General features: G+C 38.0%; 2 protein-coding genes across 3 annotated transcripts; both read right to left on the bottom strand.

Moving 5' to 3' along the window:
* Positions 1-18,097: 18,097 nt before the first annotated feature.
* LOC133032248 (uncharacterized) lies at positions 18,098-22,314 on the bottom strand. Its single transcript, XM_061106127.1, has 2 exons — positions 21,696-22,314; positions 18,098-21,645 (listed from the first exon to the last, which is right to left on the bottom strand). The coding sequence occupies exons 1-2, from the start codon at positions 22,312-22,314 to the stop codon at positions 18,098-18,100; spliced, it is 4,167 nt and encodes a 1,388-aa protein (XP_060962110.1).
* Positions 22,315-34,406: 12,092 nt separating this feature from the next.
* On the bottom strand, positions 34,407-37,018 carry LOC115719409 (chaperone protein dnaJ 10). 2 transcript variants are annotated; one of them, XM_030648453.2, is made up of 10 exons: positions 36,754-37,018; positions 36,597-36,656; positions 36,437-36,519; positions 36,181-36,340; positions 35,945-36,074; positions 35,716-35,874; positions 35,445-35,623; positions 35,240-35,320; positions 34,982-35,143; positions 34,407-34,877 (listed from the first exon to the last, which is right to left on the bottom strand). In XM_030648453.2, exons 1-10 carry the CDS (start codon positions 36,838-36,840, stop codon positions 34,782-34,784), a joined length of 1,197 nt encoding a protein of 398 aa, XP_030504313.1. In that variant the 5' UTR covers positions 36,841-37,018; the 3' UTR covers positions 34,407-34,781. The 2 variants fall into 2 exon arrangements, with proteins under 2 accessions (XP_030504313.1, XP_060962461.1); XM_061106478.1 differs by having other exon boundaries at positions 34,407-35,143; positions 36,754-36,976.
* Positions 37,019-72,089: the final 35,071 nt, after the last annotated feature.

Genomic DNA, 72,089 nt, shown 5'->3' with positions numbered 1-72,089 from the left:
TCCAATGTATACTCCATACATCCGATACTGGTAAACTTTGACAATGCCCTAGAAAGGATATAACACTTATCCAAGGTATAAGTATACCTATCGCTAATTATCATGCCAATCTAAATCCAGTGAACTGAAAAATCAGGGAATTAAACTTTTGAACATATAATTATGATTATATTCCACTGTGCTGACGACACTATAATCATGAACAAATACATATGTTCTAGACTTGATAGAACTTATACATTAAATATAATCATGAAATAAATCATGTGAACCATATAACATAAAATGCAGTTTCTGATCTTTATTAATTAGTAAATCTGATTATATTGAAATGGGTTTTATTTAGGACACAGAACCCAACAAAGACAAAGTGAAAATAGAAGCTGAAATTGGGCTGAATTGCTAAAGCATTGGTGCAACAAATTCAGCATTCTGCATAGTGACGTGGAAAAAGTTGCAAAAGGAATTTCATTCATCCACATCAGCACGTACGTATCAGCCATTTAAAATCACGCTAGCTGGCTGTTGTGGAAAGAGGAGACAAAATCTAGTGGGCCAAGATTGGAAATGAATGGGCTTTTATTTTTATGGTATTACATTGTACCATATTTACCTAGCAAAGCAACCAAGTTCAGCCACCATCATTATCAAGAAGGAGCTGCATTTTTAGAAGAGATTAAATGCAGAAGAAAAAAGTACAAAAGAGGAAGTAACTAAAGAGGAAACCACCCGAAAAAGAAGAAGGAGGACACAAGCTTCATTTGTTTGATTTGCTCTTCTCTTTCTTCTATTTTTCTCCTTTGTTTAAATACTTGAAGTTCGTTAAATTGTAAAGAATTAGGTAGCAGCCATGGATGAACTACTTTTATTTTGGATTTTGTTTATTGGTTTGAACATGAGCTAAGCCTCTTGAGGCTTGAATGGCTATGAATCCCTATGCTTAGTATGATTATTTTTAGCATGTTTAAGCAATTTTGCCTTTGTTCATTCAAGTAAGCTTGCAGTTTCTTGATTGTTATTACTTGGCCATGAGTAACAATTTACTAAGCTAGATTTAGTTCTGAAAAGGCTAGATCTAGTAATTACAACTTGGATGATGCAAGTGAATACCTAGATGTAGGTTTTTCTTAGTAAATTAAATAGGAATATTTTATTTACCTTGCATAACTTGAGAATTGATGTTTAAATGTTGTTTTGCAATCTAATTTGATATAGGAATATATTGATTTAAGTGGTAGAACTTAAATTGTTCGTTTTGGAAAAATCTCATAAACATAGAAAAATTCTGTTAACTCTGTGCAACTTTGTTGGAACAATGCTGAAGTAACACTGCAAAACTTAGTAGATTCAACATAAGGAGGATTTAGCTATTCAAGTCTATTTTTCTATAGATACTTTTTCTTACAGATAATTTTCCAGTAGTAATTGTGCTATTTTAAGTTTATTTTTAGTGTCACTAATTTGTTTTACTTTTATCAATCATTTATTCATTTTGTTTAATTTTCTTTTAAAACACCTTAAGTTGTTAACTAGTTGATTTTACATTTATTTTATTTACAATCCCTGTGGAGACGATCTTACTTATCATTATATTACTTGTTGTCGATTACGTGCACTTGCGTATAAATATTAATTTTTACAACACACGTCGATTTAATTACTTTGGTATTTGTAATTATGAATGTCTTTTGTTGATTTAAAAACATATGATTGTCATAGTTCAATATCAAAGGTTAAATTGGACCGGTATGTTGAGATGCTATCAAAGAACTATTATTTTTTAAAGTGGCCACAAATATTTTTCTGTTGTTCAACCAATGAGTCGTTTTATACAAAATTATTTTGATATATAATATATATGTATTTTAATTATTGTTGCCCAAGTAGGAGAATGTTAAATTTTTTATTTGGGCTTACATTAAATTTTATTAGTTTTATTAAAGGAATTATTTCACAAATACATAAAAACAACAAAAAAATTACAAAAATACGATTTCATGGAATTTTAAATATTTTTACGATTTTTTTGATTTTATTTACAAAAATACGGTCTTTTTATGTAGTACTTGTTAATTTATTGTTGATTTTTTGTTATTTGTATGCTATTTTTTTTATTGTTGTTTTGATGTTATTTTCATGTTACTTTTATGTAATTTTCTTGTTATTTTTGTGTTGTTTCTATGAAAACTTTTAAAATGTAAAAAAAAAAAAATTAAACGTAAAAATATAATTATTTTACAAAAAATAGTACCTTATGTAATTATCATTTTATTAAAATTTGAGTTGATTGGATAATTCTTTGTTGTGTTAGCTCATATTGTTAGTGATCAATAGTTAGTGGGCTTAGCATCTCTGTGTGTAAAGTCTAGGTGAAGCAGAAGTGTAGACTTTTCTAGTTAACTGAAGTTTTTGATGAGCAGGCTTAGTCCAACTAGAGTTATGTAGCTAAGTCCCCTCCTTAACTCTATAAATACATATTGTCTCATCACAATGGTATATTTTTGATAATCAGATAAATAAAACTGTTCCTGATTTAGAGACCTAGGGAGGAAGACTTAGTTTGATAGTATTGCACTATCAAATAGTAGTAATTACTATGGATCAATTAAGTACGCTTGTCTAATTATTATATATTATTATTGTCTTCTATATTATATACAAATTGATCTTGAGTTTATTATCAATTTTTCTAACAAATGTTATTTAGAGATTTTTTTAATTTTAACCAAAAAAAAAAATTATAAAAATACAGATCTATAGTATTTATAATATTTTTACAGATTTGAAGTTTTCTTTCTTACAAAAATAAAAATAATTGTTTTTCTACTGTATTAATAATTATGTTGTTATTTTTATGTTGTTACATTTATATTTTGTTGTTTTTTATAAAAATATAATAAAAAAATCCGTAAAAAATTAAATTAAAGTCTCTAAAAATATAAAATCCCATTTTTTAATCTTTTTACATTTTTACTATGGGGCGAATTTTTTAAAAGAAATATTGTGTAAATTTTATACTGTGTACTGTGTTAAGTTTTTACGATTGTTTCACGGTTGTTTTTAAGTTGTTCCACTATTGTTTTAATTGTTCTGTTTTATTGTTTTACGGTTGTTTTAAAAAAAAAGACAGTATTTTTGTAAAAAAATTTACCCTACAATAAAATTGTAAACTTTTACTCAAAATCTATTATTTTTATAAAAACCCCATGTAAAATGTAAGTAACTTGACTTCTGAAGCTGCCACTCACACGCACAAAGTAGTGGGTGTGTAAATTCTAATATTTTATTCTCCTTTGTGGAAAACTTTTCTTGTTGGTACGAAATAAGGGTGGAGTTAGGATGAGAAGTTAGGAGGCAGGTAAACTATATTATAAATTTAAATGATAAATCTCTCAAAAATATTTTATTAAATTTATAATTAAAATTAAAATACAAAATACGTCAAAAAAAAAATAAATTAAAATACAGAACTTTTTCCATACATAGCACAAAAATTAAAGTGAATTTATACTAATTTTTTTGATCATTCTTTTAATTTATGCTAGCAAACAATCACTTAAAAATTCATTTATCATATTATTGCGAAGTGTAATCTTTATTATATTTGTAGTTGAAAAATATTGCTTTATAGTAGTTGTAGAAACTGGAAGTGTAAGTGTAACTATTGATGCCGAAAACTGGCTCAACAACAAATTTATATTATCATTTCAAATTCTTTACACCATATTTGGTCTAATCAAAATATACTTTATATCGGGTGACTCGATTTCCTTCTCAATTATTTCAATTCGGTATAGGTCTACTAATTCCTAAGCTCAAATGTGCTTTTGAAGATGTATTTCGACAGAATTTTGACTAATTTGGTGTGAGCAAGAATTCGTTATCCCCTTTTTTTTTTGAATAAATATAAAAAAGAGACTACAATTTATAGTAGTTCACTCTTCGTGTCGCGATAGTAATGAGTTACGTCTACTTAAAGCTTTTATTCTTCATAAGAATTATAAGATTATTAGTTAAGAGATAACTCTTAGTCCTAGAAAGAAAAACTAGAGAGATACTCTTACTTTATGTAGACTTTTCAAAATGTAAAAAATGAGTTTATTAAAGGAGTCTCCAATTATATATATATAGGTGCACTCTTAATGTGTATTACCCATAAATAGGTATTGTTGCTCCAAAATTCGCCCAAAATACGTGGACCAGTCGAGAGGGGACACGTGGATCAGATAACTTGGAAAGATTTGCTAAGTCTTTTTATGCCACCAGGAAGCGCTATTAGCATGGGTCCCGGAGGAGACATCCGGAGTACAAGGTACTCCAGGAAGCTAGCATAGCATGAAGGCTCTCCGGGATGTGTCAGGTCTCTCCCGAGAGATCAAGTCGCATTTAATGCTGCATGGGAGGAAGCGTGTTGGGACTGTAACACGCAATAAAGTCTGACGGCACAACCCCCGAACAGCAGCGCTACAGTAATGATCATTTAAGTCTAGCGACGGCTACTCTGCGAAGAGTCACGTCAATCACAAGACAAAAAGGACATTCTCCATAAAAACCCTACAGCACCTAGGGATTTGACCATGCATCACCCATGGTATATTCATCGGAAATGCCCAACTTTATGGATACTTACAGACACATGTGTAAGAACAATTCTAGGGATTACCCCACCAAAACACTATAAATACCCCCTCAAAGCTCATTTAATGGGGTCGAGAATCTTGGTTGCAAAAGAGCAAGAAGAGAAAAAACTCACCAAGAACATTCTCTGTATTTAAGAGAAAAACATTCTCTCAAGTGTAGAATCTGTATTAAATACATCCATTAATAGCAGTGGCTCGTGGACTAAGGCTCATTAACGCCCCAACCACGTAAAAAGTCTTCATCTCGCTTTCTTACAGCTCCTTATTATAATTATATTTTAATAGTTGCCGAAAATCTCGGTCAACATTTTGGTGCTTTCATTGAGAGCTGAGGAAAGCTGCTTCACAATAAGCATTTAACTTCACGACAATGGTGGAGACAAGAGCTACACATCATCCTCGCCCTCTAGAAGACGCTCAAGATCCCAATGAGGAAGATGTAGCCTCAAGGGCAGCAGAGGAGTCCGAGGAAGAAGAAGAAGAAATAGTTCCCGATGAAAACTACGAGGAACACCTCGACGAGTATGCCTATGACGGAGGAAGCTACTCGGAGCTGGTGCTCCTTAGACAAAAAGCTATCGATCATGAAGCTGAGATCGAAGCTCAGAAAGTGCAAAATCAAAAAATGCAGGAAGTGATGCTAGCCATGCAGAAAGCCATGGAGGCAGCTGGTATTCACGTGCATCCCAAGGCGATGGCCGCCGGACTCGACGGGGAGCCGGCAACGTCTTCGCCTAATTCCCAAGAAGAAAGGCCTAGGGAACCTAGCCCTATAAGGCACCCTGCTGAGGAAAACCAAACAAAAAACCCTACTTCTGCCCCTGGTCGAAAGAAAAAGGCGCAGGATCCGCGAAAGGTCCGCTCGGATTTCCCTAAAGGGAAAGGTCCGCAGAGGGGCAAGCCCCAAAGAGGGAGTCTTGGCCCTCAGGATCGAGGGGACCGGAAAAGCGTTTCCGTGCACCAGGAACCAGGGGGTAGAGGAAGAAGAGGACAGAGATGTCCACCCATCGATCTGAGAAATCAAATCAATGGGAATCAAGGTGACCTCCGGGATCACCTTGACCAAAAAAGATACAGGCCCGTAGTCTCCTCGGGTACTGTAAACGAAGGGATTATGGCAGAACTTGCCATACTTCGAAAAGATATTGCTCGAGTCTCCCGGAGGCAGAAGGGAGATGACTCCGACTCAGACAGTGAGGATCGGGAGCCTTGTGCCAAACATATCTTGGAGGCGGAGCTCCCTAAAAACTTCAAAATGCCCGAAATGGCAGCATATACTGGGAACTCCGACCCCAGTGATCACTTGTCACGGTTCAACCGGGTCATGACAGTCATGCGGGTCAGCAATGACGCCAAATGCTTATGCTTCCCCCTCACTCTGAGCGGATCGGCAGAGGAATGGTTCAAGAAATTGGAACCAGGATCGGTGGGTTGTTGGAACAAACTCCAAACCAACTTCCGGAGACAGTTTGTCGCTGCCAGGAAGGTCAACTTGGAGGTTAGTGCCTTGACCAACATCAAGCAACTGCCCACCGAGACCTTGAAGAATTACATCAAGAGGTTCCGAGAGGAAGCCTCGAAGACCAAGAAGGTCGACGACGGACAACAGCTTGCGCTTCTCCAAGCAGAATCCGCACCGGGACTCCCTTCCGGAACGAATTACGCAAGAAGGCGCCGCCACCTTCAGACTTCCGAAGCGAGTCCGTAAATATATTAACCTCGAAGAAGCCCAAATCGTGGCTTACGGAGGCTATTATCCCACCGGGATAGCGGGATACATGCCGTGGAGTATCGCCCTCTGCAATCGTCCCGACCGCGACCCCTCCGTAAGTGGCATACGGTTCTCGTTACTCCGGATACGCCTGTGGCCAAGCTTTGCCCCCGCATCTTCCCATTACGACAACCCGTCCGGGTGAATGGACGTACTCCTTCACAAGCTGCCCCGACCGCTAGCTTAACAGGCCCTACCCAGGGGTCGAGGAGCAAAAGGTCTTCCAAAGGCAGCACCCGAACGGGAGAGAAGCGCCAAAAGAAGGGGTACACACCCCAGTACACCCAGTACACAGAGCTCACGGACTCTCAGGAACGTGTATATTTTGCCACAAGGCAGAATACGCACTACCGGAGACCACAGCCATTGTACAAAGATAGCTCCCGGAGAGATCCGAGTAAAAGGTGCGAGTACCACAACGACATTGGTCATAGCACCAATGAGTGTAAAAATCTCAAAGACGAGATTGAAAATCTGATCCGTTTGGGCCACCTCTATGAGTGGATCAAAAATAGGTTGCCCCACCTTAATCCGGGGCAGGTGGCAGGGGGTATGCCTTCGGGAACACCAGGGGGTACAGCAGGAGTATTGCCTCCAGCTGCTCCCGCAGGTGACACCCAGCATATACCCGGACTACCGCCCCGGCCTAATGGACGGGTAGCCATGATCTCTGGAGGTCCCCATATCGGAGGAAACACTCGAAAGGAGCGAAAGAGATATGCCGAGGCCGCAAGACACAGTGAGGTGTGGGAGGTCACTCAACTCCCGGCTCAAAGGCCTCGGCTAATGGACCAACCCATAACGTTCACGGAAGAAGACGCCAAGACGGTGCGTTTTCCTCACCACGACCCGCTGGTCATAGAGACCCCCATCGCAAATAAGGTGGTGGCTAGGGTCCTGATCGACAACGGGAGTTCCGTGAACTTGCTCTTCAAAGAAGCCTTCACTGCGATAGGGTTGACCGACCGGGACCTCTCTCCTAGTGGATCGCAGCTCACAGGGTTTAACGGGACAACGCTAATCCCGATGGGAAAAGTTAGGCTCCCAGTTACCCTGTGCCCGGATACTCCCCAAAGCACATTCAAGTATTGCACCTTCGTGGTGGTAGACTGTCCAACAGCCTACAACGCAATCTTAGGCCGACCGGCCCTCGTCGACTTTGGTGCAATTACTTCAATCCGACACCTATGCCTAAAATTCCCTACCCAGGAAGCCGGAGTCGGAACGGTGAGGGGAAATCAAGGAGAGGCCAGGCAATGTTACAATGTTGCCACCCACTTGCCAGTACTTATGGTCCGGGGGCCCCCTGAGATAGAGAAGGCTGAAGAGGACGAGTTGGATCCTCGCATAGGGTCCGAAAGGGTCGTAGAACCAATGGAGGACGTCGAAGAAATACCAGTGTGCGACGATGACTCCACTAAAGTACTCCGGATAGGTAAAAGCCTGGATCCGGAGGAAAAAGATAAAATAATAAAAACACTGAAGGGCGCCATCGATATTTTCGCATGGCGCCAAGAGGACATGACCGGCATCAGCCCTCATGTCATCACCCATGTACTCAACGTCAACCCGGACATGCCCTTTTGTACAGCAAAAGAGACGCCCGCTCGACTCGGTGAAAGCCGAGGCCTTAGAGAAAGAGGTGGACAAACTTTTGTCCAATAGCATGATCCGCGACGTATACTATCCGGAATGGCTGGCCAATCCGGTCCTGGTGCCCAAGCCGAACGGGACTTGGCGGGTTTGTATAGATTTCACAGATCTAAACAAAGCCTGCCCAAAGGACTGCTTTCCGCTGCCCAGGATCGACCAGATGGTAGACGCCACGTCCGGATTTAAGCTGCTGTCTTTCATGGATGCCTATGCTGGGTACAATCAAATTAAAATGCATACGGCAGACCAGGAGTGTACTAGCTTCAGGACCGATAAGGGGGTATACTGTTACCTAGTCATGCCTTTCGGACTGAAAAACGCCGGAGCAACCTATCAAAGAATGGTTAACCGGATGTTTAAAAGCCTCCTGGGACGAAACATGGAAGTATATGTAGACGACATGCTCGTCAAATCCAAAGCATGCAACAGCCATGCAAGCGACTTAGAGGAATGTTTCGAAGTCGTCCGGAGATACGGCATGAAGCTCAATCCGAAAAAATGCACCTTCGGGGTCAAGTCGGGGAAATTCCTGGGCTTCATAGTCAGCCAAAGGGGGATCGAGGCGAACCCGGAGAAAATCCAAGCTCTCCTGGACATGCCATCCCCCAAGAAACATAAGGACGTGCAGAGTTTGACCGGAAAGGTAGCCGCTCTGAGCCGCTTTATCTCACGATCCACGGACAAGTGCATACCCTTCTTCAACATACTAAAGAAATGCCAAAAGTTCGAATGGTCAGATGAATGCGAGGAGGCATTCAAAAGGTTAAAAGACCACATGGCCAAACCTCCTATCCTATCAAAACCCGTCCTTGGAGAAGACTTGTTCCTTTACTTGGCCGTCTCCGAGCATGCGGTCAGTGCTGCACTGGTCCGGGAGGAAGAAAAAATTCAGCACCCCGTGTACTATGTTAGTAAGCGCATGGTAGGGGCCGAGACAAGGTACCCGGTTATTGAAAAATTAGTATTCTGCCTCCTGATGGCATCAAGGAAGTTGAGACCATACTTCCAAGCCCATCCGATCAGAATCTTGACCAATCATCCACTACGGCAAGTTCTCCAGAAGCCTGAAGCATCAGGAAGGCTCCTCAAGTGGGCGATGGAGCTGAGTCAATTCGACTTACATTACGTGCCCCGGATTTCCATAAAAGGCCAAGCCTTGGCGGACTTCATCACCGAATGTAATGAAGCCGAGGCGACAGCCAATACACCGGAGCCACCCATCCCCACTTGGAGAGTATTTGTGGATGGAGCTTCTAATGAGAATGGTTCAGGAGCCGGAGTGGCTATGATATCACCTACTGGATTGCGGCTCCAGGCAGCACTCCGATTCAACTTCACAGCTTCGAATAATGAAGCCGAATATGAGGCCCTGATAGCAGGGCTAAAATTGACTAAAGCTGTAGGAGCCAAGAGGGTGGAAGTCTACAGCGATTCTCAGCTGGTCGTAAACCAAGTTTCCAGAGAATACCAAACTCGCGGCGAAAGGATGGCCGCATACGTAACAATAGTCCGAGAACTACTCCACGAATTCACGGACTATAAAATAGAAAGAATCCCCCGAGAAAAGAACGCTCACGCGGACTGTCTGGCTAAGTTAGCCTCGGACAGCGAAATCGAAGAGCTGGGGGTAGTACCAGTGGAACGCTTGGCAGAGCCAAGCATCAAAATAAAAGAGACCACACAAACGGTTGGGCAAGAACCTAGCTGGATGGTCCCCATCATAAAGTACATAACCTCAGGTGAGCTGCCCCAAGAGAGGGCACTGTCTCGAAAGATTCAGTATCAGGCTCATCGTTATGTAATGATGGATCAAATTCTCTACCGGAGAGGACTCAGCATGCGTTATTTAAGGTGTGTATCGGACCCTGAAGCTAGACAAATCATGCTGGAGGTCCATGAAGGGTTCTGTGGAGATCATACGGGAGGACCCAGCCTCTCAAAGAAAATATTGAGGCAGGGGTACTTCTGGCCAACAATGAAAAAAGATTGTATAGACTATGTCCAAAAGTGTGACTCGTGCCAAAGGTACGCGAACATACCGAGAGCCCCTCCAAATGAGATCACTTTGATGACCAGCCCCTGGCCCTTCGCGGTTTGGGGAATAGATCTCATCGGGTCTCTACCTACGGGAAAAGGAGGGGTAAAGTATGCAATAGTAGCGGTGGACTACTTCACCAAGTGGACAGAGGCTGAGCCTATGAAGACAATAACTGCTAAGAAGGCGTTGGACTTTGTTATCAAAAACATAGTGTGTCGATACGGCTTGCCTCACAAGATAGTCTCAGACAATGGAAAGCAATTCGATTGCGAGGAATTTACTGACTTTTGCAACCGACATGGAGTGGTAAAAAGCTTCTCCGCGGTAGCCCGGCCTCAAACAAACGGCCAAGCGGAAGCAGTCAATAAAATCCTAAAGGTCACCTTGAAAAAGAAGCTGCTGGCCTGTAAAAATAACTGGCCTGAAGAATTGCCAAGGGTATTGTGGGCCTACCGGACGACCCCCAGAACCACAACCGGTCATTCGCCGTTCTCAATGGCGTACGGTTGTGAAGCAATGGTCCCGATGGAAACATTATTCCCATCCCACAGGAGGACGACTTATGATCCGACCACCAATCAGGCTCTGCTCCAAGAGGCTCTGGATCAAGTCGAAGAACTCCGGGATGAGTCCCAAATACGCATGGCTGCTTATCAAAAGAAGGTGACCAAGTATTTTAACTCCAAGGTTAAAAATAGAAAATTCGCTATTGGGATATGGTCCTAAGAAGGGTTTTCCCAGCCACCCAAGAACCCGGAGTGGGGGTACTTGGACCAAATTGGGAAGGACCATATGAAATCGAGGACGAAATCGGTTCTGGCACTTACAAACTGAAAAGAATGGACGGAACTATTGTCCCAAGAGCCTGGAATGCCGATCACCTCAGAAAATATTACCAGTAGCGAATTAAACTTAGATTTTGTTCAAAGGGTTTGTACCGTCCAAATGTATGCCTCCTCTATATTAAATAAAACTGAGTGCCTTAAAAACAAAGTTTCTATGCCACTCAGGGGGGTACTAGGGTATACTGCACGGACAAACAAAAACAAACTAAGTAAAATATCCTGACCCAAAGGGCAGGTCAATCTAAGTAAAATATCCTGACCCAAAGGGCAGGTCAAAAAATATGCGCAAAAATAAAAAGCGTAAGTATAAAAACCCTGAGCCAAAGGACAGGTTAAAATACCCAAGTGTGACAAATAAAGATCGCATATATATAAAAAAAAATATCCTAGCCCGAAGGGTAGGTCATACACATGTAAATGGCCCGGGGACAGGCCTTAAGATATAATTGTCTCCCCTTCAAATAAAAGTTGCCGCCTATATGTAAATTGTTCTAAGGCAAAAGAAATATGTACAAACAAAAAAAAGTTATAAGAAGAACGGTAGAATGCGGGTCAATAATACGGCGGCTCCCGGCCGCGGTGGAAGACGAGGTCCAATCCGTGCCTCAAGCTCAGCATCAAGCCTCTTCTTCTTTTCCCGAAATTTGGCAACCATGTCCTCGGGTTTGGGATAAAAAGTAAGCTTGATACTCTGATCATTGGTGGCCCAAGCCATGTAGACACCATCATCAAAGCGCTTCGGGCACCGGGCGCAGGAGACAGGAGAAAGGAGCTCGGCCCTCTTGGCCTTCCTGGTAGACTGATCTTTGTAATCCCTAAGCTCCTTCAACTCCGCAGCTAGAGCGGCCTTGGATTCGATATTCGACTGGTGAGTCTCCTCTAGAGACCTCACCTTGGCGGCCATTTCATCCAAAGCCTCCCTGGCCTCCCGGAGATCTCGCCTGGCCTTCTCGACAGCCTCGGTTTGAGCCCTTAGTTCTTCCTGATGATGGGCCTCCATCCTGTCTCTCCGCTGGGCCTCAGCCTGGATCATGGCCTCCGCTTGAGCCTCCCTCCGGGTGGCCTCCTCTTCCTTGGCCTTGGCCTTCTCTTCCTTGGCCTTGGCCGCTGCCTCCTGGCGCTCGGCAGCCTCCTGGTAGATCTGCCTCTCCGCTGTGAGGTCTTGGAGGACCTTCCTGACGTCGTTCATGTCCCCAAAGTCGGACAAAGCGAAGCCATGGTTTATGATGTTCCTGGAGAGGCGACCAGCCTCGGCAGCAAGCTGAACCATAACGAGGTATAAGGAAAAATTTCTCAAAGGAAGAAAACAAAATACAAACAACAAAAAGGAAACGCAAAAAATTGCAAAGTACTTACCACTGTGAGGGAATGGCTGAGGTCCTGGACCTGGAAGATAGAGTTCAAGGAGGCACAAGTGGAAAACCGCTTGGGCGCGCAGCGTGTAAGCTGAGAAGCGAACTCACCGGTCATCTCCGCGGCAAAGGGAGCCAAAGTGGGCCCTAGGAGGGGACGGAACCAGTCCGTTAAGGGGTCCAAGTTGAGGTTCCACGGATCATGATAGTCCGGGTGGTTGATGCTCGCCTCAACCTCAGCTCGCAGAATCCTCCTAAGGGCCTCCACCTCGGCATACCCCCGGGAGTACTCGTCCATAGCATAGTTGTGTTTGGCTATGCGAAGCTCCTGCCTCACCTCATCCCCCGGAATCGGGGTAAGATCAATGTGGGGAGGAGCAGGATTTTCCTTCATCGGGGAAACCCCGCCGTCCAGGCCATGAGCAGGAGTGTCGGCCCTCCGAGGCCTCTTCGACTCGTCCTGGGCAATCATCTTGCCCTTACGCTTGCGAATCAGAGCCACTTCAGGCTCCTCCTCGTCCTCCTCTGCTACCACTGGATGGGCTTGAGGCTCTCCAGTACCCTCAGCGGCTTCCTCCGAGAAGTCCCACCCTTTCCCTTGGCCTTCTCCCGGAAGCACCTCCTCGTCATCCACTAAGTCAATGGTTTCGGGGGGAGCGCCGGAAGGAACCTTCAAGGAAGGAGCCGGGGGAGAGGGGGTGAAAGCCGGAGGAGCCACGGGAGTATGAACCCCGGCAAGCTGTTCCAGGATGGCATCCATGGAGGTACCTGTTCCAATAAAATAAGCAAGTGTTAGAAGTTCGTGAGGAACCGCTTATAAAAGACGCAGCAAATAAGCTACTCCTACCCGAACTTCCTAATTCGGCCCTAGCAAAGTCCCGAACTTTAATACTGGCAGCATCATCTCCAAGATAACTGTCCGAGGGCCGAAACCAGCTGGACGCTATGTAAGCCGACGGACCTAAGGGAATAGGTTCCGGAGGGCCGGAGCCCATCCGGGACCGACCTAGGTAATCTCCTAAGTTCGTAAAATAAAATTCCTTCAAATGATCCCCCCACCGGGTCGACGGCATCTTAAACCTACGGAGACGCTCGTCGAACCCTATGGGCCTATGACTGGTATATTCATCAACGGAAGGGACATAGCGAATTATCAAGGGAGACTTACCACCGGCACCGGAAGTGCTAGCACCGGGAGCACCCGAGTTTGGTTCGGGGGCTGAAGGCTGAGGCCGGGAAGTTTGATTCTCAGAAGAACCTTCAAGACGAAGGGGCCTCCCGGCGGAAGGACCCCCAATCTCTTCTTGAAGTATCTTGTCAAAAAATTTAGCCTCGGACTTCCCGCCAATGGCTTGGCTCCTTCGCGCCACCGGACTCCCCACGCGAAGCCCTCTCCCAGAGGCAGCCTGGGCCTTAGAATACGCCTTCTCCTGGGCCTTCCGGTAGAGATAATCTTGGTACTTCTTCTCTGCCGTAGCAATGAGCTCATCCCGGAAGGCCTTCTCCGCAACCGGCGCCCTCACATTGGGGCAGATGACCTTTGAGAGGTTGGAGTCATCCACGGATTGATGAGAAAGGATAAGTTTAGCCTTCCTAAAATTCTCCGTGGTGACCAGGCCCCCGACATCAAGATCGGCATGGTCGTAGGAGGCGAAGGCTTGGGCCCTTCGAAGGAAAGCCTGAGTGGGAAGCGTCCGCTGATAAGGTGGGATCCGCACCCACTCCGTGAGAAGCTCCGGGTGGTCCACGGCTCTGAACCCGGACGAGAAGAAAAAGCGGTGGCGGTACTCCTTAACATGAGTCTGCCTATTATATGGAACCATCCCCTCGTTAGCAGGGTGGATCCGGAACCCATAAAAACCATCCTTAAGTTTGTCCCCTTTCTTGGGGACGGATACAAGTTCATAAAAATATAAAATTTCCGCCGGGCTGGGAGACCCCCAGCCACGGGCGGTGTAAAAAATGAATAAGCCTGAGAGCAGGCGGTAAGCTTGAGGAATAAGTTGGTATGGCGCAAGGCCGACAAATACAAGAAAATTCACAAAGTAATCTTGGAGCGGGAGCATGGCACCGGCCATCAAATGGGTCTGACTCCAAGCCCCGAAGCCGTCATAGTTGTGATTAGGTGTCTCCGAGTCACGAGGAGGCCGGTGGAAGGTCCCTGAGGTAGAGGGTTTGATCCCAGCCACATTAATAATGTTCTCCAGCTGGTGAGGACAAGTCAAGGTCGACCGAAGCTCGGCCGCTTCCCAGCCAGTTGCACGGGACTTGTACCCCTCCTGGGCGACGGGTCCCAAAGAAACCTCCTCCAGCGTGGCCATACTTTTCCCTTTCTTCTTAGAAGATTTTGAGCCAGAAGCAGACATTTTGTGTTCTGAGAAAAACAAAAGGGAAAAAGAAAAGCCCAGCAGTTAGGTACCATACCAAACCCTAAATCAAGAAAAAGGGAGTGGGGGTCCCCTAACCGCTGGAAAGAGGCCCCCTCCGGACACGTGTCACCTGGGAAACTCTGGAGAGAATCCCTCAACAAGTGTCAGGTGCAATGAAATCGCAGAAAGTGGTTTCGCAAAAAAAAAAGAAAGAAAAGCCATCTTATGCCCTAAGCAACTGTTAAAAGAAGAACACATGGCCTTCTCCAAACAGAACTGTATAACTACAACAGGGGCATGATAAATGGCGATTCTACAACTAATGCATTAAACATAAAACAGAACTCGAAGAACTTAAACACTCACACACCCAGAAGCCTCTAAGTACGAACCCAGAAAACGAACGAAGTAAATAAAAGCATGTTATTATCTAAGGATGCAAGAAACTTACAGTAGGTCGTTGAACTGGGGGTACTGAATGTGGATGAGTGAAAGTTGAGAAGAACTGGCGAAGTCAAGCATTTGGAAGAAATTTGAAAGAAGTGTTTAAGTATTAAAGCAGTTTGTGCTACTTTGAGGAATTTTCTCTCTGGGAAAGTCGAGCAGAAATGGCAAGGAATGGAAAGTAACCGAAATGAAGGAAAGGTGGTGGCTTTTATAGGCAAAAACGCATGAGGAACAGGCGTCATCACCTACCAATCGCACGGTGGGGGAGACACACGATTCGAATTCCTGAAAATCAACGGATCAGATCAATCTACCATTAAGGCGGTGGAAACGTTTGAGTATCCGTCTGACACCATCAATGCGCCGCATCAATCATGGGGCGTGAAACGAATCGACCTCTGCAAAAGCGAATCGCTGCATTTAATGCCATTATCAGACACACCTCCACGCGCCCCCAAGTCGTATCAGAAGATCGAGGAGGCGGCTAGAAACATTCCTGCAAAAAGCATATCGCTGCATTAAATGACATCATTTAATTTGCCCCCACGCGCTCGAGGCTCGAGCCAGGGAAACGAGGGGTCAACCGGAGACACTTGAACAAGCCTTGGTTTATTTTTACTAAGTAAACAAGGCTTGGGGGGTAAATGTTGCTCCAAAATTCGCCCAAAATACGTGGACCAGTCGAGAGGGGACACGTGGATCAGATAACTTGGAAAGATTTGCTAAGTCTTTTTATGCCACCAGGAAGCGCTATTAGCATGGGTCCCGGAGGAGACATCCGAAGTACAAGGTACTCCAGGAAGCTAGCATAGCATGAAGGCTCTCCGGGATGTGTCAGGTCTCTCCCGAGAGATCAAGTCGCATTTAATGCTGCATGGGAGGAAGCGTGTTGGGACTGTAACACGCAATAAAGTCTGACGGCACAACCCCCGAACAGCAGCGCTACAGTAATGATCATTTAAGTCTAGCGACGGCTACTCTGCGAAGAGTCACGTCAATCACAAGACAAAAAGGACATTCTCCATAAAAACCCTACAGCACCTAGGGATTTGACCATGCATCACCCATGGTATATTCATCGGAAATGCCCAACTTTATGGATACTTACAGACACATGTGTAAGAACAATTCTAGGGATTACCCCACCAAAACACTATAAATACCCCCTCAAAGCTCATTTAATGGGGTCGAGAATCTTGGTTGCAAAAGAGCAAGAAGAGAAAAAACTCACCAAGAACATTCTCTGTATTTAAGAGAAAAACATTCTCTCAAGTGTAGAATCTGTATTAAATACATCCATTAATAGCAGTGGCTCGTGGACTAAGGCTCATTAACGCCCCAACCACGTAAAAAGTCTTCATCTCGCTTTCTTACAGCTCCTTATTATAATTATATTTTAATAGTTGCCGAAAATCTCGGTCAACAGGTATAATTAAAAAAATTGAGTTTTTATACTTAATTTTTCTATCTAATTAGAAAAATTTCTCACTTTTACATCATATGGGCTGAGATTGTTCCATTAGTTGAAAAAAAAATAAAAAAAAATATATTTTTGGTAAAAAAAAAAAATAAGTAAAAGTTGAGTTTCACTTAAATATTTTTATATGAACATAATTTAGATATAGTATAAAAAGAGATATTTTTTTAAAATTTTTTAATTAAGTAGTTAAACTAAGCATAAAAATTCAAAATTTTCTTTTATTATTCATTATTAGATCAAAATTTAATGATTTAATATTTTTAAAATTAATATTTATAGTTAAATTTGTTTCGTAACCCTTCATGTTTAATACCCATTAAAAAATATCCATACATATAAATATTAATTTAATTTTAAAACTTCAGAAATTCGTTATTTAAGAGGACTAATAAATCACTTGTTTTGAATATTAATTTAGTTTGAATCTTTGGCTAAAGAATTTAATCAAATTGCCCATGAACCTTCATAAACATTTAAAATTATCGTTTAGTCACTATTTAGAGCCGGGGTTATGACAAGAATAATGGTATCACTAATTACATTAGCGTACAATAAATAAAAAAATAAGTAAGTTCAGATCGTAAGTTCAGATCGGTAATCACATCACATGCAGTAGCTATTATATAACATTTGCTTATCAAGTAATAATAGTGAATTAATTAATGTACTTACTCCCTATATTCCTATACTTTTTTTTTAAAAAAAAATACATATATTCCTATTAGTTGGTATAATAATAAGGTTGTATAACTATTATTATAGAGTAATTTGTGATATAAATATTTAAGTATAATTTTTAGTTGTAAATAAATATTTAAATTTAATTTTTGATGGTAATAAAATTTAAGTTATATTTTTGGAACTCCGTAAGTACCTAACTATCAAACATCAAATCATTATCCACGTATAATTTTTTTATTGATATATTTAAATTAATTTTTTGTAAAAAAAATAAAAAATAAATAACATGGACTAATTAGAGATTATCATATACTAATTTACTTAAAACTTAATAATCAAATACTTATAAAAATTTAAAAATTATAATTTAAATATTATTATTATTAAAAATTAAATTTAAATATATATCTATAACTAAAAATTAAACTTAATATTTATATTACAAACTACTCAATTATATATCAGAAAGTTTCTTATTTCCGACAATTAATAAGTTAGTGGGATGAGATGAGGTAATATTTAGCTGTTTCTTCGGAGATTTTCATACACATTTTCATATTTAATATTGTACAATAAGACAAAATCCACTGCAGAAAGTGTTGCTAATCAAAACAATAATAATTAATGGTGGCCGTCTTTCTCATCGTCTCCTCCTATATATATTCTTATTAGTTCTTACAGCTATATTATTACTACTCATAATTATTCAAATAATGAAATAAATTTGGAAAGATAAGATTAATATTATACGGATCATCATAGTAGTAATGATTTTTTTTTTTTTGAGAAAAGACTATTATATTAATTTGAGAAAAAACAAATTACATAACAGTCATTAGAGGTGGTGGAACTTCCTCTAACCAAGTACAATCTGAATCCACCGTAAGAGCAAACTTGGCCAACAAGTGGGCTTCGTTATTAGCAGATCTATAAACATGAGAGATCTGTGCTCGTGGGAAATTGGATAACAGAAATGTAATATCATTAAGTAAAACATAAAAAGAAGAGAGACCCTTAGTTTGAGATTTTAAACCATTTACAACCATTAAAGAGTCTGTCTCAACAAAATCAACACTGAGTCTGTGTGTCATTAGCAATTTGAGACTCCATGCGATTGCTAAAGCCTCCATTTCTTCTGGTTTAACACACCCTTTCATTGGTTTAACCATAGCAGCAAGGATATCACCATTTGAGTCACGAAGAATAGCAGCTAGTCCAAAAATACCAGTGTTGACGTTCACAGCAACATCGGTGTTTAATTTGAGTCTGCCTGAAGGAGGTGCCAGCCATTTAGGCTTAGCTGGGGACACCCGTGATTGTGGAGCAAAAGAATGAGGCAGTGGAGCACATGTAGATGCAGAAGAAAAGGCCTGAGAACTTGTACCAGTAGTAGTAGTGTTATGCTGATCAGCTACAGGTGAACCTTTGAAGTTGAGGGCAGTGAGATACTGAGAAGATTGAGCAGTTCTAAAATCAGCAATATAGGTAGTAGCAAATTGCCAAATTTGCAAAGCAGTTTTGGGAGTTTTCGAATGAGTCTCAGCATTCCTTGCTGTCCAAATACACCAGAGAATGGTGATGAAAAATTCAACTTTATCCGATGGCAAGAGTGAAGAAACATAGACTAAAAAGTTTGAGAAAGGACAAGTTTTTGATAAATGCCAATTAATTTCAGATTCCCAATTTCTCCAGACCTGTCTAGCCCGATTGCACCAGAAAAAGGCGTGATTAATTGTCTCCAAATGTATTTGGCACAGGGGACATTGGGGTGTAGATGATATGTGGCGATGTTGCAAAGTAGCAGCAGTTGGTAAAGCATCATGGTAAGCACGCCAAGCAAATATTCGAATTTTGGAAGGCAATTTAAGACCCCAGAAATATTGCCACCATGTAGCAGATGTGAGTGAGCTGCTGGGGAGGGAAGAGACAGGTTCTTCCGAAGCAAGTTGATAACCACTTTTAACAGTATAGAGACCAGAAGAAGTGTAGTGCCATAGGAGTGCATCATCACATGGAAATAAACTCAGTGGAATTGAAAGAATTTTGTCAACATCAGGTGGAGAGAAAAACTGTTGGAGCTTTGGAACATCCCAAAGTCGAGAAGGTGTTATAAAATCTGCAACTTTAACATCATGATCATTACTTAAAAATAGCAGAGGTTTAAAATTGGAAGAACCAGGAATCCAAGGTTGAGAGGTACAGCAAACATCAGCTCCAGACCCTATCCTCCATCTTAATCCCTGAATGAGTAATTGTTTACCCCAAACAATTGATTTCCAAGTGAGTGATGGTTGTGCACCAGCAGTAGCCATAAAAAAAGATCCATTTGAAAAATATCTGCTCTTAAGCATTCTAGCAAGGAGTGAAGAAGGATTTTCAAGAATTCTCCAAGCTTGTTTGGCTAATAGGGCTTGATTGAAGTGAACAAAGTTACGAAACCCCATACCACCTTGAATCTTAGCTTTACATAGAAACTTCCAATTTTTCCAGTGAATAGCATTACCATTTGCAGACTTGCCCCACCAAAACCTTGTCAAGAGCTGCTCAATTTGATTACAAAGTTTGATTGGCAGTTGAAAGCAGCTCATAGCATAAGTGGGAATAGCTTGAACTACAGCTTTTAAAAGGACCTCTTTCCCACCAATTGAGAAAAGTTGTTCTCTCCAAGCATTCATCAGTTTCCAGATTTTATCAGTGATTCCACTAAACATTTGGGACTTATCTCTACCCGAGAAAGAAGGTAATCCGAGATATTGTTCATGGCAAGGTTGTATTGGCATATTGAGAAGTTGCTGAAAGAAGAGTTGTTCAGAGGATCTTGTGTTTGGAGAGAAGGAGAGCACACTTTTCTCTGGATTTAATAATTGCCCTGATGCACGACTGTAAAGGTCAAGACAACGATGGATAGCCCTTGCTGAAGACCGAGAAGCTCGACAAAAAAGCACACTATCATCAGCAAACAATAAATGTGTAATAGAAGGGGCTGACCGAGAAACCTTAAGACCTTTCAAAGTACCAGTAGATTCCTCAAATTGTAGCAGCCTAGAGAAACCTTCAGAGCAAATTAGAAACAAATAAGGGGACAAAGGGTCTCCTTGCCTGATACCACGATGAGGAGTAACTGAGCCTTGTACAGATCCATTTAACAAGAAGGAGTATGAGACTGATCTCAGACATCGAAGAATCAACTCCACCATTGAAAGACCGAACCCCATTTTCAACATAACCTGTTCCAAGAAAACCCACTCAACCCTATCGAATGCCTTGCTCATATCAAGTTTCATAGTTGCATAGCCTTGGCTGCCTCGTTTCCTTGTTTTGAGAGAATGAAGAACCTCAAAAGCTACAAGAATATTATCCGTAATAAGCCGTTGAGAGAGAAAAGCACTTTGGAATTCAGAGATAACCACGGCCAGGTATGGTTGAAGCCGAAGCACAATTGTTTTGGACACAAGTTTGTACAAAACATTGCACAAACTGATTGGCCTATACTGCGTGATTCTTGAAGGTTTTTTCACTTTAGGAATAAGGGTGATAAGAGTCCTATTGAATGAAGAAGGATCTCCACCATTATTCAGAACATCCAACACAGTACTAGTAACAAGAGTCCCCACAATATGCCAATAGTTGGTGTAAAACATAACAGACATTCCATCATCCCCAGGACTGCTGTCTTCAGACATCGATTTTAAAGCAGAATAAACGTCTTCAGCAGTAAAAGGAGCAGATAAAGCTTCACAAGATTCAGGAGTGATGGTCACAGGAATAGTGTCCAGGACTGCTTGAAGGGCCAGCTGATCAACACCCTGAGTAGAGAAAATACCAGTAAAATAAAGTTCAATCTGCTGCAAAATATCGTGGCTGCTGGTGTAAACTTGTCCATTGTCTCCAGTCAGTTTTTTAATTTTATTGTTGGAGTGTCTTGCATTGGCACGCTGATGAAAAAATTTCGTGTTCGAATCTCCGGACTTAAGCCAAGAAACGCGTGATCTTTGACGCCAATATTCTTCCTCTTGAGCAAGAAGATCATCCAAAATTTTCTCTGAACTTTGAAGAGCAGAAAAGTGATCTGAGGTCGTGGTGGATGAGTTTTGTAACACTTCAACATGTTTATGAGCCTTTTTAATTTTTTTCTTCATATGACCATACTTGTGATGATGCCATGACTGTAAGTGGGAAGCACAAGATTGAATATTACTTAAAGTTTGGGAAATAGGATCCGAAACACTGTTATCCCAATACTTAAAGATAATATCCAAACAATCTTGATCATTTAGCCAAATTTTCTCGAAACGGAATCGAGATTTGAAAGTAGGTTCTGCTAATTGCACACCAGCCAAGGAGACTATAGTTTTAAGAGCCCTGTGGTCTGAATGATAATAGTCCAAATGCTGAATCAATGGTTTTTGAAAAGCTCACACCAAACATCATTGAAAAAACCATAATCAAGACGTTCTTTAACATTACCCTGGCCTTGACTTTTGTTGGACCATGTAATTAATTCTCCTTCAAATGCAGCAGCTTCCAAATGACAACAGTCAACAACCCTTTGGAAAGCTTCAATTTGTCCATTATGACGCAGAGGACCACCAATTTTATCAGCTTGGGTGAGAATTTCATTGAAGTCACCCAAAACCAACCATGGAAAATTAGGAGCAATGTCACAACACCTTTTAAGTAAAGTCCAAGTGTGAATACGTTGACTGCTTTGAGGATGTCCATAAAATCCGGTGAAATGGAAGGAAGGAAAGTCTTGAAACTCAATGTAACAGTCTATGTGATTGGAGGAAAAATTATTAAGGGTAACCTCAGCTTCTGTTTTCCAAAGAATCATAAGACCACCCCCAAGACCAGTACGAGGAACTTCAAAACCATTGGGAAAATGTAAACTATTGCGAAACTTATCAACACTACCAGCTTGTAACTTTGTTTCCATAAGAAACAAAACACAGGGGGCTTGCTCAGAAATGAGCAAGCGCAAAAATCTGAATGCAGTGGGGTTCCCCAATCCCCTTGCATTCCAACTTAAGAGATTCATGGTGAGTCGCAGTGGAGCATAGCGTCCACCGCGGAAGAACCAGGCTGTAGCAAGGTTGAATCTGATGAAACACCAGAAAGAACCGAAGCAGAAGAGAGATCAGTAGTGGCTGGTGGAACTAACTGACCATTGTTCTGAGACCGACATCTTTTAAGAAATTTACGAAGTGATTCTGACTCTATTGGTCGTTTAGATGCAGAGTATTGTCCTGGAGAAGAACCACCAACTGTTTGGGATGCAATTTTGTTAGTGAAAAGGCCACTATTATGAACCATGGTATTAGTAATATCGGAAAAAGGAATGGAATTAGCAATGGAATCTGTCATAATGGCTTTTTGTTTCATAGAAGGGGAGTTCGTAGTAGGATGAGAAGAGTAATGTGGATTAGTCAGGGGAGGGTAAGTAGCAAAAGAAGGAGTAGGATTTGTTACAGAGGAAGGGAGAGAGATTGGTAAGTAAGAAGGAAATGGAATAATTGAAGGATCATGGGAAGAAGTATGAGATGAAGCACTATAGATAGGCAAACGAGATTGATGAGGGGGATTCATAGCAGGATGAGATGAAGATTCGGTCACAGTAAGGTTATATGGATGGGAGTTTGGTCTGTCATCAAGTCGAGGAAGTACAGCAGTAAAAGATTTTTTGGCTAATCTAGTCATAAGAGGCCAAGCATTGCCCTTAAAAAAATCAGTGCGATACCGATCATACCCCGAAGAAGGCAACGGAGCACCGATCATTTCAGGCCCGTATTCCAGAGAGGGCTCCTGACCATTATAGAGTTTATCAAGGAAGTTAGGACAATGTTCAAAGGGATGCCCAATGATACCACATTCAAAACAGAATTCGGGAAGACGTTCATATCTGAATTCAATCCAAAATTCATCCCGAGAGTCCCTGATTCTTGCCATTTTGCCTCGTAAAAGCGGTTTAGAAACGTCCACCAATGCTTGGAAACGAAGATAAGGTCCCCAACCTTCATTAAGAGAGTCTTCATCAACATCCAAAAAAGAGCCAACAATGTTCCCAGCCCATATAGCAATGGCTTTGGATTTACTCAAAAAAGGTAGTCTATGTAATTGAATCCAAAATGGAGACTGATGCAGAGAGTCTTCAGTGACTTCTTGCAGAGCACAGGGTTCGCGAAGAACAATATGATGATTCTGGAAATGCCATGGCTCCATAATAAGAGCCATTCTCTTATCTCCTTCACACCCAAAGGAAACCGAGAAAAGACCAGAGTGGTGATCAGTAATAGTAACAGGGAACCTTCCTTTCCAGTGGTTACACATTTTAATGCGAAAAGTCTTTCGATTAATCTCCTTAGAAGATATTACACGAGCAAAAAGAGTATGGACATCTTGAATTTGATTTCTCAATTGGACCGAAGTAGGTAAATCATTCACTTCCCTCTCTATATCAGTCAGAGAGATATTATTACTTGGTAGAGGATTCCGAAATGCCATAACATAAGATAGAAAACGAGATCTCAGCCAAGTGAAAATGCAGAAAAAAGAAGAAGAAAACCAGAAGAACACAGAACCGCCAATCAGTTGGAAGAAAACGGAAGGAGATTCTGAGATAAGGTAGTTAAAGAGCAGTTGGAAAACATGAAAATTCAAAAAAAGAAAAAACTGCCACAGAGCTTTTTAAGGGCATACATGCTCCACCAGGAAATTTGAGAATCAATTCTAAAAACTCATCATAGTAGTAATGATTGAAAATTATATTTTAGGGCATTTTATATTTATATATTTTCTTAAATAATTATAAAAAAATGTGCAAAAAAACACAATTTTAAAAATATACACATTTGAAATCATATTTACAAAAATTCATACAAATTCTTAATTAAATTATAATAGATATATTAATGAGTCAACTTACTATATTTAAATTTGTATAACTATTCTTATGACTAATTTATATAGTATTAATGAGTAAGCTTACTAATTACATAAAATTGTAAATTAATAATTACAAAACATAATAAGATACTAATAATAAACAATAAAATTTGTATTTATCATACAAATCACCTCAACAACTGATATATTTTTAAAATTCAAAACATATATAATCAAATTTTTTTTGATTAACTATGTCCAATATCATTATTATCTGATTTTTAAAAATCTTAATTTCCACTTATCTACAATTTATATTTTATTTTTTCTAATTAAATAATATTTGAAATTTATAAAGTTATGTTTGTTTATTTATTTTTTAATGTAAGAATTGTTTTTCAATAGATAAATTCGTTCACTAACTCATTAGAAAATAATCAACATATAGAAACAATAGAAAAAAAAATATATATTTATTTTAGTATAGTATAAATATTAGATATGTCTATTTTTATGTTTACAATTATAATGAACATATCAATAATATAAAATATTTTGTATGTATATATGTGTTTATTTTATTTTCTATTAGTTAAACATACTAATTTAATAAACAAAATAATAATATTCACATATGTTTATTATATTACTCTATGTATGTCATGTTTATTTTTTAGTAATTTTTTATAAAATAAATAATATATATATAAAAATTGTTTATCTTTTTCTTTTGTTTTTGTTTATTGTGTCCTGTTTATTTTTTTTAATTAAATAATATTTGGAGTTTATAAAGTTATATTTGTTTATTTATTTTTTGATGTAAGAATTGTATTTAATTCGTTTACTTACTCATTAGAAAATAATGAATATATAGAAACAATAAAAAGAAAATATATTTATTTTAGTATAGTATAAATTGGCTATGTCTATTTTTATATTTACAATTATAATAAACATACTAATAATATAAAATACTTTGTGTATATATATTTATTTTGTTTTCTATTTATTAAACCTACTAATTTAATAAACAAAATAATAATATTCACATATGTTTATTATATCACTATGTGTGTCATATTTATTTTTAGTAATTTTAAGCATTGATTTATATTTATATACATTAATGTTTATAATTTTGATATTATATTTTATTGAAAAAAAAAAACTTATTAAATTGTAATAATTCATACTAAAATAGATAATAAATATTTTTTCTTTAGTAAAAAAATATTTAATTTGTTTATTTTTATAAAACTGTTTATTATTTATTTAATTAATTTTACAGAATTCTTTGTTTTGAATTTTAATAAACATGTTTTATTATTATAATTTTTAAAACATTAATATAATAAATATAAGGATAAAATATTATAAAATAATATTAGAAACATTAATTACAGTTTTCTATTTATGGTAATTAGTTTAATTATTAATGATTTATATTATTTAATTATTAAAATGTATGGTTTTATGTAATAAATTTTCAAAATGTATAAATTTTTCAAATAATTTTTTTTTGCACATTTTTTATAATTATTTTATTTTTGTTGTACATTTATGAAAAATGCCCTATATTTTATACCCACTTTATTTTATTTATTTTAATTTTTACTTTTTTTTTTAACAAAAGAATAAATTTATTCAAAAACAGTACAAACACAAAGAAGGTGCCAACAACAGCCGCAACCAACCTCACCAGCTCTCTACAATGTTTACAACATACCGGTCACCTTTTTTTAGGCTATTAATTGTTGAACCAAGAACTCTTTACTTAACCACTCTCTTAATTTCTCTACCGATATGACCAGTAGTCAAACAACAAGCATTAAACACACAATTGTTCCTATTTTTCCAAATGAAATACAAGGTGGCAGCCATTAAAACATTGAGCACCTGCTGTTTAAGATCAAAGGAATGCATCAGTTTATGCACCAGCAATTCCTGGATGGACTTCGGCCAGCAGAAATCTCCAAAATCAGCTGTTGATTTTAGCAACAAGCAGCTTTGTGAACAGACAATCCATGAATAAGTGTCTGTGTGTTTCTCCGTCCAGCTCACAAATAGCACAAAGCTCTGAAATTGAGGGCAAAAATCTAACCAAATGGTCCCTAGTAAGTAGATTGTTATTACAAACCTGCCAAAAGGTAAATTTGTGCTTGGGGACAACTAGTTTATGCCATACTGCTTTAACATAATCAACCTCTGAGGCATCAATTAAGGAAGAGTAAAAATGTTTGGATCAAAATTTACCTCCCCTAACAGCTTGAGCAATGCCAAATTCATCAGTTTGCTTCCTTAGCTTTAAGAGCTTCTTGAAATACCAGCTCATATCTTGCTTGATTGGTATATCCCACAGACATCGATCCTTGAGGTAAATGGAATTGACCCATCTCACCCATAAACTATCTTGTTTGCTAGAGATTGCCCAAAGATATTAAGCCATTAAAGTCATATTTCATTTCCTCCCTTCGCAAAATCCAACCCCCCAAGCTTTTTTGGAAGACAAACTTTCTCCCAAGAAGGGAGGTGAAGTTTGCTTTTATTGCCTACTTTTCCCCATAAAACGTCACGACAACTCTTATCAATAGTTGCAGTCACTTTGTGAGGTACGATAAGCAGGCTCATCCAAAAGTTTATGATGCCTAAGAGGACCGAATGAATCAATTGGGCTCTACCAGCAAAAGACAAATTTCTACTTGCCCAACAATTAAGCTTACTATTGATTTTATCAGGAATCACACCATAGTCCAAGATTTCCATCTTGTTGGTCTCAAAAGGACCCCAAGGTATTTAAGAGGGAATTTACCTTCAGCCATATTGACTTTCTCGAGAATATTAGCTTTGCAATCTTCCTTGACTCCTCCAAAGTAAATATGGGACTTTGAGATGTTTGCAGACAATCTCATAGTATCACAAAATATTTGGAAACCATTAAACATACAATTCACCGATGTCATATTGCCCTTGCAAAAGATGAGGAGGTCATCTGTAAAATATAAGTTCATCAGTCTGAGATTCTTACACATCGGGTGAAATCTGAACCCCTTGTTGTTGGAACTCTGAGCTAAGTCTGGTGAGGTATTCCATGACAACAAAAATAGCAAAGGTGATATAGGGTCTCCCTGTCGAAGACCCTTTTCCCCTTTAAAAGATCCTTGGATACGACCATTCATCAAAAGATTATAGTTTGTACCTATCTGACAGACCATGATCCAATGGATGAATCTAGTCGGGAAGCAAAGGCTTTTGAGTAGATTTTCCACAAATAACCAATTAACAGTATCAGAAGCTTTACTAAGGTCAATCTTCATGATACATCTAGCTGAAATATGCTTCCTATTATAGCCTTTTAAAAGATCTTAAAATATCATAATGTTGTCAGCAAGTAACCTGTTTTTAATAAAGGCTCCCTAGTTGTTGTGGACTAATGAAGGGAGAACTTCGGCTAATCTGGAGCAAAGCATCTTCGAGATACATTTGTACAAAGTGTTGCAACATGCTATCGGTTTGTAGTCACTAGTCGCCTTAAGATTCTCAATTTTTGGAATCAACGAGAAGATAGTTTTATTCATTAAGCTTAGGAGATAGCCCTTTTGGAAGAATTCAAGCACAACGAGTGATATGTCATCACCCACCTGATCCCATAATACTTTGAAGAATCCTGATCCAAATCCATCAAGCCCAGGACTCTTAGAAGAGTGGATGCTAAACAAAGCCTCTCTCACATCTTTCTTCTGAAAAGGCCTAATTAGTTTAATTTGTTGTTCCACATTTAGAGTTTCCCCTTAATCAATACAGCTAGTATCAAAATCTATTTTAGCAGTGCTCTTACTCCGCATAAATCTATTAAAGTGAGCAAGGAAATGGTCAAGCACTTTTTGATAATCATCTTCTACTTTGTCTCTAATAGTAAAAGTTGTTATCCTATTTTCAACTTTTCTTTTCCTCATACTAGCATGAAAGTAACTAGAGTTCTCATCATTGCATTTCACCCAAGTGATTTTACTTTGCTGTTTAAGAAAGCTAGTATAGCATGGCAACAAAGTTAGATAGTTCACGTGATTGTTTCTCTTGTTGCTGCAGTAATTTGTTAGTTGGGTTCATGGCAAGCATCTCTTGAGCTTTGATGTAAATTTCCTTAGCCTGTTTAAAGTCAGTAATAACATCTCCCACTGTTTCTCTGCTAAACCTTCTCAAAGTCTGTTTAACTTGAACAAGCTTCTGCATTATGCCAACGAGACCAGCTTGGTTTGGGGAATTAGTCCAACTCCTCCAAACTGCTTCCTTGAAACCATGGTAGTAGAGCCAATGGTTACAGAATCTAAACGGCTTGAACCTCACAGTCCCCACATCATTACTTTTTATTACACAAAAACTGTGATCTAAAATGTGTTAGATAAATTAAACCCAAGATCAATTTGTATATAACATAAAACACAATAATAATATATAATAATTAGGTATGCGTACCTGATTGATCCCTAGCAATTACCTCAATTCTCCATAGCAATTACTTCAATTCGATAGTGCAAGACTATCAACTAAGTCTTCCTCCCTAGATCTCTAAATTACAAGTATTTTATTTATCTGATTATCAAAAGTATACAATTGTGATGAGACAATATGTATTTATAGAGTTAGGGAGGGGACTTAGCTACATAACCCTAGTTGGATTGGGCCTGCTCATCAAAGGCTTCAGTTAACTAGAAAAGCCCACACTTCTGCTTCACCTAGACTTTACACACAGATGCTAAGCCCATTAACTATTGATCACCAACAATATGAGCTAACACAGCAAAGAACTATTCAATCAACTCAAGTTTTAATAAAACCAATAAAATTTAATGTAAGCTCAAATAAAACACACACATGATCTACCTTCATGAAGTTAACAATAAAGAAAAAAATACATATCAATTAAGAATTTATTACCTTTGGGAAAATAAATTTCTTAAATAATATATATTAATTCAAGCCAAAAATAATAATAAATATATATATATATTTAAATTATTAACTTTGGGCAAATAATTAAAATATACACATTTAATATTAACTCACTTCATGGAATGCGAACTAATATATATAACTACTACCTTTGGGCAAGTAATTACACATATAGCCAACCAAAATAAATATTTTCTACAACATATGAAATTGGTGATAAAATAATCATTAAAAATTTAATAATTTTCAACCAAATTTCCAAAAAGTTATATATTAATTGATTGTAATATATTGATAATAAAAAATAAAGTATCCACTATAACACATTATATTTTTTACATCAAACAATTAAGTTTTACAAATTTTAGAACAACAAATAATAGAAATATGTGAAAGAAAAAATATTGGTGGAAACTACATAGTCAAGATAAATCAAATAAGACAGTGACTATGTCAAACAGAACGAGAAGAAACTTAAAAAAAAATTCTATGATTTACAGATTTTGAAAAATCATCAAAAATTATTTTTAATAATTTTTTAACTGCATAATTATCATTAAAATAATAATAATTATTAAACGGAGTCAAAAATTAATTAAAAATCACCAAAAAAATCAGAAATTAAATTCTAATAATACTGAAAAAAAGAACCGTCGAAAACGGAGTCACGAAACTACCTCACTCTCTCTCACTCTCCGGCAACCGCGAGTGGGCTTTAATCCCAAACACCTTCTTCAACCTCCAGCAGATGGAAAACGGGTCACATGACCCGGTTCAAATCCGATCGGGTCGGAGGTAGTTTTTCGGCCAAAAAATGCACGATTTTGAATGGAATTTGAGTGGTTTTGAACATGACTCTAATTCTAATAGAGTCATGCATTTAATTTGGAGTAGCAACATCAAAAAAATTGATAGATCTCCATGAAACTCAATCTAAAAACCAAGAACTAACACTACTACAAAATAAACCTTTAGATGCGCTTTTTTCAGCATAATAATTAATAACCGACGCCATAGGGTTAAAAATTTTTGGAAGGGAATTTGACGCCAAAAGGGTTTATAACCCTAGCCCATCCCTTCATCTTCCTCATTCGATCAGCCAACCCAGAAATCCCCAAATCAGAGAAACCTCAAACCCTCTCTGCCAACCACCACGAAAAATCACCCCATTTCACCATTTTTTTTTACCATTTTAGCTCATTTTTGTTATTATATCTCATCCATTCAAAAATTAAATTGGTAGAAACATGATAAAACAATTGTTAATGAGATATTCATAATCAATTTCAGTCAATAATTAATCTAATGAAAAAATCCAAATTGAATTTCATAATTAATAGAGTTTAATCATAAAATTCTCCAAACTTATTCAATAATTTTAAGCATGTAATATATCAACAGAAAGAGAATTTAACATAGAATAAAACTCTTAAAGTTTTAAAATTAAACAACAAAAAATTCAACATAAAATAAGAAGGAAATTAATATGTAATAATAGATAATTTACATATACATATTAATTATTATACAAATTATACGTTCTATATCATATACAATAGGTAATCTGATGCCACATGTTAGATAAATTAATAATAAACTCAAGATCAATTTGTATATAACATAAAGCACAATAATAATATATAATAATTAGGTATGCGTACCTGATTGATCCATAGCAATTACCTCAATTCTCCATAGCAATTACGTCAATTCGATAGTGCAATACTATCAACTAAGTCTTCCTCCCTAGATCTCTAAATCAGAAGCAGTTTATTTATCTGATTATCAAAAGTATACAATTGTGATAAGACAATATGTATTTATAGAGTTAGGGAGAGGACTTAGCTACATAACCCTAGTTGGACTGGGCCTGCTCATCAAAGGCTTCAGTTAACTAGAAAAGTCCACACTTCTGCTTCACCTAGACTTTACACACAGATGCTAAGCCCATTAACTATTAATCACCAACAATATGGGCTAACACAACAAAGAACTATCCAATCAACCCAAGTTTTAATAAAACCAATAAAATTTAATGTAAGCCCAAATAAAAAGTCTAACAAAATGCACTCTCATTTAAAGCATGCCTCTGTTTTGGGAAATGAAATAAGGCAACTGTTATTAGTGAAAACTCGATCAAGCTTAGAAATTTTTTTGTCACTAACCTCATGTTTATTAGGCCAAGTATAATGAGCCCCCGAACATTTAAGCTCATTCAGTTGACCACAAGAAAGCCAGTTCTTCAATTTCTTTAGTTGAAATTTACTTTTACCCAACTCGGTCTTGGAAGTTAAACATAGCATTGAAATCTCCAAAATTGATCCAAGGATCAAATTTTACCTTTATTTTTATATTTTTAAGATATACTCACTTTCATAAATGATGTCCCTATTATACTTCTTAGATTAATGTAAATTACGTGCTATACTTAAGTGGAAGGTGAGAGTATATTGAGCAACCCACTCACAAAAATAGATACATTTTAATAAAATATAATGTCAAAATATTTTTAATTAATAAATACAAAAAAGATATATTCCTCAACTCATTCTTATAAAATATGCTATATATGTGGAGAATATATAATAATAAAACGGGAATTTTCAAAAATACTTTATTTTATGTTTTATTTATAATTTTACAATTTAAAATTTTTAATTATAAAAATACACTAGCAAAGTTTTAAAATTATAAAAATGCACTTTGTTCAGCAAAAAATAAAAATATAACTAAAAAATAACGAGAAATCAACCTCACGACAACAAAAAAAAATAGCTAAAATATTACCATCATGATAAATATAATACAACTATAAGTAAACTATAAAACAACCAAAAAATGATTTATTATTTTTATTGAAGGGATATTTTTGTAAATAAAAAAAAAATCAAAATGTAAAAATGAAATTTTTTTCGTAATGTAATTTTGTAATTTTTTTTTTCAAAATTTTGGTTTATGAATTTTTCATATTAGTAATTACAACAAGGTTAGCCTAATAACTGCCATAGGAGAGGAGAGAGTGATGATGATGATGATTCAGGTTTATTACTCTAATTAATATGTATATATATACAATTACTATTATATATATACACTATTGTTGATTCATTTAATTACCATGAACTTTGATAGGTTGTTCATGGCCAACGTGGGGGACATGACTATTTCATCTTGCAATATTGTATTTTCGTTTTAACCATTTTACAAAGTAACATATTATTTTCACCAATTATTCTATTTAATTAGATATGCATGTTTATCTGTGACTGTGAAATAGGTGAGAGTTTCTGCCATGCTCACAAATGCACCATACATGTTGAACTTATATTGTGATCACTACATCAATAATAGTAAGGCTTTTTTCAAGAGGCAATGTGTTTTTGATTGTATTGACAGACATGATAAATGTGCCAACCAAAACACTGTATTCTTCCATGTAATATAAGTTCCTTCCCAACTATTGCTTTTGTGTTGTTTTTCTTTTTCTCCTTTTTCTATTTGATACATTTCATCCACATTAACATGAAAGGTTTGGATGGTATTCAAGGACCTTTTTATGTTGGGACTGGTTGTGTTGTCAGAAAGGAAATTTCACTGCTTAAAAATTTACTCTTATTTATTATCAAATTTTAAACTCCTAACTAATTTGTACTATAATATGTTAAAATTTTCTTAATCGACTCAAAATACTTCTGCCGTTTCAAATTCTCCCCTCTCTCTCTCTCTCCCACACCTTCCACCCAGTCCCGACCCACTCTACCATTCGACGACCCAGAACCCCTGACAACCGCCATTCTCCCACTGTCAACCCACCCCTTGACGAAAAGTTAGATTTTTGTTATTTTTTGAAAAAAAAAAAATTTAAGTTAAGAATTTATTTAGTAAATTTAGTTTAAATTGATCATTGTATGTATTTTGATATTTGCTTTTCTTGGGTTTCCGTGAGTTTTTTTGAATTTATGTTTATTTGAGACCCTAGATGGTGGTGGATATGGTTTTCCAGCCAAAACGTGATTATCGTTGATTTATCATACTTTATCGATAGTTTTTGTTTGTGCACCACTATTTTGTGGACAAATAAAAATCATCCATAAACTATGACATGCAATTGCTTTGGAAAGAGAAAAAAAGAATATAATGCCATGAAGCCAGAGATTGATATGAGCAAGGAGATTTGCTTGATGATTTCGTTTTCATATTAAAAGGGTGGAATGGCATATGGCACTTACACTTACCTTTGCACAGAGTTAATTTTAGGTGAGAGTTCAAATGTGACATCTGAGCAGAAGTTGGAAAAGAAATATGGGCAGTTGCCTTTCTTTGTTGCATTGCATCTACTCTGCAAGAGGAACAGAATGGTGGGAATTACAAGTGCTATGCTCTCTGCATCTCTTCTCAAAGAAGCCATCCATGTGATTAGTTGTGACTGTGAGAGAAAAACAGAATGGGGAAAACAAGTATGAATTAGATATTAGGACGTGTTTACATGTTAGTTGAGTTGGTTAAGTTAGTTATATGAATTTTATATTACGAAAGCATTAAGCTCAACTAACTAACAGACATGTATGATGTAACTAACAAGTCCTATCTAACATCTTAACCTATGTATGTATGTGATATGCATCTATATATATATATATATATATATATATGGTTCGGTAACAGAGGACATATTGACAGGCTTTCTAATGCACTGCCATGGGTGGAGATCCGTACTGTATCCCAGCAAGGTCTGCACTCAAAGGCTCTCCTCCCATCAATCTTTCTGATCGTCTGGACAAAGTCCTCCATATACTGTTTTTTGCTTTCTGGGTCATTCTTCATCTATATCCTTTCCTCAAGGGTTTACTCTTCTGGGTAGGCAGAATAGAACTCCTACAATCATCATTCTCTGGTCCATTTTGCTTGGTTTCATTTTCTCCTTTTTCTGGCTTCGTATAGAATTAGATTCTTTCTTCCCCAAATCTAATGATATGATGCATGTGAATTTTTTTTTACCCCTTTACTTTTTCACTTGTTAGCTATGTTGATTAAATTGACACTTCAAATAAAGAAACTTAAAAATAAACAAACTCAAAAATAATTTGATCTTCTTAACACAACTCACAAATTAGAATTATTCAAAATAATAGATCAATAAATAAATTTCTCGCCTAATAAAAAACTTTGATGTTTTTGTGATGAAGTGATAAAAATGTGTAAGTGAACATGGTGAGGCGGCACATTCTCATATCATATCTGAATATTATCAGCCAAATATGAGGACAGACTGATCGATTGTTGTATCTGATCTGTACATGAATGAATGTCCAAGTGACCATTGATCGATCAAATATACACACACGTTACACGTACCGAAGAAAAAAGAGGCAAATGGAAACACAAAATGCAGCCACTCCAGCAGCATGTTACACAACAAGGCAGCCAACTGGTGGTGACTTTGAAATAAGAATATAAGGTCTATTATATGTCTATCATAGTAGCATCTACCAACCTTCATCTTTCTTTGTCTACATGTAAAAATATGTATAATCAATTCCATCTCCAAATAAAAGGCACAAGACAAGACAAAACAACCACAACTTTGATTTTGATTACATACAGGAAAGACAACGCCTCCATCTCCATATACTACACAGCACACAAATGGATCAACAACTTTAACTTTCTCCTCTAATCGCTGCCTGTCGAAGCATTTCTCAGGGCACCAGGCGGTGCTGTTGGTGTTGGGAAGTTAAATGTAAACTGTGGGGCCTCCACGTAAGGGCTCTATAAGAATTCAATAACACAAGATCACCAAACAGTTGCACGTAACATAAAGGTTTCCCTTTTGACCCAATGAGACTTGACATAAGCAGCAGCATAGCGTGTACCTGAGAAGGCTGTGATGCGAGTGTGGAATAAGGCTGTGCTTCAACATTTGAAGATGCTGGGGTGGTAACACCGTTAGAGCTAGGGGAACATGAGCTCGATTCACTTCCATTCAGTTGATGTACCTCTGCTTCTCTCTCATTCCCATTGTTTGATTTAACAGTCTATGTCCATCCAATAGTTTCCAAGAAGTGTATTATGAGACAATTGAAAACTTCCAATAAAAAAGACGAAAAAAGAAATGGTCCAGGAAGGAATACCTGAAATATTTTACCAAGAGTCTTCAACCCCTTTGCTCGTGCACGGAGCTCCTCTTTCTTGGCATTGTTATCTTGAAGAACCTAAAACAAACATTGTCCAGATCATCACATACTGACTAATATAATAAGCATCCTATTTAAGTCTAAGCCAAAACAACAGAATCAAATCAATATAGGGAAGGGGGGGACAGAATAGCAAAAGCACCATTTGACAAACACGGGAAAGAGTAGCCTCGATATCTGCCACATTGAGCTTCCAAAGAGAATCGATCATCAACTTTTTGTTAGCTTGCATGTATTCTTCAAGCTCTTCCTCTGTGTAATTTCCCTCTGCACTGAGTTGCTTTTTCATGTCTTCTTGTAGCTGAATCAAAGCAATTGCACCTATGGCCAACCGAAAAACAAACATTGTAATTTACACTTGTAATTATTTGTACAGACCTAAATAATCATATGAAGGATATCTGATTGATAACCTGTTGCAGCTGTTACTTGGGATTTGATGAAATGCCCTTTGTTTCTAAACCACTCGGCAATAAATGGCACACCCAAGTAGATTGCCTTCTTCCCTAGTTCTTTAGCGGCTTGTCTTACATAAATATAGCCAATTGTGTTCAACATATCAACACCATAAGCTGCAGAATGAACTTTCTTTGTCAGAACAGAGAACCGTATGATTCAATCAGATAATATAAGAGGCCTTACCTGCTTTGGATAGCCTTTCCGCTTCATCTCGAGCATGACTCAAAAATTCTTGGTTGTTTCCTCGCACATATTGGTTGAGTCGGTTCTTGAGAGTTTCTGCAAGTTTTTCTTCTCGTTCTCTTTGGACAGCCTGTAAGAAGAAGAAAAAGAGTGTGTTAAAGGAACAAAGATGTAATGGGTAATGATAACGGGAATGGCATCAGAGCAGGAATGGGGTGAAGTGAAGTAAAGTATACCCTCATTTTATCTTGTAACTTCTTAGAATCAAATTGTTCCCCTTCCGTAAACATGTCCATTGAAGCCATGGACGCCATGGCAAGCTGACCTATGTACTCCTCAAATAGCTCACTTCCAAAAAGCATAGCAAAGATTGCAGCAGGATCGATGATTGCCTCACTAAACACAAATAACTTTTATAATTTAGAATCAAAGTTATACTGTAAACTAGAAAAAAAAAAAAAAAAAAAAAAAAAAGAAGAAGAAGAAACTAACGTTGAAATTCCTGATTTTCCATAGGCATCGTAAGCTTGTCGTTGGGAAGGATCACTTAGTACTTGATAAGCCTCCCCAAGAACCTGAAACAAAGAAAAATATTTGTTTCTACATCTTCTTCTTGAATTCGAGATAAACTTACAAAGGTTTTAAGTTTTACCTGAAAATTCTGAGCAGCGAGAGGATCGTTTGGGTTCTTATCTGGATGAACTTGGCGAGCCTAGAAGAAAGAAATGGAATAGGTAGGAGTGAGTATGATGTATTGAATCAATGGCGGAGAGATCTAGATAAGAAAGAAATGGATCAGAAGATTGTACCTTGATGTAATAAGCTTTCTTAATCTCCGACTCGGTGGCCGTCGGGCTCACTCCGAGGACGTCGTAGTATTCCGTTTCCTTCACCATCTCAATTCTCAGTTCCGACGACTACGACGACCAACACACAATCCCCGCGACTTTGTCTAATTCAACAAACTGTTTAGTATTTTCCCCCTTTTCTTTTTCTTTTTCCTTTTTATTAAAATCTACTAATGCCCATTCAATATTATTATTATTATTATTATTATTATTATTATTATTATATTAATTGCGGCCAAACCCCTTCTACTATTTTGATTTTATAGACTATGTTTTTTTTTTTAAATGAATTTTATAGACTATGTTGATATTTAGTTAGAGGTAATTAAATGTAATAGAATAAAAAGAAAATAATTTTTATTTTATTTATTTATTTGGTTGTATTTTAAAGTATTAAAATATAAATAAATTTTCCATTATTTTAGTAGAAGTAGTATTTTATTTTGTAATGGAATAATAGACTATTCTAATGTAATGTGAAAAAGATTTAATGACTTTTTTTTTTCATCAATTTTTATGCATTTTAAATTTTATTTTATTTTATTCTTATTCTCATTCTTATTTTATGTTTTCATTACTTCTACTCAAACGTCACTCTATTTTTTTTTTTTTGTGGTAAAAGCCTTTTATATTTTTTCTTTTTTGTAAATTTGAAGTGTCAACTCGATATTACCGTTAAATACTAATTGGATTATTATTATATTAGCTTCTAAATTTTACTTTCACGTATACACAGGTGTAAAAAGTAGTCATCCAATTGATATTTAACGATGATATTTAATTTACGTCTCAAATTTGTAAAGAAAAATAAATTTAAAGGGATTAAGTCACAAAAAAAAAATAAAAAAGTTAAGTGTATAAAAAATAAAACATAAAACAGGTTAATTACTCTTATTATTATTAATAAGAGGTTAATACCATTTTAGATTCTAATGTTTTGTAAAAATTACTTATGGAATCTTTTATTTTACTAAATGGTAAAATGAACTTTATATTTTGTAAAATAATACAAATAAAATCTTAAGCTTAATTTTTAATAATTTTTGTTTTTAATATAATTAAATTGATGATAATTTCTAGCACGAATAAATAAAAAAAAATACAAATATTTTTGTTATAATACCTTTAAATTAAATTATTATTAAATTTTATTTTAATAAAAAAAATTAATTAAGAATACTCTTATTTTAAAAAATATAATGTTTAATTTATCATCAAATAAAACAAAGAATTCAACTAATAATTTTTATTTAACAATAATAATAATTAATATATAGGAAAATTGGAAAGATTATCTCTCCTTCCTTTGGTCTTTCAGAAAAAGAAAGTCGCGTCTTTCCACGCGTGTGTCTCTTATTTTGCCGTTCAACAAATTAATAAAAGAAAATAATAATTTATAATTTTATTAAAGAGAGTCGGGTCTGTACTCTGTGTGAGTGTGAGGACGACTTGGGTTGGGCGGCTGCTATCATGCGGGCGTAGTCAACACCAAAGCCAATCCCAAACCCAACGAAATATTCCAATATATGATTCCTCTTTTTTTAAAAAAAAAAATAAAAACATATATATTTTAATTAATTTTTATTTTTATACTACAATAAAGAAAAATATTAAAGGGTGCTATTAGTACTAATATGTATCTGATTTTATATAATTTAAGATAATAATTTTTAAAAAATATCATTAATCAATTATAACACATCACTTATAAAAGATATTAGACACTATTAGCAGTGTTGGACCCAAAATTTAAAAAAAAAATGCTCTTAGTGAAATTTAAACTTTGACTTCTATCATATATACAATCTAGTTTAACCATCACACAAAATTTAATATGATGTTTATAAATATTATCTTTTATTATAAATATATGTCGTAACTAACTAAAATATATATACATTTTTTTCTTTCAATTTTTTATTCTTGTTTTTATGTGGGTGTGCCCTTATTATTGGTGCCCAATAACAATACTTTAAAATAAGTACTCAATACATTTAGAACGAGTGAAAGTAAATTAAAAATAATTTGTAAAATTTCAAGGAAATAATAATAATTTTAATTTTTTAAAAAATATTTTTACATTGGTTTTACAATTTTAGTTTAGTATACAATATTATTTTTATATATGTGGTACATATTGTTTAGTTCAATATATAAAGATACGTTTAGGTATATGTTTTTTTTTTCATGGGCGTTTAGGTATGTGGTTGATAACTTGTGTATAGTTTGGTTTCATATCTAAAAATTAGCGTTGACAATTCATGTCGTGTCATTATATTTGCGTCGCATGTATCGTTACAAATTAATGTATCTACTCAATTAACTTTAACCTATCTTATATTTCGTGTCTAGTAATATCAACTTTAATCCGACTTATTATATTCACATGTCAACTTGTTACAATTACGCGTCGACTAGATCCGTTATACACTGCATAAAAATATATAATATTTTAAATAAATAAATTAAATAATTATCAAATAGAAATTATGGTGTATTTTTAAAAAAATAACATTTTCTCTAATTTAGATTCATTGTCTATGAAAAATATAAATTATATAATTTCAATCATACATTGAACTTAGGTCAATTCGTGTCACACATTTAGTCTAACTCGATCCAAAAAATTATCGTATCAAATGGATTTGACCCATTTTTAACCCGCACCTCAATCTTCCAACTTTTTTAACCATAACCCTCAAAATGTGTCTTTTTTTCAGGAAAAAAAAAAAATTAGAGAAATCATGTGCTTTTTTAGTCATGTTCTCGTGTCAAAAGTAGTTTTCCCCATCCCTACTAAACTTATCTTTTTTAAAAGTCATAATCTTCTTTTAAAAGCTGATTTTTTAAATTTGATCAAAATATTAGCTATTTTTGAAATATTGCTAAGGGCCTGTTCGGAAAGGATTTTTTTTTTTTTATAAATTTTACTTAACAAAATCTTGTAGTTTTTTCATAGTTTTTGATTAATTAATCAAAAAATTGATTTTTTAATGGTTCCCGAACAACTCCTAAATTAATGTATTGTGAGGTGTAACTCCCTAAGTAATTCATGTATAACACTTATCTCTCAATGTAATTTTTTTTAAAAAAAAAAAATCACTTGGGATCATGTGAAATGTGAAATGAGTTGAAGACAAGTTTTCGGGTTAAGTTCTACTCTAAGCCTTTTTTTTTTTTTTTTTCTATTTATAGAGTAGATTTGAGTAGTTGATTGAGCTAGAGTTAGTTACAATTCGTGGTAACTAACTTTATTCTTGATGTGGTTATGTAATATTGTTGAGATTCTTCAATGTATTTTCTTTTAAGTGTAAAAATCTATTATTGTATGCTGATTTGGTAAATAATTAGAACTGGTTATAAGTGAAAAATTTAACAAACAAAGATAATATTTTTAAATTTAAAATACAATATTATAGTTTTATTTTATAAATCTAATTATTTGAATATTATAAAAATTAAGAATAACAATCACTGAAAAAAGAAATCCAACCAAACTCACCAAATTATTAGAGGAGTTAAATTTTTTTAGGTAAGTCTACAGTACACCCTTAAAGAAGTATTTCGATGGATTCCTTATCTGTTTCAGCATACAAAAGAGCTTTTTAGTCCAATTTTTTTTTTTTTCATGATCATGTACATTATACTTATTTAAGAACATTTATAAATTTTCAAAAAATTCTAAGTAATTTACAATGCTAAAATAAAATTTATATATTTTGTTGCACGTACGACTATTTTTCTTATACACATAGTAAGTAACTGTTTAAAACTAATTTTCAAAGTTATAAACTATTTAGAATTTTTTTAAAATTTACAAGTTGTCTTAAATTTTTGTTTATCTTATTTTTGGCCAACAACACTGAGTCTAACAAGCAATCTAGAATCAATTAGATTCAACGAGAATATAGTTAATATTAAGCATAAACCAAAAACACAAGATTTTATAGAGGTTCAGTCCCATTATTTGGTAATAACTTACTCTTTTTTTAGTTGTATTTAACTTATGAGTAGAGAAACAAGTATAACTTGATCTCTCTCGAAAGCTTTACAGCATTACAGGAAAATGAGTGGTGTAATAGCTCTTAGAAGAATAATTTCGAATCCTTTTACAATAGAATTGTTCCACTATTTATAGGAGATGCTTATAATAGAAATTGGTTTCTCAAAAGCTGTTAAACTACAAAAATAAGAAATAAATGACTTTCTTAAATTGTGAGAAATACATAGAAATTTCCTTAAATTGGAATTTGATTACATATAAAATGGGAAATAATCTTTAACGAGTCTGTTGCACGCGGTTTCCCTAATTGGATCACGCGAGGTTCTGACCGCTTCTCTCTGACCAGTTTAACTTCGTGCAATCTGTGCAGCGAGTTTTATCTTGCTTATTTGTTATTACATTCGACAAGGTGTATGTCTTGGGCGAACACTTTGTGAGGTTATTTCCTCCATATAAGCATTGATGCCATGATACATGTCATTCAAAGAAACATGTTACGTAACCCGAACAAGATTCAGGATAACAATTTGGGGGGGGGGGGGAAAGGAGAGGTGGAGGGAGACTTTTTCCCTCTAAACATAAAAATTTCAATCTCTCCTAAAATAAAGAGATTTGAGAAAAAGACAAAATATATATACATAATTGTTATTGTTGCCCCTGATTTTGCCCAATGTACGTGGACCAACCAAACAAGGGCACGTGGAGACAAAGGTTCTAGCACTTAAATTAATAGCTAAGTCTTTGTAAAGAAAGGCATTATCCTAGATATGCCTCCCGGAGAAGGCATGCAAGGTTTTCTATGCTCCCGGAGATCAAGATGGCATCAAAGCATCTCCGGGAGGTGTCAGGCTTCCTCTGAGTAGTCATCTCGCATTTAATGCCGCATGGGAGGAGGCGTGTTGGAACTGCCACACGCAATAAAGTCTGACGACACAACCCCCGATCTGCACCTACAAGACTATGACCACTTAAGTCTAATGACAGCTATATTGGAAATTTATTTTACCACGATCTTAGATCTACTCACAAGTATGTTGTTTAAACACCCTAAATATGAACTTTCTAAAACGATAAATTAAACACATATAAAGTTAAGAAAACCTTACATTGATGCAGCGGAATTAATGTCTCCTTCCACTCAGATCTCTAACCCTTGTATCCTTTCTGTAGCAGAGTATAATCAAGATCTGAGCCCGAATGTCCTTCTTCTTCAAGTTTGGTCCTTCACAGTCTTCCAATCTATGATTGAGTTACTGCTTGCTGTGTGTGGGCACTTACTCTCTCACTAGGGTTCGAAATTTATGAAGAGAGAAAAGAGAAGAGGGTTTCGACCAGGTATAGAAACTAGGAAAGGCTCAGTTTTTCTGAAGAGAGAAATTTCTGTCAGAAGATGTTATTGAAAACTTATGATTTGACTGAGCCATCACTTTCTATTTATAGGCAACTACTAGGTTTAGGTTAGGAATTATTTGGCATTAAAATAATGAAAATATTAATTTAAAAAACCTCATTAAGTGGTCGTCCATGGTGTTATAGTGGGCCCCACTTGATTTTGCAGTTTTATCAAATTTTATTTCTATTTTCTCAAAAACGCCAATTTTCCAATTCTAACCTTTTAAATGCCAAAACTAATTATTTAATAACTAAAATAGATTATTAAATAATATTGTCATTTAATTTAATTATTAATTAGACATATAAAGTCCATTAATAAATAAATAAACCTAGAAACTCTTTTCTTTACAATTTCACCCCTACTTAGTGAAAAATTCATAAAATTAGACATAGTCTAACTTTAGAATTATAATTGATCAATCACGAATCAATTATTGAGTCTTACAAGCAGAATGTTCTCAACTAGAATGGGGACCATGGATCTATATGCTGAGCTTCCAATAAGTGAACCAAATTTACCAAGTAAATTCCTACTTATTAATTCTTCGTTGAATCCACTCTTAGAACTTAGAATTGCACTCTCAGACTTATATAGAGCATATTGTATGTTTCACGATATCAATATGCTATCTCATTTAACCATTTTTATAATCTTATTGTGATTTGAAGATCCTCTATATAGATGATCTACATCGAGATGGGATTTCTTTACCGTTCTCACCCCTCAATGTATTTTACCCCTTAAAACACTTAGCTACCTGTAAATGGTGTTTAGTGATCTAATGATTAGTCAGTTAAACAAGAGCTCATCCATTTACTTCTATTTGCTAAGCTCGAAGGGAATCATCACTTGACTTCTATACACCAGTAGAAGCTATAGATTCCATATTTATGTTCAGCACTCCCACTCAATCATACTATCATGTTCCCAAAATATACGTATCACCCTGACCTAAAAGTAGGCTTAACTAATAAATCAAAGAACATGAATAGCACTCCTGAGTTGAGCCTAAGCATATCAGGATTTAGATTCTTTTAATCTTAAGATCAACTACTGATATTGACTTGGAAAGATATGTATAACGGTAAGTTTGTAATATCTTAACTTAGTTGCAATATCGGTCCAGTCCAATGTATACTCCATACATTCGAAACTAGTATACTTTACTAATGTCCTGGAAAGAACATAACACTTACTCCAAGTGTAAGTACACATCATCGCTGATTATCACATTAGTGTAAATCCAATAACACTGATGAAACAGGGACCAAGTCTTTTGATACATATGATCACAATCACATTCCACTGTGTTGACGATACTGTAATTATGAATAAACATATGATCTGGATTTAACTGATTCTGTGTATAATAGTAATAAACATATTAAACCATTAGCATGTATAATTCATGCAAACATCAATCACTTCAAATTTTTTATATTGATAACTAATCAGATTGTAAAGAGTTTTATTTAGGGCATAAAACCCAACAAACTCCCACTTGCACTAACATAAAACAAATTGTGCAAATAGGTCAATCTGATGTCTTGATCTTCAGATCAAGTGTAGTATATTTGAATCCACCCAAACTTCTGGAACTAGTTCATAAATACTTATGAAACATCCTTTACTATATGCTTTACTCATCAAGGGATACTGAAATCTTTACTGTTTTAAAAGTACATCTGAATTAACAGAAGACATGTCTCTCATATTTTAAAATATGTAATTGAGATAATACAGTGTAGACTTTTCTTTAGTGATATAACTTTCTGGTATTTTCGAATAAACAAAGTTATAGTTCTTCTCTGGTAGAGCTTGAATTATTATTCAATAATTCCTCCACCGCCAAAGTAAGCACCATCTCATAGGTCTCGAAATGAGTTGGTGAGATACCAGGATAACTGATACACAACTCCTTAATATCTATCATATAGATCACTTTCATAAATATTTCTTGAATATCTTCTAATGTTCCCTATTTGATTACATCTCAGATAGCTCCCACTCAATAGCAGATGTCTGGTTAAATAATACTTTTAACCTCTTATTGTATGGAGAGTTACCTAGTTGTGACTTTTGTATTAGTCTGAAACTTAAGTTAAGACTAAGTCATTAACATAGCAGACCAGTATTTGAAGTGAAAAATACATGCCAGAGATAAAGTGATCAAAATTAAGATACCATAATATTTCATGAGGATCAAGAATTCTAGGTTCAAGTCATTCGAATGGACTGAACTAGAGTTCTTTATCTTATTCTCATAATTCTGATAAGTTATACCTATCCATGTGAATGGTTAGATTCGCTTTTCAGTAGTGTTCTTAAGTACCTATCAAAATTATCAACCTAATGAAGATGGGTATAGAATTTTAAAATTCTCCCACTCAATTAAGGTAGTGTGAAACTTTAACAAAGAACTTTCAAAAGTATCAAACTTTTACTTACAACAGTAAAACGAAATGGAACATACAATCAAGATCAAGAATTTATATTGACAGCAGCTAACTCATCATATTACTTCCATGTTTAAATAAGATATGTGTTACATAGGGAATTGTGGAATAGACTCGACCCCTAAAATATACATATAGGGTACTGTTGCGAAAATTATTAATTACTATGCAAGTGCACGCAATCAAGTAGTATACTCACGCAAGTGAGGTCGAACCACAGGGAATTGGATTAATTACTACTAAACTATACTTATAATTCTATTTGGCAAATCAAAAGTATTTATGATTGAAAAAGGAAGAAAGAAATTCAAGAAACTTAAAGAAACAAGTGAATATTAATCAAGATGAGAGAATAGGGAGACGAATCTTGTTATTAAGTTACCAATGTTAATGTCTAATTGCTATCCTTCTCTTGAAGTGAATGACAGATTATAAATTAACTTAGCTCTTTTCAGATCTTCTAGGTTCTAAATCTCATGCTCTCTAATTAATCTCTTAATTAAACTAACATGAAATCAACATTAAGCAATAATCTAAATGTCACAAAGGCTATGTAAATACTTTCGTTTCACATCAAAACCTAGACTATCCAATTTTAGCATTCTCAATTCTCACTTTTCAGATTTCGAATTGAGATCATAAAACATGTAAAAGGTGATCAATCTTGCACATGGAAATTAAACACAAATATGAATAGTGTTCACAATCAAGATGGAAGAATGACAATTATTCATTAGCTAGGAAAAACTTAAACAACATTCATCATTCTCCCTAAATAGGAGTTTAGTTCAAAACATCCATAATCAAATCCATAATTAACATTGAAACAGAAAATAGCATAGAAAAATTAAAGAGAAGAGAAAGAACTAGTTGAAGCAATTGATCCGGGTCGCCACAAGCCGCTCTTCTAGCCTCCTCCTTTGTTTCTAGGGCTCCAATTCTGAATCCACCCTAATTTTCACGAACTCTCTCTATTTAAACCAAGTCTCACCTTTAAAATTCGTGAAATTACGAAACTGCCCAAAAATCCCGTCATTGGGTCCCCGTCGCGACTGGCAATGCCCCCGTCGCGACGGGGTTAAGCTGCGATTTCTTGAAAATCTTTCTGCCAGTTCCCGTCGCGACTGGCATGTTCCCCATCGCGACTGGAACAGGCAGCGACACAATTTTTGATTTTTCTTCTCGATTCTTTCACCACTTGTCCTCGATTCTTATACGTACTTTCTTTAAACACCCGGGGACCTGAAATAAAAAAATCAAGCGTAAAATAGCCCTAAAACTAGAAACAAAGAGTAAAAACTAACCGAAAATACAACCCGAAACTTAGACTAATTTTAGCCTAACAAATTCCCCCAAACTAGATCTTTACTCGCCCTCGAGTAAAGCTAAAACTCAAACTGAAATTAACAAATGTAATAGATAACTAAACCTTCCAATGATTGAACTACCACTACCACCTGCACAACTTCAAGCAAATCAAAAACCAGAATTTCAACTCAATAACTCTAAGAATTAACTTGGATGCACAGTTCAGATGTAAGCAATTCATATAGACACAAAACACCTCTTTTGACACCCATATCACAACCATTCTACACTCTCCGACATTCCGCTAACCCATGTTCAATAAGCTTGAACGACATACCTTTCTCCACTAATGTTGACAATTCTTGCTCGGAATCAAAAGGTCTTTTTCGGTTATAATAGCATGGCTTAGGTAAAATGGGTAGATGAGAAGTCATTTAGGCTACATTATACCATAAGCACAATTATACCAAACAAGCACCCACACTTATCCATTCTTTCATCCCAAAGAAACTAGTAAGAGATTACACTTTTCTTTTTTTCTTTCCTATGTGCCCACCTCATTGTTCACATTTGATTCTCAAGAAGAAATTATCACATTTATTTTTTTTTCTTTTATTTTCTTTTCTTCTTTCTTTTTTTTTACAATAGAGGCACAACACATAACAACTATTATTTTTTTTTCCAATCTCTTACTTTCAAAATTACTCCCCCACTTACAACAATTCATTCCCTCCCAAACTTGCTTAACAGCTTATGGCATAATAAGGTACGTTGAGGATGAAAGTAGTTAAAGATAGCGAATTAAGCTTAGTTAAGTGGTGAATTTTTTTTTAAAATAGGCTAAGGCTCAACTTTGGGTAAACTAAGGATAAAACTTTTTAGGTAGGCTTGAAAGGCTCAATCGATCCAAAGAAAACTTGCCTAAATCACTTTCCAAACAGAAATCAACAACAGCTTCGCTTCAAGAGAGTATGTCAAACAAATTCTATTCCATGTCAAGCCAATCATTCCACAATCCAAATAGAACAAAAGTGATACGCGTCAAAAATAAATGTTTTACATCTAAATGAACAACCTTCTAACACACATCCAATTTAATTCAAAGAGTTATGACTCAAGCACACGGTTAAGATTCCAATCAATTGCACAAGCAAATAACAGTGGTTCAATCAATCTTCCAACTAAGCTATCAACACATGACACTAAAGATAACAAAGACTAACTAAAAACGGAAAAAAGAAACTGAAAAAAATTAAATCTCTCCCCCCAAACTAAAGATGCACATTGTCCCCAATGTGTTAAAATAAAATTGTAGTTGAGAGATACTTACCTGAGCGCCACATCAACAAGTGGTTGACACCCGTAATAAGCGTCATGCAAGACAACTTGACAATTGTTGTTGTACTTGCCTTCAAGCTTGGCAAGTGATGAGTTTGGACTAAAATCAGCACCAACAACATAAGACTTTGGATGATGTGCTTGGGGAGAAGCCTTTCGTAGCTCGTAGAGGATATAATATGATGTTGATGAAATATATGGATTCATTGGTGGTTTATCAGTCAATATCATTGATGAAGTCGAATCAATGATGCCGTGTTCTTCTTCATCCTCCAATGTCACAGTTTCTATACTTTCATCTAACAACCCTTCTTCTTGTTGCTCACTCTCTACTTGGCTATCCATACCCTCACTTGTGATTTCATATTCAATGATTTCCTCTTCACAAGGATCTTGATCTTCAATTGTAGGCTCATTATCTTCCTTGTATTCAAATAATGACCCTTCTTCATTGTACCAACAACTCTCATAACTTTCATCATTGGAGTTATTACGTTCTGAATCATGAGTCATTGAATTATCACATAAGGATCTCACCATGTCAGTTAAGCGGTTAATCTCTCCTGGAAGTGATTGTAGAAGTGATACTAGTTGCTCCTCTTTTTCAGTTTATTGGGATGAATTTGGGCAATAAGGTGGGTATTGGTGACTCCAACCCTGAAGTGATGGATCCCAATGCCAGTCGTAATCAAAATCTGCCATATAATTCAATAGATTTACTACATCATAGCCTCTCATTAATAGAGGCGCTCCAGTTGCCTCTGCTCCGTAATCAACCCAGCTTCTTGTTTCATCGTTAAGTCCATTATAAAAGAGCCATGTAAAACATCCACTTGAGAAAGTGGGATAACATCTCTCTCCAAGCTCTTTAAATCTCCTCCAAGCAGAATAGAATGGTTCATTGTGTTGTTGGACAAAATCCTCAAGATATAGCATCTGGATTTATCTTGCAGGTCAAACTCATAAGTAAAACATTAGTAAAATTAAAAAAAAAAAACTAAATTAGTACTAAAAAATATAAAAATTTGAAACAACAAAATTAATACTAAAACTAAAAAGAAAAACCAAATTAGAACAAAATTTAATTTTTAATAATATTACAAAATTTAATCTAAAAGAAACAGATTAGAAATAAGCAAAAAAGAATTAACCAAAGTAGAAGTTAGTATAATTTTATGTAATATCAATCTTTATACAATTCCCCGGCAACGGCGCCAAAAACTTGTTGCGAAAATTATTAATTACTACGCAAGTGCACGCAATCAAGTAGTATACTCACGCAAGTGAGGTCGAACCACAGGGAATTGGATTAATTACTACTAAACTATACTTATAATTCTATTTGGCAAATCAAAAGTATTTATGATTGAAAAAGGAAGAAAGAAATTCAAGAAACTTAAAGAAACAAGTGAATATTAATCAAGATGAGAGAATAGGGAGACGAATCCTGTTATTAAGTTACCAATGTTAATGTCTAATTGCTATCCTTCTCTTGAAGTGAATGACAGATTATAAATTAACCTAGCTCTTTTCAGATCTTCTAGGTTCTAAATCTCATGCTCTCTAATTAATCTCTTAATTAAACTAACATGAAATCAGCATTAAGCAATAATCTAAATGTCACAAAGGCTATGTAAATACTTTCGTTTCACATCAAAACCTAGACTATCCAATTTTAGCATTCTCAATTCTCACTTTTCAGATTTCGAATTGAGATCATAAAACATGTAAAAGGTGATCAATCTTGCACATGGAAATTAAACACAAATATGAATAGTGTTCACAATCAAGATGGAAGAATGGCAATTATTCATTAACTAGGAAAAACTTAAACAACATTCATCATTCTCCCTAAATAGGAGTTTAGTTCAAAACATCCATAATCAAATCCATAATTAACATTGAAACAGAAAATAGCATAGAAAAATTAAAGAGAAGAGAAAGAACTAGTTGAAGCAATTGATTCGGGTCGCCACAAGCCGCTCTTCTAGCCTCCTCCTTTGTTTCTAGGGCTCCAATTCTGAATCCACCCTAATTTTGACGAACTCTCTCTATTTAAACCAAGTCTCACCTTTAAAATTCGTGAAATTACAAAACTGCCCAAAAATCCCGTCACTGGGTCCCCGTCGCGACTGGCAATGCCCCCGTCGCGACGGGGTTAAGCTGCGATTTCTTGAAAATCTTTCTGCCGGTTCCCGTCGCGACTGGCATGTTCCCCGTCGCGACTGGAACAGGCAGCGACACAATTTTTGGTTTTTCTTCTCGATTCTTTCACCACTTATCCTCGATTCTTATACGTACTTTCTTTAAACACCCGGGGACCTGAAACAAAAGAATCAAGCGTAAAATAGCCCTAAAACTAGAAACAAAGAGTAAAAACTAACCGAAAATACAACCCGAAACTTAGACTAATTTTAGCCTAACAGGTACCTATGGATAACCTCCACCCCTAAGTATATAGAGATTATGATCCACCCTTAAAGGTTGTAAAGATCATTATTCTCTTAGTGTGATAGAGTTTATGTGGAGTTGAATACTATCCAGAGTTCATTAGATATAAAAGATCGTTGAACTGCATAGTTTTCTTAACTTTTCTCCACCCCTATCAGATCAAAATATCCTTTTATTAAACAAATTCTTAATAATTGTATTAGAATGAACAATTATTAATAAACATAGAAATAGTTTCTAGTGTTTATTTAATATAACTCGATGAAGAGTTGTAAATATTATTGAATTTGCTTCAATAATAAAAACACTTACACATACAAACATACAAATATAATGTGGTAATAATTGATAAAGATAAAATAAATGAAGCTCAATCTCATAATTTGCAATTGTTGAATTTCGAAAAATTAAAACTTTATTAATAATAAAAAAAAGTATTGCAACAATATGAGAAAAACAGGGATAAATATTCCTAACTAAAATTTGAAATCCAAATTGTCTTTAAACTAAAACAATTAATTCAAAAATAAATTGAAGAGCTTCATCTTCATCTGGACGATTTCACCCTTGGTCCAGCTTTTTGATCCAACTCAATTGAGTTCAAGTAGCTTGGCCTATAAGAAGAAGAAAACAAATAAACAAAGTTAGTCCAGAATCATAAATCCAATTGGATAACAATTCACTAAAACTCTTAAAGTTTATTAATAGAAATACCTTGTTTCTTTGCAAGAAGTTTAGGACATTGGGGTTTCCAATGACCTTTCTCATTGCAGTAGAAACACTTTCCTTTAAGTGTAGCATCACCAGAAGGAGCAGCCTTTTTATTCTTCATGGCTTTTGTTCGCTTCTTGGTGTTGTTCCACTTCTTCTTCGATTTGGGCTTCGAAGCAAAGGCAACATTTGCTTCAGGTTTGTTCGTCCCATTACCATTCCCAGGATTATGAGGTTTACTCCCTTTCTTCTTGGGTCCTCCAATCAAATTTTCATAAGTTTGAAGGTCATTGACTAATTCATGAAAGTCAATTTCCTTCTTATTCATGACATAATTTGATGTGTATGGTAGAAATGCTGGAGTCAGGCTATTCAAGATAAGGCTAACTTGAGTAGCACTGTCCATTTCAGCACCATGATCCTGGGCTTCTTGGAAATAACTTGACATGAGGAGAACATGGTCACGCACGTTTTGATGAGGTTCCATCTGTGCATTAATGTACTTCTTAGTCGCGTCAAAGCGTGACTGAAGTGATGCCTTACCGAATAGCTCATTTAACTTCGTCATAACTTCAAGACCTTCTCGCTTTAAAAAACCGAGTTTTGAGGGTGTCAACCATGCTAGAAAGCATAAAGTATAAAGCTTTGTCATTTGCTTTCTGCCAACGCTCATACTTTTCTTTCACAGCTTTGGATGCATTGTCCCCAGGCACTTCAGGGGACGGCTCAGTTAAAACAAACAAGGCACTTTCTCCTATGAGAGAAATATTAATGTTCTCATTCCACTTATTAAAGTTAGATCCATTCAGCTTGTTTTTCACTAACAAAGGATAACATGGGATTCATTTTGATAATACAGGATACTACAAAATAATAGAAATCAACAAATAGAAATTAATAATGGTTTAACACAAAATCAATTCAGAAATTATAAGCACATAGCAAGTAGGAATGATATGAGAAAATACTTAAAAATTCAATCCTAAATAATTTCCAAGGTTTTTCAACAAACTGATATCAGTGTCCCGTTTAGGCGAGAGTCAAAGCTACCATCCATTGAATAGAGTTGTCAGCTCATCTAAAATGTTAAACATTCTAGCAACCTTTTATTCGATCAAGATTGGAATCCAGCGTTGTCCCGTTTAGGCGAGAGTCAAGGCTATTCTATCTTATGAGCTACTACCATTGTTTCGCAATTTGCAAGTCAAATATGGTCGCCACCATTAGGGTGATCCATACCATATAAAACACTTACAAACTACTTATCATGCGAGATTAAACGGTGCGAAATTGCTAATGAACGTTCCTCCATTAGGGAGGATTACTCACTAAAACAAACGCAGTGTAAAACCAACAATGGAGATCGAATATCTTAATAATAATAAAGCTCATTCTTTAAAATGTATTTTCTTTATTATTCTAATAAATAAATTCTCATTAAATTCGAAATTTAGAATTAAAATTCAAAATTAAGAATTTAATATAATATTTATAAAATTATACTTAGATGGTGATTGAAATAAAATTAATTATTTCCATCTTAGCAATAATCTTAAATATAAATATTAAGGAAATTAATTTAAGTTGAATTAAATTAGATTAATTGGCAACTTAAAAATTTCCTTTGAGAATATATTTATTGAGTTCGAAAATTTAAAGTATAAAAATTATACAATTTTCGAAAAAATAATAAAAATAGAAAAGAAATACTTCAAGAAAAAATATCACCTATCTAGATTTTCTTTTGACTAATTAATTCAATTTCTAATAATATATATATTTTAAATTCATTCATTTTAAATTAATCAATAGATGAAAAAAATCATTGATTTGAGTTGGTCCAAGAATTAATTAAAATAAATAATTAATTTACAACTCAATCTATTTTTCAAGATAAATTAAAAAATATTGCATAATTAAAATACAATTTTCGAAATTGATTAAGAAAATAAAGAAAAAATATATATTGAAAATTATTTAAATTTAAGTTGAAAAATTAAATTTCAACCCAAAAATAATTTTCTATTTAATTAAGTGCCATGAAAAATAAATAAATATTAAGTATCATGATGAAAATCAACTTAGATATTTAAATTTTTCAAGTTAATTAAATGTATTAAATTCAAGAAATAAATAATTAAGTGTAGAGAAGGCTTAATTATTAATTTCTAGTTTCATACTAGGAAAAATATACTTAATAAAATTGTACCAAAATTAATTATTTAAATAATTAATTTCACAAAGTATAATATTTTCTTATTTAAATATTAGAAATAATAAGTAGTCTAGAAATTACTATCTAGAAAATATCTTATTTGACTAAGTATCTTTTCAACAAAATTTGAAAAATATCTAATTTAAGTTTTATAGAAAAAAAATCTAAAACTTATATAATTTCAAATTTAGATTTAATTAAATATATAAAAAAAAAATTAAGTTATAACCACTTAATTTGAAGATATCTTTTTAAGTTAATATTCGAAAAGATATTAACCTAAAAAATATCTAAAATATTCCATTTTAAGTTAATATTCGAAAAGATATTAACTTAAAAAAAAATATCTTAAGAATCTTTAATAACTAATGCCTAGGATTCCTCAACTTGATTTAAAATTTAAATAAAATATTCAAATTTAAGTTAGATAAGAAAAATCAGTTGATATAACTAATTTATAACTTAAATAGGAATATTTAATTAAATAAGCTCCAGAAAGAATCTAGTTAGCTAAAATTCTATATTTAATTAAATACAAGAAAAATACAAATAGTTTGTCTAGAAATAATATCTAAACTAAAATTGTTTTTCTTAAAATTAACTTTAAAATATTAAAATGAAAAAAAATTTCATATATTTTAAATGTTAATTATGTTGCTAATTCAATTTTATTAGGTCACACTAATATAATTAACCTAGTACAGTTATTCAAATCAGGCAAATGGGTCTTCACAATTGGGGTAGTTCATGTGAGGGGGTGCTGGGTTCAGTATGTCGTACCCACTTCTATGGCTCCCAACTCTCACACAAGGCCCAAAAGAGAGGAATTTAACCTTAAAATAAATAATTGTTATTAATTGAATAGGTCCAATAACTAAATGGACCTAAATAAAATCTATCATGGTGTGACATTTTATTTAGCAACAACCTATATGCATCTATATAATAAAATAAACACATAGGCTCACACAGGTACACATTTGGATGGATCCTATCATGTTGCTAGGTCATACACAGATGAAAGAAGATTGCAAAATTTACCTGTTCCAAATTATTAACTTGACCAAGGGAGCCATCAGATCATTAGATCTGGCAAAAAGTAACCATGGCTATTTGCAATCAAGTAATAATAGGTTTTGAAAACTTACACACAAGCTAAAACCACATACTCCTGCAACAAGGTTAGCTGGATAGTTGGAAGTAGGATTTATTTAATTTTAAATAAATAAATTTCAAAAATAATAAATAATTAAATAAATAAATAAAAATAAAAAAATAATTTTTGAAAAATAAAATTAAAAAAAATATTTATTTTCGAAATAAAAAAAATTATTTAAATTTTGAAATTATTTAAAAAATAAATATTTAAAATTAAACCTACAATTTTAAAAAATTAGGTTTCAACTAACCTAAATATCATTTCAAAATTTGCTAACTACTTTTAAAAATTAAATGTTATTTTATAAATAAAAATTAGAAAAGATAAATTAAATATCTTTTTCAGATTTTAAATTTAATTTAAATAAATAAAATAACAAAATTTAAAAGTTAGCAAAATATCTTACATCTATTTAAAATTACATGATTATAATTATCTTATTTTAAATTTAAATAAGATCAAAATATTTAAAAAAAAATTAATTTTAAAATAGTTAAAATCTGACCTTAAATTTAAAAATAAGATAAGATATAATCAAATTTAAAAATAAGATAGATTATTAAGCAAATAAGATAGATACTAACTATTTTTAAATTCAAATTACACTAATATCTTGAATTAAATTCAAAAAATATTAAATTAATTCATAATGATAATTAGAATTGAATTAGGAATAGTAATAGTATAAATATAGAACTACACAAAAAATCGGAAGTTAATTCCATGAAAAAGCATGAAAAATCGAAGAAAAACGAAAAAATTGCGAGCTGTACGGACAGTTTTCGCGATCGCAGGAAAATTTCAGCACAATTCCGATTTTTTCGAATCTTCAAAAAATCATAACTAATTCAAATTAAATCAAAATTGAGTTCTGTAAAAAAGTAACTTGCTTAATTTTTTCCATACTATCCAATAAAAATAATTCCAGAAATAGATATTTAATTATTTTTAACGAAAATTTACAAACACCAATCAATCATCAAATAACACTCAATACAACATGATACCATCCATAAAACAAACAAACAATCGTTTTAAAGTCCAAATTTCATGCAAGTAAATCAATTACCATGGCTCTGAGGCCAGTTATTGGAAATTTATTTTACCAAGATCTTAGATCTACTCACAAGTATGTTGTTTAAACACCCTAAATATGAACTTTCTAAAACGATAAATTAAACACATATAAAGTTAAGAAAACCTTACATTGATGCAGCGGAATTAATGTCTCCTTCCACTCAGATCTCTAACCCTTGTATCCTTTCTGTAGCAGAGTATAATCAAGATCTGAGCCCGAATGTCCTTCTTCTTCAAGTTTGATCATTCACAGTCTTCCAATCTATGATTAAGTTACTGCTTGCTGTGTGTGGGCACTTACTCTCTCACTAGGGTTTGAAATTTATGAAGAGAGAAAAGAGAAGAGGGTTTCGGCCAGGTATAGAAACTAGGGAAGGCTCAGTTTTTCTGAAGAGAGAAATTTCTGTCAGAAGATGTTATTGAAAACTTATGATTTGACTGAGCCATCACTTTCTATTTATAGGCAACTACTAGATTTAGGTTAGGAATTATTTGGCATTAAAATAATGAAAATATTAATTTGAAAAACCTCATTAAGTGGCCGTCCATGGTGTTATAGTGGGCCCCACTTGATTTTGCAGTTTTATCAAATTTTATTTCTATTTTCTCAAAAAACGCCAATTTTCCAATTCTAACCTTTTAAATGCCAAAACTAATTATTTAATAACTAAAATAGATTATTAAATAATATTGTCATTTAATTTAATTATTAATTAGACATATAAAGTCCATTAATAAATAAATAAACCTAGAAACTCTTTTCTTTACAATTTCACCCCTACTTAGTGAAAATTCATAAAATTAGACATAGTCTAACTTTAGAATTATAATTGATCAATCACGAATCAATTATTGAGTCTTACAAGCAGAATGTTCTCAACTAGAATGGAGACCATGGATCTATATGCTGAGCTTCCAATAAGTGAACCAAATTTACCAAGTAAATTCCTACTTATTAATTCTTCGTTGAATCCACTCTTAGAACTTAGAATTGCACTCTCAGACTTATATAGAGCATATTGTATGTTTCACGATATCAATATGCTATCTCATTTAACCATTGTTATAATCTTATTGTGATTTAAAGATCCTCTATATAGATGATCTACATCGAGATGGGATTTCTTTACCTTTCTCACCCCTCAATGTATTTTGCCCCTTAAAACACTGAGCTACCTGTAAATGGTGTTTAGTGATCTAATGATTAGTCAGTTAAACAAGAGCCCATCCATTTACTTCTATTTGTTAAGCTCGAAGGGAATCATCACTTGACTTCTATACACCAGTAGAAGTTATAGATTCCATATTTATGTTCAGCACTCCCACTCAATCATACTATCATGTTCCCAAAATATACGTATCACCCTGACCTAAAAGTAGGCTTAACTAATAAATCAAAGAACATGAATAGCACTCCTGAGTTGAGCCTAAGCATATAAGGATTTAGATTCTTTTAATCTTAAGATCAACTACTGATATTGACTTGGAAAGATATGTATAACGGTAAGTTTGTAATATCTTAACTTAGTTGCAATATCGGTCCAGTCCAATGTATACTCCATACATTCGAAACTAGTATACTTTACTAATGTCCTGGAAAGAACATAACACTTACTCTAAGTGTAAGTACACATCATCGTTGATTATCACATTAGTGTAAATCCAATAACACTGATGAAACAGGGACCAAGTCTTTTGATACATATGATCACAATCACATTCCACTGTGTTGACGATACTGTAATTGTGAATAAACATATGATCTGGATTTAACTGATTCTGTGTATAATAGTAATAAACATATTAAACCATTAGCATGTAGAATTCATGCAAACATCAATCACTTCAAATTTCTTATATTGATAACTAATCAGATTGTAAAGAGTTTTATTTAGGGCATAAAACCCAACAGGCTACTCTGTGAAGAATCACATCAGTCAAAAGAGAATAAGGACAGTCCACATAAAATCCCTACAGCACCTAGGGATTTGACCATGCATTACCCATGGTATATTCATTGGGAATACACATCTTTATTGATAGTTACAGAAATACATGTACTATAATTCTGGGGTTCACCCCACAAAAACACTATAAATACTCCCTCAAAGCTCATTAATGGGGGTCGAGAATTCTGGGTTGCATAAGTGCAAGAAGAGTAAATACTCACCAAGAACATTCTCTGTATTAAATACACTCATAAATATACAGACTCGTGGACTAAGGCTCATTAACGCCCCAATCACGTAAAAATCTCTCTCTTAATTTCTTACAGCTCTCTAAACTCTTATTATTTTATTGGTTGCCGAAAATCTCGGTCAACATTTTGGTGCTTTCATTGAGAGCTGAAGAGAGCTTCTGTAAACACACAATACATTACAACAATGGTGGAGACTCGAAGCACTCGTCAACCTCGCCCTCTTGAAGATGCTCAAGGCCCAAATGAGGAAGACGTGGCCTCAAGGGCAACAGAGGGTTCCGAGGAAAAAGAAGGAATTCCTGGCGATGATTACGAGGGAAACCTCGACGAGTACGCCTACGATGAAGGTAGCTACTCGGAGTTGGTGCTCTTAAGATAAAAGGCTGTCGATCATGAGGCTGAGATCGCAGCCCAAAATGCAAAAAATCAAAAGATGCAAGAGGTAATGCTGGCCATGCAAAAAGCCATGGAAGCAGCTGGAATCCACGTGCATCCTAAAGCCATGCCCGCTGGACTTAGAAAGGAACTAGAGGAATCCTCGCCAAGTACCTAAAGGCAAAAATCTAGGGAACCAAGCCCTATAAGGTATCCCGCTGAGGAGAACCAAAAGAAAAACCCTACTTCTACCCCCGAGAAAAAGAAAAGGGTGCAGGATCCGCGAAAGGTCCTCTCAGATTTCCCGAAAGGGAAAGGTCCGCAGAGGGGCAAACTCCAAAAAGGGAGTCTTGGCCCTCAGGATCGAGAGGACCGAAAAAGCGTTTCTGTGCACCAGGAGCGCGGAGGGAGAGGAAGAAAAGGACAGAAATGTCCTCCCATTGATTTGAGGAATCAGATCAATGGAAACCAAGGTGACCTCCGGGATCACCTTGACCAAAAGAAATATGGACCCGCGGTCTCCACGGGAACATTAAACGAAGGAATCATGGCAGAACTCGCCATACTCCGAAAAGATATCGCCCGAGTCTCCCGAAGATAGAAAGGCGACGACTCCGACTCAGATTGTGAGGACCGGGAGCCATGTGCCAAGCACATCCTAGAAGCAGAGCTCCCCAAGAACTTTAAGATGCCCGAAATGGCAGCTTATACCGGGAACTCTGACCCAAGCAATCATCTGTCACGATTCAACCGGGTCATGACGGTCATGAGAGTCAGCAATGACGCTAAATGTCTATGCTTCCCGCTTACTCTAAGTAGGTCCGCGGAGGAGTGGTTCAAGAAACTGGAGCCAGGATCCGTGGGTTGCTGGAATAAGTTACAGACCAACTTCCAGAGACAGTTTATCGCCGCCAGAAAGGTTAATCTGGAGGTCAGCGCCTTGACTAACATCAAGCAGCTGCCTACGGAGACCCTAAAGAATTATATAAGGAGGTTCCAGGAGGAAGCCTCTAAGACCAAGAAAGTTGAAGACGGACAACAGCTTGCCCTTCTCCAGGCAGGCATCCGTACAGGGACTCCATTCTGGAACGAACTACAACAGGAAGGAGCTGCAAACCTTCAGGATTTCCAGAAGAGAGTCCAAAAGTACATCAATCTTGAAGAGGCCCAAATAGTGGCCTATGGAGGATATTATCCCACCGGGATAGCAGGGTATGTGCCCGGACCCCATTCGTCGGGCACTGTTCCGACAGCAGCTTCACCGATGAGCGGCATACAATTCTTTGCTTCTCCTGGATATAGCCAGGGCCAGGCCTTGGCCCCCGCATCGTCCCATTTTGAAAATCCCTCGGCGATAAATGGACAAGCCCCCTCGCTCTCCGCTCCAACTACTAGCCTAGCCGTTCCTTCCCAGGGCTCGAGGAGTAAAAGGTCCTCCAAAGGCAGCACCCGGATGGAGGAAAAGCGACAAAAAAGGGGGTACACTCCCCAATATACCCAGTACACAGAGTTGACGGACTCCCAAGAACGTGTGTACTTTGCTACTAGGCAAAATACACATTACCGGAGACCACCTCCTCTGTACAAGGATAGTTCTCGGAGGGACCCCAACAAGAGATGTGAGTACCATAACGACATTGGGCACAGCACCAATGAATGCAAAAATCTCAAAGACGAGATCGAAAACTTAATTCGATTGGGAAACCTCTACGAGTGGATCAAGAATCGGTTACCTCATCTCAACCCGAGTCAGGCGGCTGGAGCTTTGCCACAGGGAACACCAGGGGGTGCGACAGGAGTATTGGCTCCAGTCGTTCCCCCCGGAGATGCTCAGCATATCCCCGGTCTGCCACCGAAACCTAACGGGAGAGTGGCCATGATCTCGGGAGGACCCCATATCGGAGGAACTACCCGCAAGGAACTGAAGCGGTATGCAGGGGCTGTAAAACACAACGAGGTTTGGGAAGTTACTCAACTCCCAGCTCAAAGGCCCCGGCTGATGGATCAACCCATCACATTCACGGAAGAAGACGCTAAAACGGTGCGTTTTCCCCACCATGACCCGTTGGTCATAGAGACCCCCATTGCCAATAAGGTGGTGGCTAGAGTCCTGATCGAAAACGGGAGTTCCGTGAATTTGCTGTTCAAAAAGGCCTTTACTGCAATAGGCCTGACGAACCGAGACCTCTCACCGAGTGGTTCTCAACTCACGGGGTTTAACGGAACAACACTTATCCCAATGGGGGAAGGTGAGACTTCCGGTCACCTTGTGCCCGGACACCCCCCAGAGCACGTTCAAGTACTGTACTTTCGTGGTGGTGGACTGCCCGACAGCATACAACGCAATCCTCGGCCGACCGACCTTGGTAGACTTTGGCGCAGTCACATCAATACGGCACTTGTGCCTAAAGTTCCCAACTCAGGAAGCTGGGATAGGGACGGTGAGAGGAAATTAAGGGGAGGCGAGGTAATGCTACAACGTTGCCACCCACCTACCCGTGCTGATGGTCCGGGAAACTATTGAGCTAGAAATGGCTGAAGAAGACGAGTTGGATCCCCGCGTGGGGTTCGAAAAAATCGTAGAACCAATGGAGGACGTTGAGGAGATATCAGTGTGTGACCTCGACGCCACCAAAGTACTCCGGCTAGGAAAGAGCCTAGACCCGGAGGAGAATGAAAAAATAATAAAGACACTGAGGGGTGCCATTGACGTTTTTGCGTGGTGCCAAGAGGACATGACTGGCATAAGTCCCCACGTCATCACCCATGTCCTCAACGTCAACCCGGACATGATGCCGGTCCAACAAAAGCGACGTCTCCTCGACTCAGTGAAGGCCGAAGCTTTAGAGAAGGAGGTGGATAAGCTCTTAACAAACGGCATGATCCGCGACGTTTACTACCCGGAATGGCTAGCCAATCCGGTCCTGGTGCCAAACCCTAACGGAACCTGGCGAGTTTGTATAGACTTCACTGATCTAAACAAGGCTTGTCCAAAGGACTGTTTCCCTCTGCCTAGGATCGACCAGATGGTAGACGCCACCTCCGGATTCAAGCTACTGTCCTTCATGGACGCGTACGCTGGCTACAACCAAATAAAGATGCACACGGCAGATCAAGAGTGCACTAGCTTCAGGACCGATAAGGGGGTATACTGCTACCTAGTCATGCCTTTTGGATTGAAGAACGCTGGTGCAACCTATCAAAGAATGGTCAACCGGATGTTCAAAGGCCTCCTGGGGCGAAACATGGAGGTGTACGTAGACGACATGTTGGTCAAGTCAAAAGCGTGCAATAGCCACGCGGGCGACTTAGAAGAATGTTTCGAGGTAGTCCGGAGATACGGAATGAAGCTCAACCCAAAGAAATGCACCTTTGAGGTCAAATTAGGAAAGTTCCTGGGCTTCATCGTCAGCCAGAGAGGGATTGAGGCAAACCAAGAGAAAATTCAAGCTCTCCTGAGCATGCCATCCCCCAAGAAGCACAAAGACATGCAGAGCCTAACCGGAAAGGTTGCTGCCCTAAGCCGTTTTATCTCCCGGTCTACAGACAAGTGCATTCCCTTCTTCAACATTTTGAAGAAGTGCCAAAAGTTTGAATGGTCTGACGAGTGCGAGGAGGCATTCAAAAAATTGAAAGAGCACATGGCCAAGCCTCCAATCCTGTCAAAACCCGTTCTCGGAGAGGACCTATTCCTGTACTTGGCCGTCTCCGAACACGCGGTCAGCGCGGCCTTAGTCCGGAAGGAAGAGAAAACTCAACATCCCGTGTACTACGTCAGCAAGCGCATGATAGGGGCGGAGACGCGATACCCCATCATCGAAAAACTAGTTTTTTGCCTCCTAATGGCCTCAAGAAAGTTGAGGCCCTATTTCCAAGCTCACCCAATCAAGGTGTTGACCAATCACCACTCCGGAAAGTCCTGCAAAAGCCAGAAGCGTCCGCAAGGCTCCTCAAATGGGCGATGGAGTTAAGTCAATTCGACTTACACTACATACCCCGAATCTCCATAAAGGGACAGGCGTTGGCAGACTTCATCACCGAATGTAATGAAGCTGAGGCAACCGCAAACGCGCCGGTACCATCGGACCCAACATGGAAAGTATTTGTGGACAGAGCCTAACAAAAATGGATCCGGAGCAGGGGTTGCAATGATATCCCCGAGCGGACTTCGACTCCAGGCAGCCCTACGGTTCGACTTCTCAGCTTCGAACAACGAAGCAGAGTATGAAGCCTTGATAGCGGGGCTGAGACTAGCAAAGGCTGTGGGGGACAAAAGAGTAGAGGTCTACAGCGACTCCCAACTGGCCGTGAACCAGATATCAGGAGAGTATCAGACGCGCGAAGAAAGAATGGCTGCATATGTAATGATAGTCCGGGAACTGCTCCACGAGTTCAGGGATTATAAAGTAGAAAGAATCCCCAGGGAAAAGAACGCTCACGCGGACTGCCTGGCTAAGTTAGCTTAAGACAGTGAAATTAAAGGATTGGGGGTAGTACCCGTGGAACGCTTGGAAGAGCCAAGCATCAAAATAAAAGAGGCCATAGCAACGGTTGGGCAAGAACCCAACTGGATGGTCCCCATCATAGAATACATAACAAAAGGTGAGTTGCCCCAAGAAAGGGCACTGTCCAGAAAGATTCAGTATCAGGCTCACCGTTATGTAATGATGGATAAAATTCTCTACTGAAGAGGACTCAGCATGCCTTATTTAAGGTGTGTATCGGACCCTGAAGCTAGGCAAATTATGCAAGAGGTCCATGAAGGGTTCTGTGGAGATCATACAGGAGGACCAAGTCTCTCAAAGAAAATACTGAGACAAGGATACTTCTGGCCAACAATGAAAAAAGATTGCATAGACTACGTCCAAAAATGTGATTCGTGCCAAAGGTTCGCGAACATACCGAGAGCTCCTCCCAATGAGATTACCCTGATGACTAGCCCCTGGCCCTTCGCGGTCTGGGGGATAGATCTTATTGGGTCCCTGCCAACAGGAAAGGGAGGAGTAAAGTATGCAATAGTAGCAGTAGACTACTTCACCAAATGGATGGAGGCTGAGCCAATGAAGACTATAACTGCTAAAAAAGCACTAGACTTTGTTATTAAAAACATAGTGTGTCGATATGGCTTGCCTCACAAAATAGTCTCTGACAATGGAAAGTAATTTGATTGCAAAGAATTCACTGACTTCTGCAACCAACACAGAGTCGTAAAAAGCTTCTCCGCGGTGGCAAGGCCGCAAACAAACGGACAAGCAGAAGCAGTCAGCAAAATTCTAAAAGTCACCCTGAAGAAAAAGTTGCTGGCTTGCAAAAACAATTGGCCCGAAGAGTTGCCTAGAGTGTTATGGGCCTACCGGACGACCCCCAGAACCACGACCGGTCACTCGCCTTTCTCAATGGCGTACGGTTGTGAAGCAATGGTCCCGGTAGAAACGTTATTCCCGTCGCACAGGAGAACGACTTACGATCCAGCTACAAACCAAGCTTTATTACAGGAAGCGCTGGATCAAGTTGAAGAACTATGGGATGAGTCGCAAATACGAATGACAGCTTATCAAAAGAAGGTGACCAAATATTTTAACTCCAAAGTTAAAAACAGAAAATTCACTATTGGGGATATGGTCTTAAGAAGAGTCTTCCCAGCCACCCAAGAACCTGGAGTGGGGGTACTGGGGCCAAATTGGGAGGGGCCATATGAAATCGAGGACGAAATCGGCTCCGAAACTTATAAGCTAAAAAGGATGGATGGAACCATTGTGCCAAGGCCCTGGAACGCCGATCACCTCCGAAAATATTACCAATAGCCCAAATTTGTAACCTAGGCTTTGTTTAAAGGATTTGTATTGTCTAAGTGTATGCAACCTCTGAATTTTAAATAAAACTGAGTGCCTTAAAAACAAAGTTTTCATGCCACTCAGGGGGTACTAAAGCATACCACACGGACAGATGAAAAACAAGCCGAAAGTAAAATATCCTGACCCAAAGGGCAGGTCCAAAAAGAAAAATTATGCTTCAAAAAAGATCATATGTATAAATATCCTGGCCCAAAGAGCAGGTCCAAAAGAAAGAATATGCATCGATTAAAAAAAAAGATCATGTATATAAAAATCCTGGCCCCAAGGACAGGTCTAAAAAATATATATATATACAAAGGGCCCGGGGACAGGCCTTAATCGTTGTCTCCCCTTAGAAAGTAAGGCAGCTATTAAGATGAAGATTGTCTTAAATAAAAGAAAAATAGCTGTAAATAAAAAAAAGAGAAGAAAAAGCTTGGTGAAGTGAGCTGGATTCAAACGGCTTAATCAATGCGAGGAGGAAGGCGAGGATCAATGCGCGCCTCAGGCATGGCATCAAGTTTCTTCTTCTTCTCCCGAAATTTGGCAATCATCTCCTCAGGTTTGGGGTAGAAGTCAAGCTTGATGCTCTGGCCATTTACCAACCAGACCATGTAGGCGCCATCATCAAAGCACTTAATACAACGCTTGCAGGAAACGGGGGAGAGGAGCTCATCTCTCTTAGCCTTCTTTAAGGCTTGATCTTTAAAGTCCTTGAGCTCCTTCATCTCCACGGCAAAGTTAGCCCTGGACTCCAAGTCCGCCTGGTGCGATTCCTCTAAGGACCTCACCTTTGCGGCCATCTCGTCTAGGGCCTCCCTGGCCTCCCGAAGCTCACGTTTGGCCTTGGCAGTAGCCTCGCCCTGCGCCCTCAGCGCCCCCCGGTGCCTCGCCTCCAGCCTATCCCTCCGAAGGACCTCCTCTCAGAGCATCGCCTCTGCCTGGGCTTCCCTTTGTTTAGCCTCCTCCTCGAGCTTCGCCTTAGTAAGAGCCTCCTTTCTCTCAGCCTCCTCCTGGAACGCCCGCCTTTCAGCAGACAGGTCCTGTAGGATCTTCACGACTTCGTCTATGCCCCCAAATTCGGACAAGACGAAGTCATGATTAACTATAGTCTTGGAAAGGCGGCTGGTCTCCGCAGTAATCTGGAAAGGGAAGTAAGAGTGAGAATGAAGGCCTTAAGTAAAATATTGAGGAAATAAATAAATCACAAAGTACTTACCGCAGCCAAGGCATGGCTGATGTTCTGAACCTGGTAGACGGAGTTCAAGGATGCACAAGCAGCGTACCGTTTAGGCGGGAATCGAGTCAAATGGGAGACGTACTCGCTGGTCATCTCGGAGTCAAAAGGGGCCAAGGTGGGCCCGAGGAAACGGTTGAACCAATCCGTCAGAGGATCCATGTTCAGATCCCACGGATTCCGGAAGTTCTCCTCGTTAAGAGAGTTTTGCAACTCCTCTCGTAAGACCCTCCTCAAGGCCTCCACCTCAGCGTGCCCTTGGGTGTACTCGTCAAGGGCATAATTATATTTGGCTATCTGAAGCTCCTGCCTCTCCTCATCTCCGGAGACTGGAGTCAACACAATGCCATGAGGCACTGTATACTCCTCCGCCTCGGAGGGGATCCTGGAGTCATGACTCAGGGCCGGAGTGTCCACCCTCCGCGGGCGTTTAGAAGACTCCTCAGCTACCATCTTGCCTTTACGCTTGCGGACAAGAGCAACCTCTTGCTCTTCTTCACCTTCTTCAACTTCCTCAGGAAGAACCCCTTGCTCTTCTTCACCTTCTTCAGCTTCCTCAAGAAGTACCTCCTCCTCGTCCACTAAGTCAATAGTGTGCAGAGGGGCGCTGGAAGAAGCTTTCCCGGGGGTGACCAACTGGGAAGAAGTAGGAGGAGGGGAAGCATCAGGACTGTGGGCTCCAGCAAGGGTGGCCAAGATCGCATCCATGGGATCGGCTGCTGCAACAAGAGAAAAAAGTCAAGTGTTAGAATATCTGTGAAAGCAGTGTACACTTAAAAAGCAATCAAGCTAGCCCTACCCTGACTCTCTAATTCGGCCCTAGCAAAGTCCCGAATCTTAACACTGGCTGCATCATCCCTGAGATAGCTGTCCGAGGGACGGAACCAGCTAGAAGACAGATAGGCTGAAGAGTCCAAGGGAACGGGCGCTGGAGGTCCAGAACCCATCCGAGACCGGCCTAAATAATCGCCTAAGTGAGAGAAGTAATACTCCTTTCCATGATCCCCCCCCACCAAGTAGAGGGCATCCTAAACCTATGGAGACGTTCATCGAACCCTATAGGCCTAAGGCTAGCGTATTCACGGACAGGAGGGACGTAATGTATCGTTAAAGGGGACTTACCAGAACCAGAAGTGCTGGCATCGGGAGCCCCCATATTCGGAACCTGGCCTGCAGGCCTTGGTTTGGAGGTCATTCTCTCCACCGGGCTCCCGATACGAAGGGGCCTTCCGGCGGCCGCCTAGGCCTTAGTGTAAGCCTGCTCCTGGGCCTTCTGGAAGAGGTACTTCTGGTACGTATCTTCCGCCGTGGCGATGATGTCCTCCCGAAATATCTTCTCCGCGGCCGGAACCCTTACGTTCGGGCAGATGACCTTGGAAAGGTTGGAGTCATCCACTGACAGATGCCCCTGGATCAGCTTGGCCTTCTGGTAGTTCTCTGTCGTGACCAACTCCCCGACATCGAGGGCCTTCTTATCAAATGAAGCGAAGGTCTTGGCTCGTTGAAGGAAAAGCTGAGTAGGTTCAGTCCGCGCGTAAGGAGGAATCCTAACCCACTCCGTGAGAAGCTCCGGATGTTCCACAGCCCGGAACCCAAAGGAGAAGAAGAAGCGGTGACGATACTCCTTGACGTGTTTTTGCTGGTTGAAAGGGACCGGGCCCTCATTCAAAGGATGGGCCCAGAAACCGTAAAAACCGTCCTTAAGTTTGTCCCCCTTCTTAAGGACGGAAACAAGTTCATAAAAATACAAAATCTCTGTCGGACTGGGAGAGCCCCAGCCCCGGGCAGAGTAAAAAATAAATAAGCCTGAAAGCAGTTGGTAAGCTTGAGGAATGAGTTGGTATGGCGCAAGGCCGAAAAATACAAGAAAATTAATAAAGTAATCTTAAAGGGGAAGCATGGCCCCGGTCATCAAGTGCGTTTGGCTCCAAGCTCCGAAGCCTCCGTAATTACGATTAGGCGTCTTTGCGTCCCGGGGCGGCCGGTGGTAAGTCCAGGAAGTTGCGGGCTTGATGCCTGCCACCACCACAATGTGCTCCAGCTAGTGGGGGCAAGTAAGGGTAGAGTGAAGCTCGGCCGCTTCCCACCCCTTAGCACGGGGCTTATACCCTTCCTGGGCCACCGGACCCTTCATTACCTCCTCCAGGGTGGCCAGACGTTTCCCTCCTTTCTGTGAAGATTTGGATCCGGATGCAGACATTTTGGTTCTGAAAAAGATCGAAAATTCCAGCAGTCAGGCCCCAAACCAAATCCTAAGTCAAAAAAGGGAATGGGGGTCCCCTAACCGCTGGAAAGAGGCCCCCTCCGGACGGTTGTCAACAAGAAAGCCTTAGAAGGTTTTCCTTGACAAAAGTCGGGTGCAAGAATCCCATAGATGGCGACATTGCAAATAAGCAAAGAAAAGGAAAAAAGGGTAAAAATCGAGAAAGACAAAGTTCTCTCTGAACCCTTAAAGGTCATTACGTGAAGAAAAGATGGGTCCTTTTTTTAAAAAAAAAATAATAATAATACGTAGAATAAAAGTAACTCGAAAAGAGGAATCTAACGTATTACACAGAAACTCAAGACGGAAATTCCTAGAAAATTCAAACATCAAACCCAGAAAAAGCAGGTGAACAGCGAAGCATGCAATGAGTACAAACAATAAAGTACGAGATGCGAAGAACTTACATAAAGCTTGAGAGCTGGGCGTTGTTGTTGATCGACGGTAAAAAGTTGACTGACAATGGCGAAGGAAGGTCAGCAAGAAATCTATGGTGTTTGAGGGTTTTCTGGTTCGAGGGTTTCTTTCTCTCTGGAAAACTTGAAAAAATTTGGTGAAAGTCTGAAAGTAACCAACTGAAGAGAGAATGGTGGCTTTTATAAGCCAAAGTGCATATGAACAGGCGCGATCATCTACCAATCGTGCGGTTGGGAAGGCACACGATTCAAATTCCCATGATCCGACGGCTGAATTGGTTTGTCATCGAGGCGGTGGAAACGCTTGAGTGTCCGTCTGACACCCATTAATGCGCTGTATCAATTAATGGACAAGAAACGAATCGACGCCTGCAAAAAGTGAATCGCTGCAGTAATGGTGATCATTAAATACACCTTCACGCGCCCGAAGCACGTGCCAGGAAACCGAGGAGCCAACCGGAGGCATCTGAGCGAGCCTTGTTCATTTCACAATTAAACAAGGCTTGGGGGGTAAATGTTGCCCCTGATTTTGCCAAATGTACGTGGACCAACCAAACAAGGGCACGTGGACACAAAGGTTCTAGCACTTAAATTAATAGCTAAGTCTTTGTAAAGAAAGGCATTATCCTGGATATGCCTCCCAGAGAAGGCATGCAAGGTTTTCTATGCTCCCAGAGATCAAGATGGCATCAAAGCATCTCCGGGAAGTGTCAGGCTTCCTCTGAGCAGTCATCTCGCATTTAATGCCGCATGGGAGGAGGCGTGTTGAAACTGCCACACGCAATAAAGTCTGACGACACAACCCCTGATCTGCACCTACAAGACTGTGACTACTTAAGTCTAATGACGGCTACTCTGTGAAGAATCACATCAGTCAAAAGAGAATAAGGACAGCCCACATAAAATCCCTACAACACCTAGGGATTTGACCATGCATTACCCATGGTATATTCATTGGGAATACACATCTTTATTGATAGTTACAGAAATACATGTACTATAATTCTGGGGATCACCCCACAAAAACACTATTGTTGACCGAGATTTTCGGCAACTATTAAAATATGATTATAATAAAGAGCTGTAAGAAAGTGAGATGAAGGTTTTTTACGTGGTTGGGGCGTTAATGAGCCTTAGTCCACGAGTCTCTGTTATTAATGGATGTATTTAATACAGATTCCACACTTGAGAGAATGTCTTTCTCTTAAATACAGAGAATGTTCTTGGTGAGTATTTTCTCTTCTTGCTCTTCTGCAAACCAAGATTCTCCACCCCATTAAATGAGCTTTGAGGGGGTATTTATAGTGTTTTGGTGGGGTAATCCCTAGAATTGTTCTTACACATGTATCTGTAAGTATCCATAAAGTTGGGCATTTCCAATGAATATACCATGGGTGATGCATGGTCAAATCCCTAGGTGCTGTAGGGCTTTTATGAAGAATGTCCTTTTTGCCTTGTGATTGACGTGACTCTTCGCAGAGTAGCCGTCGCTAGACTTAAATGATCATTACTGTAGCGCTGCTGTTTGGGGGTTGTGCCGTCAGACTTTATTGCGTGTTACAGTCCCAACACGCTTCCTCCCATGCATCATTAAATGCGACTTGATTGCTCGGGAGAGACCTGACATATCCCGGAGAGCCTTCACGCTATACAAGCTTCCTGGAGTACCTTGTACTCCGGGTGCCTCCTCCGGGACCCCTGCTAACAGCGTCGTCCCGTTAAACCCTGTGAGCTGTGATCCACTAGGCGAGAGGTCCCGGTCGGTCAACCCTATCGCAGTGAAGGCTTCTTTGAAGAGCAAGTTCACGGAACTCCCATTGTCAATCAGGACCCTAGCCACCACTTTATTTGCGATGGGGGTCTCTATGACCAGCGGGTCGTGGTGAGGGAAACGCACCGTCTTGGCGTCTTCTTCCGTGAACGTTATGGGCTGGTCCATTAGCAGAGGCCTTTGAGCCGGGAGTTGAGTAACCTCCCACACCTCACTGTGTTTTGCGGCCTCGGCATATCTTTTTCGCTCCTTGCGAGTGTTTCCTCCGATATGGGGACCTCCGGAGATCATGGCTACCCGTCCATTAGGCCGGGGCGGTAGCCCGGGGATATGCTGGGTGTCATTCGGCGGAGCATTGGAGGCAATACTCCTGCTGTACCCCCTGGCGTTCCCGGAGGCATACCCCCGGCCACCTGCCCTGGATTAAGGTGGGGCAACCTATTTTTGATCCACTCATAGAGGTGGCCCAAGCGGATTAGATTTTCAATCTCGTCTTTGAGATTTTTACACTCGTTGGTGCTATGACCAATGTCGTTGTGGTACTCGCATCTTTTACTTGGATCTCTCCGGGAGCTATCTTTTTACAACGGCTGGGGTCTCCGGTAGTGCGTATTTTGCCTAGTGGCAAAATATACACGTTCCTGAGAGTCCGTGAGCTCTGTGTACTGAGTATATTGGGGTGTGTACCCCTTCTTTTGGCGCTTCTCTCCCGTTCGGGTGCCGCCCTTGGAGGACCTTTTGCTCCTCGACCCCCGGGTAGGGCCTCGTTAAGCTAGCGTGGGGCGCTCCGTGAAGGAGTTCGTCCGTTCACCCCGACGGGTTGCCGTAATGGGAAGATGCCGGTGCCAAAGCTTGGCCCCGTCGTATCCGGAGTAGCAGAGAACCGTATGCCACTTACTTGTGGAGTTGCGGTCGGGACGCACCCGAGGGCGACACTCCCGGCATGTATCCCGCTATCCCGTGGGATAGTAGCCTCCGTAAGCCACGATCTGGGCTTCTTCGAGGTTAATATATTTTTGGACTCTCTTCTGGAAGTCCTGAAGGCTAGCAGCGCCTTCTTGCTGCAACTCGTTCCAGAAAGGAGTCCCAGTGCGGATTCCTGCTTGGAGAAGCGCAAGCTGTTGTCCGTCGTCGACCTTCTTGGTCTTCGAGGCTTCCTCTCGGAACCTCTTGATGTAATTCTTCAAAGTCTCGGTGGGCAGTTGTTTGATGTTGGTCAAGGCACTAACCTCCAAGTTAACCTTCCTGGCGGCGACAAATTGTCTCCGGAAGTTGGTTTGGAGTTTGTTCCAGCAACCCACCGATCTTGGTTCCAATTTTTTGAACCATTCCTCTGCTAATCCGCTCAGAGTGAGGGGGAAGCACAAGCACTTGGCGTCATTGCTGACCCGCATGACTGTCATGACACGGTTGAACCGTGACAAGTGGTCACTGGGGTCGGAGTTCCCAGTATATGCCGCCATTTCGGGCATCTTGAAGTTTTTAGGGAGTTCCGCCTCCAGGATATGCTTGGCACAAGGCTCCCGATCCTCACTGTCCGAGTCAGAGTCGTCTCCCTTCTGCCTCCGGGAGACTCGAGCAATATCTTTTCGAAGTATGGCAAGTTCCGCCATAATCCCTTCGTTTACAGTGCCCAAGGAGACCACGGGCCTGTATCTTTTTTGGTCAAGGTGATCCCGGAGGTCACCTTGATTCCCATTGATTTGATTTCTCAGATCAATGGGAGGACATCTCTGTCCTCTTCTTCCTCTACCCCCTGGTTCCTGGTGCACGGAAACGCTTTTCCGGTCCCCTCGATCTTGAGGGCCAAGACTCCCTCTTTGGAGCTTGCCCCTCTGCGGACCTTTCCCTTTAGGGAAATCTGAGCGGACCCTTCGCGGATCCTGCACCTTTTTCTTTCGCCCAGGGGTAGAAGTAGGGTTTTTTGTTTGGTTTTCCTCAGCAGGGTGCCTTATAGGGCTAGGTTCCCTAGGTCTTTGCTGCTGGGAATTAGGCGAAGATGTCACTGGCTCCCCGTCGAGCCCAGCGGCCATCGCCTTGGGATGTACGTGAATACCAGCTGCCTCCATGGCTTTCTGCATGGCTAGCATCACTTCCTGCATTTTTTGATTTTGCGCTTTCTGAGCTTCGATCTCAGCTTCATGATCGATAGCTTTTTGTCTAAGGAGCACCAACTCCGAGTAACTTCCTCTGTCGTAGGCATACTCGTCGAGGTTTTCATCGTAGTTCTCGTCGGGAACTATCTCTTCTTCTTCTTCCTCGGACTCCTCTGCTGCTCTTGAGGCTACATCTTCCTCATTGGGATCTTGAGCGTCTTCTAGAGGGCGAGGATGACGTGTACTTCTTGTCTCCACCATTGTTGTGAAGTCAAATGCTTGTTATGTAGCAGCTTTCCTCAGCTCTCAATGAAAGCACCAAAATGTTGACCGAGATTTTCGGCAACTATTAAAATATGATTATAATAAAGAGCTGTAAGAAAGTGAGATGAAGGTTTTTTACGTGGTTGGGGCGTTAATGAGCCTTAGTCCACGAGTCTCTGTTATTAATGGATGTATTTAATACAGATTCCACACTTGAGAGAATGTCTTTCTCTTAAATACAGAGAATGTTCTTGGTGAGTATTTTCTCTTCTTGCTCTTTTGCAAACCAAGATTCTCCACCCCATTAAATGAGCTTTGAGGGGGTATTTATAGTGTTTTGGTGGGGTAATCCCTAGAATTGTTCTTACACATGTATCTGTAAGTATCCATAAAGTTGGGCATTTCCAATGAATATACCATGGGTGATGCATGGTCAAATCCCTAGGTGCTGTAGGGCTTTTATGAAGAATGTCCTTTTTGCCTTGTGATTGACGTGACTCTTCGCAGAGTAGCCGTCGCTAGACTTAAATGATCATTACTGTAGCGCTGCTGTTTGGGGGTTGTGCCGTCAGACTTTATTGTGTGTTACAGTCCCAACACGCTTCCTCCCATGCATCATTAAATGCGACTTGATTGCTCGGGAGAGACCTGACATATCCCGGAGAGCCTTCACGCTATACAAGCTTCCTGGAGTACCTTGTACTCCGGGTGCCTCCTCCGGGACCCC

This window comes from Cannabis sativa, chromosome X, assembly GCF_029168945.1.
Source record: "Cannabis sativa cultivar Pink pepper isolate KNU-18-1 chromosome X, ASM2916894v1, whole genome shotgun sequence".
Lineage (NCBI taxonomy): Eukaryota > Viridiplantae > Streptophyta > Magnoliopsida > Rosales > Cannabaceae > Cannabis > Cannabis sativa.
This window is presented reverse-complemented; position numbering and strand designations above follow the sequence as displayed.

Bases quoted from the DNA above. Each gene is read 5' to 3' on its own strand.
- LOC133032248 (XM_061106127.1), bottom strand. From the start codon at position 22,314: ATGAATCTCTTAAGTTGGAATGCAAGGGGATTGGGGAACCCCACTGCA. The intron at 21,646-21,695 runs GTGAGCTTTTCA...ATTATCATTCAG, and splicing joins TTTTTTCAATGATGTTTGGT to ACCACAGGGCTCTTAAAACT.
- LOC115719409 (XM_061106478.1), bottom strand. From the start codon at position 36,840: ATGGTGAAGGAAACGGAATACTACGACGTCCTCGGAGTGAGCCCGACG. The intron at 35,875-35,944 runs GTAAGGCCTCTT...TTCATTCTGCAG, and splicing joins GGAAAGGCTATCCAAAGCAG to CTTATGGTGTTGATATGTTG. The intron at 35,144-35,239 runs GTATTCCTTCCT...GGATGGACATAG, and splicing joins CTCTTGGTAAAATATTTCAG to ACTGTTAAATCAAACAATGG.